The 70774-nt window shown below is 43.0% G+C and overlaps 1 protein-coding gene and 1 pseudogene across 2 annotated transcripts; one reads left to right on the top strand and one right to left on the bottom strand.

Moving 5' to 3' along the window:
- Positions 1-7780: 7780 nt before the first annotated feature.
- On the bottom strand, positions 7781-60706 carry SCARA3 (scavenger receptor class A member 3). Of its 2 annotated transcripts, none has more exons than XM_077489042.1 (6): positions 60228-60706; positions 41190-41246; positions 40927-41046; positions 33360-33458; positions 25182-26225; positions 7781-8520 (listed from the first exon to the last, which is right to left on the bottom strand). In XM_077489042.1, exons 1-6 carry the CDS (start codon positions 60232-60234, stop codon positions 8069-8071), a joined length of 1779 nt encoding a protein of 592 aa, XP_077345168.1. In that variant the 5' UTR covers positions 60235-60706; the 3' UTR covers positions 7781-8068. The 2 variants fall into 2 exon arrangements, with proteins under 2 accessions (XP_077345168.1, XP_077345167.1); XM_077489041.1 differs by having other exon boundaries at positions 41190-41264.
- LOC143989964 (multifunctional methyltransferase subunit TRM112-like protein) lies at positions 16557-17863 on the top strand (annotated as a pseudogene).
- Positions 60707-70774: the final 10068 nt, after the last annotated feature.

Genomic DNA, 70774 nt, shown 5'->3' on the forward strand with positions numbered 1-70774 from the left:
ACCTAAAGTGTTAGTCCACCCAATGAGCGGGGTCAGGCCATCTTATTATACAACCTGGATACTCCAACACTGGGAACTCCTTGCTGTGTTTTCTGACACTGTTGTTATGCTTGTTGGAATTTAGGGTATTCCCACTCACCTTTGTGTTTTCCAGCTCCTCCTGTTCCATTCTCTATGATATAAAATAAATAAAACACCTGGCGGACCGAGTGGGAGTTGGAAACCTAAGAGAACCGCTAAGAGGTAGCAGGAACTTTCAGGTGTCTTAACTTTTCAGTATTAGGGCTGAACTTGGGTTTGGTCCAGACCCATATTCGGCTGAACCTGGATGAAAATTATCAGTGTTAATATTATAGACCTAATATGGTGGTGGTTCTTCCCTATGCAGCATCTACCAAATGCAAAATATCAGTTTTGGGTGGATGGATCCTTTAAAGATACTTCTTTGAATCTCATTTTTATATGGGAGTTTAAGGCATTTGTCATAAATAGAACATAAATGACAGCTGGATGATTTATTTTTACATAATGTTAATACAAGTGTGGTTAATTGCCAGAGCATGAAATTACTAATTGAATTAACAACACTTTAAAATGCCATAACAGCACTAGGTAACCGTTCAACTGAATGCCACAGCAGATGACTGCTAACTTTAATAAAACATTTTTTTTACTTTTTTTCCCTTGACTTCTCATCCTCCATGTTTTCTCGTTGACCCATGATGCCACCCCATCAGTTTGGTGGCCAAAAGGAAGTTGTGTAGAGTGGAAAGACTGGCCCAGGACAGCAAACAGGAACCTGTGAGAGCTACTTGTGTTCCAAGTTTTGGGGGTTCCAGGAATGGGAGCTGTTCTAGGTAAGACCCCCCCCCCCCCCCCCACACACAGACTTCCTTTAAGGATTTTCAATGAACATCTAAAGCTCCATACACACTATCAGTTTTTCTGCTGAGTTTTTCCTTCAGATTTACCAAAACCATATAAAATGAGGTCAAACCTTAGGAGTTTCAATTTGTATGCAATCAGGCAGGCCCTTACATGGTTTTGGTAAAACATGAAGGAAAAACTCAGCAGAAAAACTGATAGTGTGTTTGGGGCTTAACCTGCATCTTATGAATTATTGCATTATTAACAGAGATTTGTAACTACTAGCTGAACATCTCTGTTGTAAGAATTCCACAAATAGACACCATCAGTTATTTTCTTAAATTTTTATTTAGAGCAAATGTACATTTATTTTATGTGAATAATTCTGATATCCCTTACACTTATAAATCAGACTGTACCCTGCAACAATTAGATACGCAATCTTTGTGCAATCCAGTTGCACAATTATTATAAAAATACAAACATGAACAATTGTACTTAAACAGTCAATCCACCCAAACATAATATTTTAGATTTAAAATAAGACTGGTTGAGTGACTATGTAGCTTCTTATATATTGTATGTCTCAGAGACTTTAGTGATCCGAGCTCCCAATTATGGTACTTTGCTCTGATCCATCACATCTTGTAGTTTTCAGTGTTCCAACTGGGAGAATGAGACCCCTGCCTGATGGACTCAGCGCAGAACATACCTGGGATCAGAAATACTGACCAAGATCTCATTTACAGCAATTATCTCATTATAATTTCTGCTCCACCAGGTCAACTGTCTTACCAGTTTGCCACCACCACCACCTTACCCCAGTCAACTGGTTATTCACCTAGAACCAATGACAGTGGGTAAACTGTCCTCCTTCTCTGCTAATAGTTCAGTTCTAGGTATAGGGAGACAGAATTGGTTACTCTAAGTGCAATAACGAAAATGCTCAGACTTTGCAAGGACTGTAGGGGATGATCCTAACAGCCCTGCAACCCTATACTACAGCATATGTTAGCTATTCAGAAATTCACCATGGAACGTGTCAAAATAAATGACCAGATTGTTGAAATGTCCTCAACATGTTTTATGGCAAGGATAAAATTAACGGAAATGCAAAAATACGTAAGAGGAATGAAAGGGAAAGTGCAAATTAAGCTGGGAGGGTAGCTAAACTGTTATGAACCCTGATGGGACCCCATTCCTCACATATCCTTATTATCTATATTAGCTACCATATACACAAACTCACCACACTAAATGACAGTCTCCTCTAACACATCGTAATGCTTCCTCTGGTGCAGCGAATGGGAAATTGGGAAATTTTAATCAGGCTTGATGATCCCCCACCTCAAAGCTATGGACCCAATAGTACTTTCTCAGCTGACCCAACAAATACAGTTCCAGAATGTTCTCTAGGTACTTTCCTTATGAACAGGAGTATATGTAAAGATTACTGAATTAATGCATAGAGTATTGAATAAATCTATCAGTGCAGTAGAAACCTAAGTTGATGGGTTCTGAAAGGGACATGGACATCTCAAGTGTAAGCTTGGTGTAGGATGTATTGATACATCAGTCAGTGATTTCTTTGTTCTCCACATTACTATTTCTTAAAGTAGAACTAGACCTTCCTATCCTTTTCAGCCAAGAAAGCTTAGTCTCTGTTTGACCTGCAACTGCCATAATGCTGCACATGTGATCAGTTATAACACCAGCCATTTGATGGTTTGACAGTTTGGTTGAGAGCACAAACAAATTTGACAGTTAGTATTCCCAGCATGCCAGGAATGTAACCGTTTTTAGAAACCATTGAATTGATGAATTTAGCTCCACTTTGAAGTGTAACTATACAGACTGAGAAATTTACTATTTTTGGGGGACTGTCAAGGCACTTGAATTACAAAAATATATATGAGAAGTGAAATGCATAAAAACAGAATTTATTAGTACATCAACATATAAAAAGAAGAGACATGGCTAACTAGGCTACTATTATACCAACTGTTTAATGTATGAAAATATGATGAATCTTCCTCCAACCGGAGGGTGGTACTGTTTGGCGCCCCCCAAAAGAAAATTAGCACTGGCCGCCACTGCACCTATGCATTTTTAGTGCATTTTCAGTTTTGCAGAAACACGCTACAGTCCATTTAACATGGTTTCCTATGGGTCACATTCACATCTGTTCATTTTATGGAAAGGGCCGGGGACCAGCAGGCTGTGTTTTTGGTTCCATAGACTTCAATGGATCAAAAATGTGCATTGAGAAATGCAAAATGCACCCAGAATATGCATCGACTTCAACCTGCATAGGTGCGAACCGTGCCTTAGTGTATATAAATCTGCTAGTACATCTAAAACTCTCCAGATTAACAATGCTGCTGTCTGCTGTGCCCCCTGTGCTCCTTCATCCAGAACTCTAATACAGTAGGTGTGTTACAGGCCAGATCACCAGGTGAAAACAGAGGGGGGGAAAAGCCTAAAAAAATAATGCAGCTGCCACATCTAATGATTGGGAAGCGGCAATATATAACATTTTTGGTTTTGTGTTTATTACTGCTTTAAAGCAACAAATTCTTCCCAGTTTACTGTTGCTTATCACTAGCTGATAACTGTAAAAAAAAAATCAGCATTTTGAATCAGAAAAAATAAATGCTATCTCTCAATGCTGTCTCTCAATGCTGTCATACTGTATGTCAACCCAATGTATTGTTTAAAGTCAGGCAGTCACCAAACCAAAATTTATCAACCAACCACTCAGGTATAATCACTGAACGTGCAGCTTACCGGTGAATTCTGTTGTGTACAAATCTTGTTATTTATGACACACAGGTGCTTAGAAAACATTCATTTTTTGGAAGTTGATATCTTTTGCCCTCTTTCTGCCTACAACGGTGACCTGTTTGTGTTCACATTTCCCAAACACAGCCGCACTTGCATCACAGAAATGAATAACTGACAGCCGGTGAACAGCTTTGGCCACTGACATCTTACACAAGTTGGTTGCACCCACACTGCCAGCAAGAAAGGAGATCTCTACATGTTTGGTCCTTACATACAGTGCCTTGAAATGTATTCATACGCCTTGAAATTTTCCACATTTTGTCATGTCACAACCAAAAATGTAAATGTATTTTATTGGGATTGTATGTGATAGACCAACACAAAGTGGCACATAATTGTGAAGTGGAAGGAAAATGATAAATGGTTTTCAATTATTTTTTTATAAATAAATAAATATCTGAAAAGTGTGGCGTGCATTTTTATACAACCCACTTTACTCTGATACCCCTAACTAAAATCTAGTGGAACCAGTTGCCTTCAGAAATCACCTAATTATCAAATAGAGTCCACCTGTGTGTAATTTAATCTCAATATAAGTACAGCTGTTTAGTGAAGCCCTCAGAGGTTTATTAGAGAACCTTAGTGATCAAACAGCATGAAGACCAAGGAACACACCAGACAGGTCAGGCATAAAGTTGTGGAGAAGTTTAAAGCAGGGATAGGTTATAAAAAAATATAATCTCAAGCTTTGAACAACACATGAAGCATCATCCAAAAATGGAAAGAGTATGGCACAACTGCAAACCTACCAAGACATGACCGTCCACCTAAACTGACAGGCCGGGCAAGGAGAGCATTAATCAGAGAAGCAGCCAAGAGGCCCATGGTAACTCTGGAAGAGCTGCAGAGATACACAGCTCAGGTGGGAGAATCTGTCCACAGGACAACTATTCCACTAACTCCACAAATCTGGCCTTTAAGGAAGAGTGGCAAGAAGGAATCCATTGTTGAAAAAAAGCCATAAGATGTCCCGTTTGCAGTTTGCAAGAAGCCATGTGGGTGACACAGCAAATATGTGAAAGAAGGTGCTCTGGTCAGATGAGACCAAAACCGACCTTTTTTGGCCTAAAAGCAAAGCACTATGTGTGGCAGAAAGCTTACACTGCACATCACCCTGAGCATACCATCCCCACTGTGAATGGTGGTGGCGGCATCATGTTGTAGGGATGCATTTCATCAGCAGGGACAGGGAAGTTGGTCAGAGTTGATGGGGAGATGGATGGAGCCAAATACAGGGCAATCTTATGCCCCGTACACACGAGAGGGATTAAGTCTGACAGACCTCCAAAGGAGTTCCGCCGGAGTTCCGACGGAGTTCTGGCGGACTTTTCGACCGAACGGACTTGACCACACACCATCACACCAAACTCCGACGGAGTCGAACGTGATGACGTACGACTGGATTCGACGTAGGAAGTTCATAGACAGTAGCCAATAGCTGCCCTAGCGTCGGTTTTAGTCCGTCGGAGTAGCACACACACGAGCGAATTATTCGAAGGGGACCGGGTCCGGCGGAGTTCCGTCGGGAAAATTTGAAGCATGCTTCATTTCTAAAGTCCGTCAGACTTTAGCGAAGCTAAAGTCCGTTGCAGCCCACACACGATCGGATAGTCTGACGGACTCAGTCCGTCGGAGTTTGGATGTCGAAAAATCCGCTCGTGTGTACGGGGCATTAGAAGAAAACACATTAGAGTCTGCAAAAGACTTGAAACTGGGGTGGAGGTTCACCTTCCAGCAGGACAATGACCCTAAACATACCGCCAGAGCTACAATGGAATGATTTAGATCAGAGCATATTCATGTGTTAGAATGGCCCAGTCAAAGTCCAGATCTAAATCCAATTGAGAATCTGTGGCAAGACTTGAAAAATTGCTGTTCACAGACTCTCCTCATCCAATCTGACAGAGCTTGAGCTTTTTTGCAAAGAAGAATGGGCAAAAAATTAACTTTCTAGATGTGCCAAGCTGGTAGAGACATCCCCAAAATACTTTCAGCTGTAATTGCAGCGAAATGTGGTTCTACAAAGTATTGACTCAGGGGGGCTGAATACAAATGCACACCACACTTTTCACATATTTATTTAAAAAAAAAATTGAAAATCATTTATCATTTTCCTACCACTTTACAATTATGGGCCACTTTCAGTTGGTCATTCACATAAAATCCAAATAAAATACATTTACGTTTTTGGTTGTAACATGACAAAATGTGGAACATTTCAAGGGGTATGAATACTTTTTCAAGGCACTATATTACTTAGCTTTTGTGGCCAAAGCAGGGAGAATGTGGAGTGCAGCAAGCTGTAAAGTCAGGACTAACAGTTGCAACAGAATTTATTCAAACCAACTACACTGCATTCAGATCCCTCACTCTCTACATTTGATCAAAACAAAATGTAAAGCCATTGTAAATGGTTACATCTACCCAGTGAAGTGACTGGCCTCATGTGATATACACCGATGAAACAAATCCTCCTTCATAATTTGTACCTGCAGTCTTCTCTTGCAAAGAGCAGCAGGGGCGCACCGGTTCCCCTACTGCGTGCCACTCCGCATAGATTGTGAACCCTGCCTTAGGGAACTCTGGATATGTGAGTATGAAGTGGTCAGGGGTTGCTTTTACAGTCACTTTTAATGAGCACGGTATCAGGTTCTCTTTACATTTTAGCTGTGGTATGTTCTAAATTTTGAGACCAATTGCAGATTTTCTAACTTCATTTGTAACCCACACAGTATCCTGATACTTATTTATTCAGATAAATTCTACCCAAACGTAATACAATTTTTTAAGCATTTATGCTCTGGTGAAGAAAGCAGCTTCTCAAAGAAATGAACATGAAAAAAACAAAACTGTCACGAAAGGAACACCTGATCTTCTTGCTCGTTCCAGATGGTGTGTATTTTTTTCAAGCTGGGGGGCTAGCATGACAAACAGGCATCTGCCATTTTATAAAGAAGGTCATCAGTAGTACTTATAATTTATTTGTATCGTGACAGATTTCCTTTGAATTTGATCTTTCCACCACCTATTTCTGCATGACGTTGGTACATTGCTTTCACCCACAGAGGTCTATCTTCTATGCATAAAAATTGTTTGTCCAAACAATACAAAGCCAAGGATTACTAGTATAAAGATATAAATGATAAGCAATAGGCACAGGCATCTATGAACTGTTACAAAAATACGAGCAGTGTTATTATTTTCTAAGCCCAGGTGCCTTGCCCAATGCTACACTACGAAATCCCTGACACCCAAATACAGGCCGTGAAAATTAATAACTAGAATGGACAATGTCTTTTCAAAACAATGCCTCCAATCTACTAACTCCTTCCAGTAACAAGTATGATCCACTATATTAACAAATTCATTTGGATCTGCCTCCAAATGAGTTGAGGGGATTCCACTGAAAGGTACTGTTAATACTACAGAATACAAGACATTTTTGACAATTGCGCGCTCCCAACTTTGTGGTAACAGTTTGAAAAAGGCACTCTTCTCCTCCTACCTTTGTGTGCAAAACCAGCTCCATAAAGACATGATTTAATGCTTTGGTGTCGTGGAACCCAAGAAGCCTACATAGAGCCCTGACCTCAACCCTAATGAACACCAATGGGACGAATTGGAATGCTGATTGTGAGCCAGATCTTCTTGTCCTGCAACACTACCTGACCTCACAAATACTCTTTAAGCTATTAAGGAACCCATTCCCTATGTAGGAACCTGAGAAGCCTGCATAGAGCCTTGATCTCAACCCTATCTAACACCTTTGGGATAAATTGGAATGCCAATTATGAGCCAGATCTTCTTGTACTACATCAGTGAACCTTACAAATTTCCCCAGACACATTCTAAAATGTTGTGGAAATGTTTCCAAGAAGAGTGGACAGCCGCAGACAGGGGCAACATGGTTTTGGAATTTGATGCCCAACAAGCTCATGTACATTTAATAGGTGTCCACAATTCTTTTTAGTGTATAATACAATCTGGAAAATGCATTTTAATAATCGAAGCAAGTGTACTGAGTAAGCCAAAATAAGTGGGAGTGCAAAAACCACCAATAAGACTCAGATAAAAGAAAATTAAATGTTTATAAATGACTTCTATTGCATTAAAATGTTGACAATATTTTGTTCACTGTATGGAAAAGGTGACTTAATGAAGAACATGATGGTATATGATTTACATAGTTACAGTTTCTTGAAGATCTAAAATTCCGACCAGCGATTTATGTCCATTTGTTACTCAGTACGATTATTTCATTGTTTACAGATGGCCAATGGCCTTAATTTCCAGTCAGCTTGGTTGTACATTAAAAAGCCTTATTTAGCCAATAAGAAATCTGCTTCCAATTTTACATTCAATTTGAGATGACAGATTGTCCTTTTTGTCCTGGAGGTCCTGGCAATCCACGAGGTCCTGGAAGGCCAGCTTCTCCTTTCGATCCCTTTGGTCCTGGAAATCTTATTCCAGTGGGTCCTGGAAGTCCCGGTAGTCCAGGGAGACCTGGAGGTCCTTTGTCACCTGGAAGACCTTCTGGTCCAGGGGACCCAGCATCACCTTTTGTTCCTTTTTGGCCTTTTGGACCTGGTGGGCCCATACTGCCCTTTTCCCCCTTAACACCAGAACTGCCTTTAATTCCAATAGAACCTTTTTCTCCAACAGGTCCAGGGTCGCCAGCTAAACCCCTCGGTCCTTGAGGTCCTGGAACGCCTAGTTCACCTGTGTCACCTTTGTCTCCCTTCAAACCTATAGGCCCTTTGGTACCTACATCACCTTTATATCCTCTTGGACCTGGTGGACCTGGTAAACCTGTTAAAAAGAGGATAAAATGTGTTAGATAAACTTAATTTCTAACATGTGTTATACTTTTATTTTGAGAAAACACCAACTTGTTGCCCCTTCTGACAGCAACATTGGCTTTTACAGACATAATATATGAGCACATATTCCCTTTAAAATTTACTATATGTTTAAAAGGTATAAAAGAGAAGGTAAGGCAGGTTATGGGACTTCAAATATACCCCTAGCATCACTTATGTATGATTAAACAGAACATAAGTTAATAAAAGACACAAAAGTCACTCCACTATTGTATATGTCAAATGTATACTCAATTCCAAACTTACTTTTCTGCTTAATGTATGTGTAAAAGGTGGAAATACAATGGGCTCCTCCACCCTTTCTGATAAATAGCCCAAAATACAAAGTCCATCATCCACTTACTTTTTACCAAAATTGCCCACTGAGCCATGGTTTAGGCAAAGGATCTATGAGAGGTAGAGGCACGGGTTGGCTTCTGAAGCAGAAGCAGCTGAAAGTTTCCTTTATTCAGATTCAGCCCTTAGTCAAAGCTCAGACCTGAAAGTATACTTTAAGCATTCTGTGGTGGAACCCGAAATAAGACCAGTCTTGGTAAAACTTAAGTAGTTGAAGGGCCTTACTTTTATTTTTAACCTACCCAATAGCATGAGGGCATGTGAACTTTAATTATAGTTTTAGGTATTAAACAGTATTCCACCTTTCCGCTTGGTTAAATTGTATTTTATTGTATTGTTATATTAAAACTTAAAGTGTTTCTAAACTCAAAAACAAAAAAAATATATAAATTGCAGCCTAGCAGTCCATAGATATGGTGGCTGAATTCATGTTCTTTTTTTCAGGCTAAATACTTATTCTGCAAGTAATAAAAAATGGCTGTTGACCTGCCAGCTGTTTTGTGTACTTGTAACTTCCTGTGCAATAAACTGTCATTTTAAAGGAGTTGTAAAGACAGAAGGTTTTTTATCTTAATGCATTCTATACATTAAGATAAAAAGCTTTTGCGTGCAACAGCCCCCCGCAGCCCCCCTAATACTTTCCTGAGCCTGATCTTCCTCTAGTGATGTGCACGAGTGCCTCGGCCATCTGGGACTCTCCCTACTGACTGGCTGAGACACAGCAGTGGTGCCATTGGCTTCCGCAGCTGTCATTTGAAAGTCAGTTAGCCAATCAGGACAGAGAGGGGCTATAGCTGAAACATAGCTCTGTGTCTGAATGGACATATGGAGCTGCAGCTCGGCTCTGGTGCCCCCATAGCAAGCTGTGGGGCACTCACAAGAGGGAGGGCCAAGAGAGCTGGCAATGGACCTGAGAAGAGGAGGATCTAGGGTAAGTATAACATGTATGTTATTTTTAAAGAAAAAAAGGGGACTTTACAATCACTTTAAATAATAGTGTCAGCTTTCCTACTGCGGTGCCCTCTTAGGTTGCTGGGCAAATTTAGTTTTTAGCTCCTGCTGTAACTAGAGGAGCAGTAATTGTTTGATCTGGTCTGTTCAGGGTTTCACGGACTGCAAGTTTGAATGCTTCCCCCTGCCTCTAGAAGAAGTTTCTAGACTCTAGAATCTAGAGCTTAGGGAGGGAGAATTCAAATGACCATCCTGAATATTGAGCAGGGCCTAGCCAATCCTTGAGTGTGTCTGCCCATTGGTGGCTTGGATGCTGTTAAATAGTCTGAAGCCCTGAGGAGATTGTCTTTTTCCCTCCTGATGGTATGGATCAGTGAACTGAAATGAGGGGGCTGCATGCCTCTGAAACTGGATGCTGAATTACTTTACTAGAGGCTGAACCTATGCACCCATCTTGTTCCAGGATTCTGTAAGTAGAACCTCCTTCCGAGCTGTACCTGTGCTAAGGCTACTTCATGGTCCCCAGCTGTGAACATATCTAGCTGTACCTGTGCTAAAGCTACTTCATGGTCCCCAGCCGTTAACATATCAAACTGTACCTGTGCTAATGCTACTTTATGGTCCCCAGCCATGAACATATCTACCTGCACCTGTGCTAAAGCTACTTCATGGTACCCAGCCATGAACTTTTATAGCTGTACCTGTGTTAAAGCTAGTTCATGGTCCTCATCCGTGAACCTATGGACTGTCCCAGTCTAGCTATACCTGTTCTGCAAAACCATCTTGTGGTTCCCACCTGTGGGTGAAAGACTATGTTGCTTCTGTTACTGAGAGAGAAGTGTCTCCTGCAGAATCATGCTAAAGGAGTTTTGGAGTATCTCACATCACCCCTAATCCCTTCCCAAGTAGAAAAAGACAAACCCCTAGAATGTTCAATAAGCTGTAGTGAAATTTGTTTTTAGGTTTAGATAAATGTTAAATTCCTGAACTGACACACCTGTTATATTTTTTGGACAGCATTTACTTCAGCTGTATTTGATGCCATCAATTTCCCATAAAAATTCCCTGTAAAGTGTAACTGAATGTGTTTTATCCATCACGTTATCTGCCGCGTGGAAATAATCCTCATTCTCTGCTCTCCGTCAGCCTTTGTGTGATGTCAGACTTGGCTGCAGTTCATCCCACCGGTGGTGGAACAGAATGAAGAGTGACTTATACAACTTGTGAAGTCCATCTCTGAGTCACTCAGAGGGGTTTATTGCTGTGTGGCTCAACTGCTCTGTTTTCTTTAGAAACTTCCCAGCTCCTTGTTATTCACTCTTTTCGATGTACACAGCTAAAGTCTGCTTCCCGCATGTAGTAAAGTGGGAAAGTTTTGCAAAACATCATAAAGATGTCTATTTTTATAAGCCGTTATGTTCAACTCAACAAGATACATAGAAGATAGAAGAAAGAGAAAAAAAAAAAGCCGTGCCGGAAGTCGGAGAAGAAATTGAACATCCAAAAACAAATAATCCAAAAAAAATTATATATATATATATATATATATATATATATATATATATATATATATATATATATATATATATATATGTATATATCAATAAAGATTAAAGCCTGTCTCGTTGGCTTTTATCCAGAGGTGCCTCCAACCCCCACCACCCAACCACTGCTACTGAGAACCTGTGTGTGGGAATTGATTGGGAGACTTCATTACTCCCTATGTGGCTTATACCTTAGTGATTTTTCAAAATAAAATTTGCGTTTATTTAAAGCAAAACTATACTCTATACTATGTGCTATACTATATAGGGCCCTCCTGTACCTTTTTGTATTGTACTGTAATTGTGTTGTCCCCCCTATACATTGTAAAGCGCTGCGTAAACTGTTGGCGCTATATAAATTGTGAATAATAATAATAATAATAATATACTCACCTCCAGTGCTGCAGTGTACTGGAGCTCTCCTACCTCATCATTGGCCGGTCCGAGACAATGTCACTCCCATGCATGCACAGGAGTTCATTCATCTTGGCAAGTGCCAAAATTGTTAATGCGCATTTCTCTTCTGCATTAGGAAACCTGTCTATTAACATTTAACATTAACATCTGTTAATGTTTTTTTTTAATTACAGTTCCACTTTAACCCCTTATAAACTCCTAGTTTACGCTAATTAGCCCTAATTAAGTCCTTCATCCCCTTAACTATTATTATCTTTCTGTTTTTTGTTTATTTCTGTTTTTCTAACTGTTAATATGTACCGTAAACTCACTTTTTTTTTGTTTTCTTCAATTTGTTCATGAATTTACAATGTTATCTTAAAAAAAAACTTTTTTTTTTCCTGCTATTTAATTTGTATATAACAGGGGTATTGAATTAAATTCAAGGAGGTCAGGTTACTACAATTTTCTTCCGGCCGAGGTCCAAATCTCAAGTCTCTACCATGAAAGATTGTACGCGTCTGCTTTCCTTTTTTTAGGCACAAGACACGCTCTTTGGTTCTTTTGTTACTATTTCCTCCGCACACTCTGGTAATACTCTGTAAATGTAAATTGGATGTCCCCCCTTACATCAGGACCCCCTACTAGAGTAATATATTAACATCTGGTGCTCCCATCAAACTAACCACATAAATCAGTTGCCACCGTCAAAGTGCCCCCTTAAGTAATGTGTTCCCATCAGAGTGCCACCTTACATCAGGTATTCCTGTCAGAGAGTCCACTTACATCAGGTTTCTGCAACAGAAGTCCCCCTTACATCTGGTGTCTCCCATCAGTGTGCCCCCTACATCATTTGTCCCCATCAGAGTGCCCAAGTATATAAGGTTCCCCCATCACAGTGCTCCTTTACATGCGGTATCCTCATCAGAGTGCCCTCTTGCATTAGGTATCGCCACCAGAGTGCCTCCTTACATAAGGTGTCCCCATCACACCAGGTGTGCCCATTAGAGTGCCCTTTAGATTAGCTGACCTATCAGAGTGCCCCTTTACCTCAGTTGTCCCCATCAGAGTGCCCCTTTACAATAGGTGTCCCCTTCACAGTGCCCCTTTACATCAGGTGTCCCCATCACAGTGCTCCTTTACATCACATGTCCCCATCGCAATGCCACCTTACATCAGACATTCCCGTCAGAGTGCCCCCTTATATCAGAGTGTCCCTTAACATAAAATATGCCCATCGGCGTGACCCTTAGCATAAAATAAGGAGCATGCTGATGGGCACTTTTTTTGTTAGGGGCACTCTAATGGAAACATTTTATGTTAAGGGGCACTTTGATGGGCACAACAAAATGTGCCCATCAGTGTGTACCTTAACATAAAATGTGCCCATCAGCGTGCCCCTTAACAGAAAGTGTACCCCTGTAAATATCACACCCCACATACCTTGAGGGCAGAAGCTGGCAGAGGTAGCAAGCTTCAGGGGTTGGGAGCTGTGAGATACCATACTCACTCCCTGGCAGGGAGTGAGAGTCGGGACCCAAGAGATAGTGAGCTCCAGGGGACAGGATGCGCATGTGATGCCACACCTTAATTCGCGACCTGGAAGGGGGTGAGAGCTGGGAGGCTCAAGATAGTCAGCAGCAGGGGGGCGGGATGCACACGCAATGTCATTGATTGCTGGGAAGCCCACATTCCCAGCAACCAATGACTGCTGAGTAGCAGAGATGTGGCTCCACACTGGCAGCCTGACGGGCCGGCATGTTCGAAATGCGGGCCGCTATTTATTGACGGCTAGTAAATAACTTTATCAGGCTTTGTAGCAAAATCATAATTTTAGTGTCAACATGTGTATAATACAATCATATTTTAAAAGAAGACAGAGAGAACATCCTCAGAGATTGATTGATCAAGACAGTTGGCCTTGTACCACAAAGGGGGGAGAGACCAGATCTAACACCAAGATGGGAACCAGGCCGGCAGCTCTAAACATACCATATCCTCTCTTGTGGTCCTCCATTCCATCACATGTAAATTCCTCTCTGAGCCTCACATGCTTGATGGCAACATCAAGCATCCAGAACGTGAGCTTCAAATGCCCCGTACACACGAGAGGGATTAAGTCTGACAGACCTCCAAAGGAGTTCCGCCGGAGTTCCGACGGAGTTCTGGCGGACTTTTCGACCGAACGGACTTGACCACACACCATCACACCAAACTCCGACGGAGTCGAACGTGATGACGTACGACTGGATTCGACGTAGGAAGTTCATAGCCAGTAGCCAATAGCTGCCCTAGCGTCGGTTTTAGTCCGTCGGAGTAGCACACACACGAGCGAATTTTTCGAAGGGGACCGGGTCCGGCGGAGTTCCGTCGGGAAAATTTGAAGCATGCTTCATTTCTAAAGTCCGTCAGACTTTAGCAAAGCTAAAGTCCGTTGCAGCCCACACACGATCGGATAGTCTGACGGACTCAGTCCGTCGGAGTTTGGATGTCGAAAAGTCCGCTCGTGTGTACGGGGCAAAAGAGAAATTTTTGTTTGGGGCCGTTCTCTCTTTCTTCTTTTCAAATGTGATACGAGTATTATATATATGTTGATGCTGTACCAGACAAGAGAATAACTTCCTCTTCTTCCTGATGAAGCAGGCACTGTAAAATCCATTGAAAGCAGAAACACCAGTCTCCATCTTTTTGATAACAACCAATTACTGGAACTACACATACATATTATGGGTGATGTTTATGTATTAAGAATGCAAACTGCAACTATACATGTTGATGCTGTTCCAGACAAGGGGATAACTTCCTGTTCCTCCTGACGAAGCAGGCACTGTGAAATGCGTTGTAAGAATGTAAACTGCAACTTCAGCAACATGTGTGATGGTTATCTGTTTTAAAATGGATTCTAATTGTTATAATAAAAGATTAGTAATTTTATATGAAAAAAAATTATTATGCTGACACCATATAGTTTTGATTGTAGGCAGTGGCGTAACTAGAACCTTCAGGGCCCCGATGCAAGAAACCATGAAGGGCCCCCCTGAACCCCAGCCAGGGCCCTTCCCTCCGAGTCCAGCGGTGGAACTCCAGGGCGTGATCACAGGTATGACCTTTGTGAGCCCTGTAGTTCCACCACTGGCATCAGTAGTTTTTCTTTTATTATTTTAATTTTTTTTTTAGGTGCCCCGTTGGGGGACTGTCCCTAGGCAGGATGGGGTCCCCATCCCCAGAAGAGATGAGGTCCTTTCTCCAGGGCAGATGAAGTTACTGCCCCCAGGTGAGAAGGGGTCCCTGTCACCAGAGTAGATGGGGGTCCCTGTCCCCACGTGAGAAGGGGCCCCTGTCCCCAGGGGGAGATGGAGGGGGTATGTAATGGTGTGTGGAGGATGGGGTCCTCTCACTCACCATGACAAAGCTGCAGGCCGCGCACTCATCAATGTTGGCCTGAGCTCCATCCAGTGTGCTGGACGGGTGATCAACATATCTCCCAGAAAGACCTTTCATCATCTGTGTATGACAGGGGAGGAGGGGGGCTTGCAGACAAGCCTGCAGTGTCCTCCGGGGGGCTCTCATAGGGCTGCACTTCATCTGTGTGCTTAAAGTTTGTTTACCCAGGAGAAGTATGCAGTGCAGTGTGGGCTGGACTCGGGGGGGGCGGGACTCTGGCTGGGGAGAACAGACATCGGACTGAGCGGCAATGCATGGAGCAGGAGAGGGGTACTCTGAGGAGCCGGCCGAGGACACAGGTCATGCGGGGAATGCACAACTAAAGAGCAGCCAGCGCGATAGTCGAGCATGGAGCTCTGCTAGTCACCCTCCACCTCCAGCCACCCGTGTGCATGGTGCACTGGTACCCCTAGCTGCCTATGCTGCTGCCGACCATATGTAGAGGGGGCTGCATGGGCCCCCTGCATCACAGAGCCCAGTTGCGGTCGCGACTGCTGCACCCCCTATAGTTACGCCCCTGATTGTAGGGATTCTTATGATGAAGTATAATATTGGAGGATGTGGTGACTGTGAATAGGGCAGATGCTAAAATGGACTACCCCCTTTTTGTACCTTATTGTGATGGCAAATAAACAGACCCATAATAGAAATGTAAAAATGACTGGTTCATAGGCGGTGTACAGGTGTGAAAGACGAACTGGTTAAACTACATAAACATTTCATCCATGATGTTGTAATATATTATGGTGTGCGTGACAAGGGGTCATATGTTCAGGTTGCAGAATGAGATTTTTATGTTCCATGCTGGAGGTTACAGTGTGTGGTATTGCTTTACATCTGTGCTATGTTTGTGGAATTCTTTACAGACTTTCCCAATACATTCTTAAAAGTGGAATAATAAAATACACACTGATAGTTTATATAGCATGCATGTTACATCACCCTTTTTAAAGCGCATATTTGCAATCTGGCCATTAATAGCTAAAATACTCAAAAGGCTAAAGTTCAGCTTAAAGTGAACCCGTCAAGTACTTTGAAAGTCAAAACATTTTTGCTCAGTTGTTGAGTTGGATAGAGTAGGAAATAGTTACATCTCTGCCAAGTCCTTTTTTTTTTTTGCTGTCTGTGTCTCACTGGGGAGATTGTTCTTCACTTCTGTTTCTAGACACAATAGGAACTCCTGAAACAGTCTTAAAGCCCTACTCCACAAATTTACACTGCATGGGGTAATTGATAGTTATGTCCAAGAGGGCCCAAAAGGGAATAAATACTAACCTATTCCTGGGGGCCAGCAATGTCTCCCCACTGCTATAATTGCTCCACCACTGCTCTAGCAGATGAAACCAACTCCGGTCAAAACCAAATCTCAAGGTAACAGCGCATAGAGTCTCAGGATGAAGATATTATGGACTTCAGGTCTGAACTTGCCCAGCCTTGTAAGAACAATAGAAGAAATATTCAAAAGCCACCAGAAAGTGTTATATAATAATGATGATAATAATATTCCCCTGAAAAGTAAAGGGTAGTAACCAATGTATGTTCGCTGGGTTTGCGTGAACACCACCAAAAAATGTTACAGTCACTGGCCTGTGGTATTGTGAATAAGTATATCCAGTTTATTGTAAAGCATCACTAAAGCAATAATGATGTCCTTATGTTAAAAGCTTAAGTGCCAGGCATGTGGGTACGTGGGATGGGAAAATTAAGCTGCTGACACACAATATACTGTGGAGCCACGTTACCGGGGTGACCCGGGGCTTCCCACTCATCATCCCGGCAGAGGAAGTCAAGGTGAATTTTGTGGATTTTAACCGAGAGTTTGTATCACACATGATTCCTAAACTAGAGCAGGAAGCATTGGTGGAAACTGCAGAATGTCTTAGCCCTTGTACACACGATCGGAGATTCAGACGGAATGTGTCCGATCGGACCGTTTTGTCGGATATTCCGACTGTGTGTGGTCTACATCGGACTGTTTCCGTCGGAGTATCCGACGGACCAAGTTGTCCAACTTGTTGGTAAAATTTTCAGACAAAATGCTCCGATCGGACATACTCCGATCATGTGTAGAGAATTCCGATCGGACATAGTGCCACGCATGCTCAGATCAAATTCCTACACCAAAGCTATTGGCTACTAGCATGAACGTAGTCCTGTCATAACGAAATAACGTCATCATGTCGGATTTTCCGACAACTTTGTCCGACCGTGTGTATGCAACAGCTTCGGACAAAATCCGACGGATTTGGTTGTCGGAATCTCCGACAGTGTGTACAAGGGCTTAGACATTGGTCTGACCTACCTCGAGAACTTCTCTCTGGATATGAAAATGATGAGGAGGAGTTCCTGAAAAAGTTTATTATGTTTTACTAGAGGTTGAAATCATTGAAGGTGCACTAAAGAATCTGGAACAGAATTTCCCATCACAAGAGGAAATCCCAACATGCTAATTAATGAAGAGGAATCCTAACAAACTCTTCTATATCCAGCAATGTAAACATTTCTGCCACCATATTTTATTCTCATTAAATGTTCTATTTCCTGTTAAAAAAAAAAAAAAAAAAAAGCATAAGTGCTGCCCTGGTGGCCCCATGGTGTTTGATTGAGCCATAGTGGTATGCAACAGTAATTGTCCCTTGGAGGGTGGCCAATCCTATAAGAGACATTCGCCAGATGTAATCCATGTAAGGGTGGCAGAGGCCAAGTAAAATACCAAGCGTTGATGATGGAGGTGCCGATGCACAAGAGCTAAGCAGGAATCGCATCACCGGAAGCTACGTCACCAGAAGTGACATGCCACCAACACTCTGAATGCTGACCGATATAGGCATTTCAGGTCTCTAAGATGATGTGTTTCGATGCATGGACTTTTTATCAAGTAATCTAGGACTTGATAAACTCAAGAACTTAATAAAGAGGCCATGACTCCAAATGTGTAAAAAGTGTGGATGATTAAATATGAAAAGAAAGCCTTGTTTATCCCTTCTGCATTGTTATTGTTCTATGTATAATAGGCCAATAGCTGACATTTAAACATGGCACTGGAGCCAACTTATTAACCTAAGGTGTATGAAATTTATATTCATTTAGTCCTATAGTTAACTGCTAGGTGGAGCGCATTAGTATTTCTTTATATATTTAATCCCATGACGCCGACCACACACAAATATGTGGCCTCTTGGTGCCTGGTCCTTGGCACCTAGGGGCCACATATTTGTGTGAATTGCTGTCCATACAGCTGTGCCAAGAGTGCTTGCATGGTGCAAACTCCCACAGTTCGGTAACATAGTTACCAGCACTTAACCAAAAGCTCCCAATTGCTGTTTGCGATCGGAAGTTTTTTGGATCACGTGACTACCATGACAACCAATCATGGCGGTTATGTGCTCTTAAGCCCCGCCCCACCTCCCGACATCGCAAACCTTATAAATGGCCAGGAGGTGTCGGCATGAAGAGATTAAAGTGTAAGTTCACCTTCAGGAAGATTTTTACAAAAATCCATCTATGCAATTCTGCATCTAATGAATAGTACACACCAGAGCTACCCCTATTGTAAATGGTAAAGGTCCTCTCGTTACAGATGCAACTGGATGGAGGACTTTCCTTGGTTTGTGGTGTGATGGACAGTACCGCCACCAAACACAACCCATTTAAATGTATTCTTGTACCCGTGGTAAAAAAAACACATACACTGGGCTTTAAAAAAAAGGGGGCATTAAGGAGGTGGAAGTATCGGTCCCTGAATGTCTTTTGAGCTGTAGTACTTTCTGAAACATGATCCTCGGCAGGTTGCTTTTCAGAGAGCAACACAGGCATTAAGTGCCTTGAAAAAAGTATTAATACCCCTTTACATTTTTCACATTTTGGTAAAGGTTTTTTTTGAGGGATTTTATGTGATAGACCAGCACAAAGTGGCACACAATTGTGAAGTGAAAGGAAAATGATAAATGGTTTTCAATTTATTTTACAAATAAATATGTGAAAAGTGTGGCGTGCATTTGTATTCGGCCCCCATTACTCTGATACCCCTAACTAATATCTAGTGGAATCAATTGCCTTCAGAGGTCACCTAATTAATAAATAGAGTCCACCTGTGTGTAATTTAATCTCAGTATAAATACAGCTGTTCTTTGAAGCCCTCAGAAGTTTGTTAGAGAACCTTAGTGATCAAACAGCACGAAGGCCAAGGAACACACCAGACAAGTCAGGCATAAATTTGTGGAGAAGTTTAAAGCAGGGTTAGGATATATATCCCAATCTTTAAACATCTCAAGGAGCACTGTTTAATCCATCATCCGAAAATGGAAAGAGTATGGCACCACTGCAAACCTACCAAGACATGGCCGTCCACCTAAACTGACAGGCCATTCAAGCAGAGCATTAATCAGAGAAGCAGCCAAGAGGCCCATGGTAACTCTGGAGGAGATGCAGAGATCCACAGCTCAGGTGGGAGAATCTGTCCACAGGACAACTATTAGTCATGTACTCCACAAATATGGCCTTTATGGAAAAGTGGTAAGAAGAAAGCCATTGTTGAAAGAAAGACATAAGAAGTCCTGTTTGCAGTTTGTAAGAAGCCATGTGTAAGAAGATGCTTTAGTCCGATGAGACCAAAATCAAATATTTTGACCTAAAAACAAAACGTTATGGTTGGCGGAAAACTAACACTGCACATCACCCTAAACACACCATCCCCACCATTGTAGGGGGAGTATCATGTTATGGGGATGCTTTTCTTCAGCAGGGACAGGGAAGCTGGTCAGAGTTGATGGGAAGATGGATGGAGCCAAATACAGGGCAATCTTAGAAGAAAACCTGTTAGAGTCTGCAAAAGACTTGAGACTGGGGCAGAGGTTCACCTTCCAGCAGGACAATGTCCCTAAACATACAGCCAGAGCTACAATGGAATGGTTTAGATCAAAGCATATCCATGTGTTAGAATGGCCCAGTCAAAGTCCAGACCTAAATCCAATTGAGAATCTGTGGCAAGACTTGAAAATTGCTGTTCACAGATGCTCCCCATCCAATCTGACAGAGCTTGGGCTATTTTGCAAAGAAGAATGGTCATAAATGTCACTCTCTAGATGTGCAAAGCTGGTATAAACATACCCATAAAGACTTGTAGCTGTAATTGCAGTGAAAGGGGGTTCCACAAAGTATTGACTCAGGGGGGCTGAATACAGATACATGCCCAGGGGTCAAGTCCTGTGGAAAAAAGTGTGGGAACTCCCACCCAAGATCCACTCCCCCACCAAAAAAATAAATAATTATACGCTCATATGCACGAATATTTCAAAAGTGGTATTTTTCATCCAATTTTCATATTGTGTGTATGAAGCTTAACTGTTAGTACATAAAAAAATATCCTCAATAAACATAAATACGGTAATTCTCTGAATAATCAGCACTTAGGGAGATAGTGATGCTACCTCTCCAAGTTCCTGCTTAGGAGATATATATATATATATAATGTATAATGTATATTAGCTTGGGGGGCTGCAAACTCTGCAGGGCTCCAACACACACTCGCTGCTATTCCAACCCTTCACATATTTCCACATACACTTCCCTCCTGGCATTAAACTTTGCCAGGTATTGTGCTCAGCTTACCACCCCAAACTGATGTTCCTCCCTCAGCTCACCTCTCTCCCTGCATGTCTCCTCCTCTGGGTTCTCTGATCAAATGGCACTGAAGATAGAGGAGGGGGGGATTCAGCGGGACACACAGAGCAAGTATGCAGGAGACTGGGGGGGCGGGGATGAGGAGACAGAAAATCAGGAGGGGCCAATGGGGAGGAGCGCATCACGAGAGGTCTAACTAAATACAATCTCTTAGCAGCAGGGACCTGATCTACCCATAAGCTAGCTGTGATTAACAGGTATATCGAAGAGGAAGCTGTCATGTGGCCCCCTACTGGCAATGCCTGAATGGTCAGTCCACCCCTGGTGTGCGGCACTTACTATTGCAAGCTGTGTCAGCGGCTGCTGATGTAGAATCTGCCACACAGCTCGCATACTTCAAAGTCTTGCAGGACGTGGCTGCTAACGGGAACTGAGTTCCTGTTGTAGAAAAAGTACAGGAACTCTGTTCCCATGTGTTCCCGCAGGACTTGAGCCCTGTACACGCCACACTTTTCACATATTTATTTGTAAAACATTTTGCAAATCATTTATCATTTTCCTTCTACTTCACAATTATGTGCCACTTTGTGTTGGTCTATCACAGTGATGGCGAACCTTGGCACCCCAGATGTTTTGGAACTACATTTCCCATGATGCTCATGCACTCTGCAGTGTAGTGGAGCATCATGGGAAATGTAGTTCCAAAACATCTGGGGTGCCAAGGTTCGCCATCACTGGTCTATCACATAAAATCCCAACAAAATACATTTATGTTTTTGGTTGCAACATAACAAAATGTGGAAAATTTCAAGGGGTATGAATACTTTTTGCAAGGCACTGTAAGCCCTAAGCTGGCTATAAACTAGTAGCTTTTCAAACAAATGCTTATAAGAATATTCATGCGAAAACTCTTTCCACATCCGATGACTAAACAAATGTCGACTGAAAATGTATTTTGATTTTACCATTTAATTTTGAAATAAATGGACTTTCCTAAATGAAAACCACATACGCTCTTAGTGATTCATTCATTCATTCAACAAAAAAAAACATTTCCATCCTGCTCCTTCTAATTTTTCTTCACTTTGGTTGAAAATTAACATTGATTTGACTACGCTAATGGTTATAAAATCAAACAAATGTTCTTTGTTTAAAAAAAAAAATCAAATGAAACGTTACTAGTATATAGCCAACTTCAGGCTGACAACACTAAACCACTGCCTCTCAATTAGATTGTCAGTCTGCCGCACATGCTTCTCAGTTGGCTTATTTCATAGACTTGATAGGCAGCCTGATGGGTAATAGGAAAAGCAGATGTTGGATTTACATAAAATTTAAACACCACGTATGCTGCCAAAACTGCTAAATTGGCAATAATGCCGCGTACAGACGATCGGAATTATGTTCAGAAAAAGGTCTGATGGTTTTCCCGACGGGACAGAATTCTGCTCAAGCTGTCTTGCATACACATGGTCACTCCAAATTCCGACCGCCAAGAAAGCGGTGATGTACAACATGTAAGATGGGACTACAAAAAGCAAGTTCAATACCTAGTAGCCAATAGCTTCCATCTAGTAGTTGAATCTGAGCATGCGTGAGTTTTTGCGCATCGGAATATCATACACACGATTGGAATTTCCGATAGAATGCTTTTCCATCGGTAAAATTGCGAACATGCTTTGAAATTTTTACTGGCAGGAATTTGGCAAGCTAAAGTCCGATGGAGCATACATAGGGTCACATTTTCCCATGAAAAGCTCTCATCGGTCTTTTGATGGCCGAAATTCCGATCGTGTGTACGCGGCATAAGACTGTAATTCAAATTGCAGCAATTTCATTATATAATATAAAAAATGTCAGATGAATCATACTGGCTTACTAGTATCAGGGCTAGTCATCCAAAAGCTGGCCAGGGCACAGGGAACGATTTTGGGTCATCCACACCTCATAGAGCCAGAAAAGGTGAAGAGAAGATAACTGAACCTATAACAGTAGACATCCTAAATTGGATAGCAAAAAATTGTCATGGTCTTTGGAATTCCTTCTATTAAGGCTGAGATGTTTTATTTGTCTCATAGAACTTCTTCAATATAGGGCACTTACCCCCTTCCTGCCCAGGACAACCTTCAATGCTGTCACACTTTGAATGACAATTGCGATGCCATGCAGCCCTGTACCCCAACTAAATGTTTATCATTTTCTTCCCACAAATAGATTTTTCTTTGGTAGTATTTCATCACCACTGTGGTTTTTTATTTTTTGCTAAACAAACTAAAAAAGACTGAAATTTTTGAAAAAAATACGTTTTTCTACGTTTCTGTTATAAAATTTTGTTTTCTCCTTTACTGACGGGCACTGATGAGGCTGCACTGATGGACACTGATGAGGCGGCACTGATGGGCACTAAAATTGATCCAGCGTTGTGTACGAAAGCCTGGGCTCTTCCAGGTCTCTCCCTCTTCATTGGCTGAGACAGCAGCAGTGGCCATGAGCTCCCACTACTCTCAATCACAGCGAGTAAACCAATGAAGAGAAAGCATGGTCAGGGCCAAGCCTCGCTCTGTGTGTAAATGGACACATGGAGCAGCAGTGGCCCTGTCCCTTTGTGATATCACGGCCAGGAGCAAGCTGGGTCAGTGACTCCACCCCTTAGCCATTTAAGAACTGTCAGGCGGCAGAGCAGGCAGACAGCGGGAGACTTTGATGAGACCAGAGTTTTGTTTTTTTCTTTTTTAAGGCCCGGTGGTGCGGCGAACGCCATGATTGATGATGTAACTACAGCTGGGGAAATTTAAAAAAAAATAAAGGAATTGTCAAAAACCTGTGTTGTGCCTTAACCCTTTTTTGATGAATGAGTAAGGGTACAGTGTACTCTATACTCATTTACATGCAGGGGGGGCTGGGATCTGGGGGTCCCCTTGTTAAAGGGGGCTTCCAGATTCTGATATACCCCCCCGCCCACAGACCTCCACACCCACTGGCCAGAGTTGTGGAGAAGAGGCCCTTGTCCCTATCAATGTGTCTGCCCCAAAGTGCCCCCCATGTTGAGGTCATATGGCCTGGTATGGTTCAGGGGGGCACGCGCTTGTCCCCTCTCTCCTGATCTGCCATGCCGCATCCTTGGATAAGGGTCTGGTATAGATTTTAGGGGGGGGCATGACTTTTTTTTGTTTTAATTTTAGTATGGTGTTCCCCTTAAAATCCATACCAGATCCGAAGGCCCTAGTATGTTTTTTCCCAGAATTTTTTGTTTACATTTAGCTGTCAGCGGAGAACATGCTGAAAGCTAATGAGTCATCCATTGTTAAGGAAGTGATGGCCAGCTTCCTAACAAGATGCTATTGGTGGGGGGGGGGCCACGCTGTATCTGACAAAATACCACATGTGATATCACCAGCGTAACCCTGGTGATAAATATTGCATGGTTTTTTACTTTCTGTTCCATTTGTGAATTGGACTTAAGAGCTTACTGCATAATTTTTTTACAATATTTACCAGCACAATTTTTATTTTTCGTTAAATGCCGCATAATCCTTTTTTTTTTTGTGAATTTTTTTACTGCTTGCAATAATTTATGCAAATGAGTCAGGTGACTGTTTTTGTATGCAGTAATTGACCCCCTTATCTACAAAACAAATCATTTAAATCTATTAATTATTTTCTTTGAAGGCATTCTGATGCTTCATTCTTCTCTCTGGGGAGCCATACAATATACGGGACTGCACAGTATTACAATTTTTCCTGTAAGTTATACTGTATCTCTGAAGATTTTCCTGTATTTTTATTGTATTGTTGATTATAACCTGACATAATAAAGTTTTCTATTGTATGGCAGTTCCCACCATTGGGACGTAAGCAGGGTTAGAATCATGCAAATGGATTGCCTTTACTATTATTTCCAATGGAAAACAACTTTTTTAATTATGTAAATACTTAATTAAATGCTAATTTTCTGGAATGCAACCATGACATAAATTACACAACTCCCATATAATCTTTTTGGTTATGGTAAGGTGAGTCAAAAGGAACCAGAAAGCCCTCAGCTAAAGTACTGTGAAATACAGCATGGCCTTTGTAAAACTGGAATGTTATATCATTAATTCCAGTTCCTAGGAGCCCAGTTATTAGTCAACATTTTGTTTTTTGATAAAGAGATCAATGCATGGAACCGAGAGGATTGGGTAGAACAACGCAGCCCTGGATTTCAGTGTAGTAAAGGCACTGCATTATCAGCTCCAATAGGATGTTAACAGCACAACATATTTTTTTTCACCCTGACATACATTTAAAGTCTTACCTTGGACAGTGGTGACTTTCTGGAGAACTTCCCCATGTCTGATGTCCACCAATTTCATTTCCTCCATGATCATCGACAGATTCTGAACATCAAAATCTAGCCGAACATTCATCAAGCTGAACTTCTCTCTGAGCATATCTGAGGTGTCCTGCACCATACTGACTGACTTATTAAGACTGTATAATTCCTCAGCATGAGAATTAAACCCATGGGTACAAGAAAGTCGCACATCATCAAGATATTTCAACATACTGTGCACGTGGTTATCAGTTGCATTGATATTAGTGAATATGGTGTCAATTTCCGTTTCATGAGACAGCATCCGACCCTCTAGGCTCTCAAAGCGCTCAACTGTCCGATTTTGGGTGTACTTTGAATGGTACTGTAGGTCCGCCATGTTTTCCTCATGATCATCAACAAAAGCTGTAATGTTGTCCAACTGTAGCTGAAGACCCATTACTTGTAGGACTAGATCATGCATGACTTCTGTGTTAAGGGTGATGCGTTGTGCGGTTGCAGAAATACTACTCTGAATGCTCCTCACCAAGTCAATGGTTTTGACCGATGTTGATTTAAAGCCACCAAAAACTTTGCTATAATTTTGCCAGTCAGACACAATTTTTTGCAACGTTAATGTCTCCTCATCAGTTTTCCTCTGGATGACTTGTATCCAATCTGAAGTTTGACCCAAAGTAAAATTGATCTGTTGTATGGCAGCAGTAATGTCATACCGCTCCTGAACCAAGTCCTTCACTGAGGTCTCCAAGTCCGTTGCTGTGGTCTGCCATCCTTTAACCTGGGACAGGAAAACTCCTAAAGTCTGATTGATCCGGCGGAGGGAGAAGTTGCTTCTCTCGATCTGGTTATCTAGCATGTCGTTGGCTGACAGAAGAATCTGATGGCTTTCAGATGATTGGACCAATTTCACCTCCTGGGCCAAAAGCATCTTCTGGATCTCTTCTAGTTCCCCATGAAGCTTCCTGATCTCCTGAACCAAGTAAGTAGAGTCATGGCAATGTGAGCAATTCCCAACAGATTTCATGTCTAATGACCAAGAAAAATTGGTTGTTGAAATGGGATGACATAAATAAAGTAATTAACTTCACATTTCAGTAATGATCTCTAATGGCATAAATACTACCATTCAACATTCCATTCAGCTGAGAATAGGGGAAATTTATCATAAACACTTCCATGATTAATATTAAAGTACGTTTGATTCCATTGGAAAAGTTTCTTTAAAAATTACTTTACATTTAGGGCAGGGCACCCAGGGACAACCGACCTAAAGGCAGAACCAAACCCGCCAATTTAACTCGTTTACCAAAATTAAGCTCAAGTTAAAAATGTTCAATAAAAGTTAGCAAAACCTTAACCAAACCCACCAATGTTTTCTTCCGTGGTGTTTTCATATACATTCTGCCTATAAACACATGTGTACTGTATACTAGATTCAAGACATGCCTCTGGTGAGAACAGTGCTAGTATACTTATACTAGCTCTCAACCGATCTTTCAAGTCATCAAATGGCTGACATCATTGCTGGTCACATGTTCAGCACAATGGACACTACAGATCCAAATAGAGGATAAAATCGTGCTGCCCTTTACAGATAGGAGGATGGAAAAGTTTCACTTTAACCACTTCAGCTCTGGAAGGTTTTATCCCCTTTCTGACCAGGCCATTCTTTGCTATACTGCACTGCGTTGCTTTAACTGACAATTGCGCGGCTGTGCAACACTGTACCCAAATAAAATTCATGTAATTTTTTTCCCCACAAATAGAGCTTTCTACCCCTTCCCTCCCATCTCGCCACCCTTTAACCCAATTCTTGTGAAGACTTTTTTATACTCATCACTATACAGTCCACTATTTGTGTCCCTCATCAGCATTGCTTCCAGGAGTGATGATCGGTGTATCCAGTACTATCCCCTCTGCCTAATGTAATCATTAGTCTTCTGCTGAAGTTTTCTGGATCCTTAAAGAACCCCATCACTGGACAGCCAATAGGAAGTGTCCATGTCACCCAGACACCTGGAAGGACCCTTGGATCGTGCAGTGAAAAAGGTAGAAGACTGGGGACCTGGTGCACAAGGTGACTGAGTATGTTGGACGTTTGAATACTTTTTTTGAAACTCAGAGATGATATGAGGAAAGGGTGGGGAGCCAATGGTGGGGTGGGGAAGAAATGTCTGGAGCTTTGGCCTATTTGCCAGCTTCTGGTGTAATTGCCATTCTGGTTCAGTCACGTGATCTCCCGTTTTAGCCAGAGGCCAGCTACAGTGGAAAGGAGAGAACAATCGTCAACAGCTAGAATACATGAGATATGACATCCCCCATAGGCTTACTATGGACCATCCATTGTCTGTACTCTCCCCTGCTGCCACAGTGGCTGACACAGGGGAGCCGGATCATGTGACTTGAACTGCATACAAATAGATAAGAATAGACATCTTTTTACACAAGGTTAGTAAGCATAGGTGTTAGGAGGGGGGGGGGGGAGTATTTTTAAGATATATGGGGGTTATCTTGAAATTCTACTTTATGATGTTATAGTAGTACAGCCTTACTTCTTGTGGTTGGTGTTTGTGCTGTTATTTTGTCATATTTTGTCCCCTGTCAGTGTAGAACAGTGCAGTTTTGTAAGGCAGTGTTTGGAGGCTGATCTGTCTCCTACTTGAGCTCAAAGCTGATAACTGATACTCTCCATTGCCTTACAAAACTGAACTGGCAGTTCTACTCTGATAGGGGACAGAATAACAGCACAAACACCAACCAAAGTAGAAGTCCAGGCTAGCCCTAACTATTGTTTAAAATGCTCCCTCTCTTAATGCCTACTAACCTTGTATAAAAAAGATGTCTATACTGATCCATTTTTATGTGGTTCAAGTTAAGTCATATGATCCAGCTCCCCTGTGTCAGCCAGTGCAGCTGCAGGGGAAAGGATGTACAATGAATGGGCCATAGAAAGCTTATGGTTGATGTTATCTCCCAGGCATTCTAGCAGTTGTCGATTGCTCTTCTCTCCCTTATAGCTGGCTGACACGGGAGTTGACATGACCAGACTGGAACAGCATGAAAATACAGTATATATATATATATATATATATATATATATATATATATATATATATATATATATATACACACACACACACACATCTTTTTTAAGCAGGTTAGCAAACATAGGTGTTAGGAGGGGGAGGCATGCATTTTTAAGATTAATTAGGGTTATCCTGGAATTCTACTTTAAGAATGGAGATTCAGATGCTTTCCTTAGTGGCTCACTATAAATTATAAGAACTGTGTAGGCTTACTTAGATTTGTACCCTCTTATTTAGCTGTACTTGGCGTGAGGGCGACTCTGGAGATGAGAGTCATGGCTCAGGAGCCCCCAGAGGTCTGCCTCGTCATCTGCCTGACCTCATGCTAAGACAAGCTGTTTTCCAGCTACTGAATGTGCATAACAGTATAATATAACACAGTGGTCGCCAAACTGTGGCCAGATGTGGCCCTCTGCCTGCCTTTCTGTGGCCCATGGGCCACTATTCCTCCTACTGACACCAATGATGGGGCACCATTCCTCCTACTGACACCATCGATGGGATGTTGTTTACGCCCACTGACATTGGAGCATTTTCTACTTTCAGTGGACACAGGCTGGCCCCACTAAAGCCTGAAGACAGTAAACTGGTCCTTTCTTTGGGATGTTTGGAGACCCCGGATATAACAGAACCCCATAATCATACCACCTCCATCAGCTCATTCCCCATAGTTACAACCTTTTGTACCACCTGCCCCACCCTATTAGATTGTAAGCTCTTCTGAACAGGGCCCTCTTAATCCTATTTTATTTTATTGTATTATAACGGTATTGTCTCCCTTTTATATTGTAAAGCGCTGTGTAAACTGTTGGCACTATATAAATCCTGTATAATAATAATAATAATAATAATAATAATAATAATATCCTTTCCTCTTAAAAGGGAGAATCTCTTATTTGATATTGCTGTGCATAACTTTTATTTTCTTGTAATTGTATGATGACAGTAAGCATCCCATAAACATTATATTGTATATTCCCATCAAAGAAAATGTACTTTTTACCCCTAGAAATTTAGAGATTGTCTTTGGACTTCCTTTCAATGTTAGGGTTATACGGCCTCCTCTTTCATTCTCAAACTATTTGTTTAACTGTCCACTTTTAATTACTATGTTTATTGAAACAAACTACATGATAGTGTTACAAAGCACAACACGGGACCCTTTAATTAGCTAATTAACATCATTATTTCCAGCTGAATGTTCCCTGTTTATCCTCAGTTGGACTCTTGTGGTCGTCTTTTGCGCTGTCTGAGTCCATTTATATCTCCCAGATGACGCCATGTACAAACAGGATGTGGGATATTCCTGGTCGGAGAGCCCGGTGCTAACAGAACAACGAGACCTCAGTCTGGACATGTTTGTGTTCCAAGGCCATGTTTAAAGGCGACCTATCACATGTTCATGATTTTATTTTTTACACTGGATCTGTGTATGTGATCACATAAACAGATTCACTGTAAAAAAGAAAATCATTATTTCCAGACCTAAACCTCGTGGATAGCTTCTCTTAGAAGAGTGGAAGCTGAAGCTGTTATAACTGCAAAGGGTGGGCCAACCTAATATTGAACCTTACGGACTAAGACTGGGATGCCATTAAAGTTCATGTGTGTGTAAAGGCAGGTGTCCCAATACTTTCGGTAACATAGCGTAGGTTTCAATGACCACTGGTCATGAAGGGGTTAAAGGTGGGTGAGCGCAGGTCTTCGTTAAGGGTTAAATGCCTTACTTTGTTCTGCAGGGAACGCGTGCAGCTGTGCGCAGAGGAAATCATTTTTTCACAATTATAATTAATGGTCAATATTTGACAGCTATTAGGTCACCCCCTCCTGAGGATTGCACCACAGGGCCAAGCCGAGACTCAACGCAATAAACATGTTTATGATGGGAGGGAGGTGTGATTTTCCAGAGAAGGGAGGAAATTTGCCTGTCATATGGAGCAGATCCCATTCATTGTTAAAGGGAAAGGACAGTTTATACCACCAAGTATTCAGGCCATAACAACCCCAAAGCTACCACCTTATCCAGTACGTTAACCATCTTCTCCCATCTATGTAGACCCTTTATGGATCAGACCAGAGACATTTTTACATTTCTAATATGAGCATTTCTAATGTGTTTATTCAATAATAACTTTGCCATGACTTAAAGCCCAACTCCAGACACTGCAGGGGTTAATTGTTCATGTTGGCTAGGCCTCTAGGGGACTTACTTGATCCTCCGGGCCCCCAGCAGATGGCGCTCCCCCACATTCTGGAGGTGGTCTGTCCCTCTGAGTCAACGCATCCAATGAAGGGCTCTAGACCCTATGGACATAGCATTTTTTCTATATGAAGAGACCCTTATGGGTCTCCCCTATGGGTAATGTATACTTATTATCAATTTATAGTAACAATCAAGTTTTTCTTTTTATTAACACTGATCAAGGTAAGCAAAAGTACCTTTTTTAACTCATGTCTCAGCAGTGTTTATAAACACCCTGCAGAATTAACTAAGCTTAAACTTAAAAAGGGGGGTGGGGTCCCTGAAACGTGTTGTGTTCACCCACAACCTGGTATCAGTAGGAGCATTGAAGTGTCAGAGGGAAGCCGTGAGAGGTGGCCGGTCACATGCTCTCCATCACCCGGCTTGCTGATCTGGCGGTCTGTGTTGCTGTGACTTGGATGATCACCCCCTACCTCGGAGCTGCTCCTCCCCTGTCTACATGTAAGTCTGGATGTCTACTTGTCAATAAATATGATTACAATTTATTAATCAAGAGCCCTTTGTACTATGTTTATATCTGCTGTAGATTTCTATATAGAAAACTGGCACAGATTCCCGACAGCTCAGAGCTGGCATACGGGATGTGAGCTGTCAACAGGCAGCTCACATCCCTGTCTCTGCCAGTGCAGTGATTAAACTATACAACCAGACTATATGCTCACTTCTCCTTTGACCTCAGGAAATAATATGACATCAAACAGCACTTTCCTTGGACTCCATCCCATCGCTCCTCTTATGCCGTGTACACGCGACCGGACCTTTCGACGGACTAGTTCCGACTGTCTTCCCGACGGACTTTCGGCGGAGGTCCGACGGACTTTCTAAACTAACGGACTTGGACACACACGAACGGACTAAGTCTGTTTGGAAGTCCGTTCATTTTGGACGTGATGACGTAAGTCGGGACTAAACAAGGAAGTGCAATAGCCAGTAGACAATAGCTGCCCTTGCGTCATATTTGGTCCATTGGACTAGCACACAGATGAACGGTTTCCTGATTTTTTAGTCCTTCAGACTTGAGTCCGTTGGATAGATTTGAAACATGTTCTATTTCTAGGTCTGTCTGATTTTTTTTATAAAAAATGGCCGGACTAGCCCACACATGATCGGATTGTCCGACGGACTGATCCCATCGGATCTAGTCTGCTGGAAAGTCCAGTTGTGTGTACATGGCATTAGACATCCAGATCAACTCAGGCAGGTTTAAATATACATTTACCAGTCACTTTATTGGGTAAACCTGTTCAATTGCTTGGTAACACAAATTGCTAATCAGCCAATCACATGGCAGCAACTCAATGCAGTTAAGCATTCTAGACGCAGTGAAGACACCTTGCTGAAGTTCAAACCAGTTCAAACCAAGCATCAGAATGGGGAAGAAAGGAGATTTGAGTGGCTTTGAACATGGCATGGTTGTTGCTGCTAGTTGAGCTGGTTTGAGTATTTCAGCTGCTGCTCTACTGGGATTTTCACACACAGCCATCTCTAAGGTTTATAGAGAATGGTCTGAAAAAAGAGAAAATATACAGTGAGCTGAAGTTGTGTGGACAAAAATGCCTTGTTGATGTCTGAGGTCAGAGGAGAATGGGCAGACTGGTTGGAGATGATAGAAAGGCAACAGTAACTCAAATAACCACACATTACAACCAAAGTATGCAGAATACTATCCCTGAATGCATAACACATCAAACCTTGAAGCAGATGGGCTACAGTAGCTGAAGACCACACTGGGTGCCACTCCTGTGAGCTAAGAAAAGAAACTGAGGCTACAATTCGCACAGGATCATCAAAATTGGACAACAGAAGATTGGAAAAGCATTGCCTGGTCTGATGAGTCCCGATTTCAGCTGCAGAATTCAGATGGTAGGGTCAGAATTTGGCATAAAAAGACAACATGAAAGCATGGACCCATCCTGCCTTTTATCAACGGTTCAGGCTGATGGCCGTGTAATAGTGTGAGAGATATATTCTTGGCACACTTTGGGCCCCTTAGTACCAATCGAGCATTGTTTAAATGCCACGACCTACCTGTGTATTGTTGCTGACCATGTCCATCCCTTTATGACTAAAGTGTAGCCATCTTCTGATGGCTCCTTCTACCAGGATAATGCCCCATGTCACAAAGCTCTAATCTCATCTCATCACTGGTTTCTTGAACATGACAATGAGGTCTCTGTACTCCAATTACCTCCATAGTCACCAGATCTCAATGTAATAGTGCACCTTTAAGTTGTGGTGGAATGGGAGATTCGCATCATGGATGTGCAGCTGATAAATCTGCAGCAATTGTGTGATGCTATCGTGTCAATATGGACCAAAATCTCTGAGGAAAGTTTCCAACACATTGTTGAATCTATGCCATGAAGAATGAAGGCAGGTCTAAAGGCAAAAGGGGGGTGTACATAATAAAGTGGCCAGTGATATATATATATATTTTATATATATATATATATATATATATATATATATATATATATATATTTTTTTTTTTTTTTTTATATATATATATATTTTTTTTTTATAATTACTGAGTTGCGCTACCCTTTTTTTTTTTTTATAGATATTTGAAAATGAAAGGAACATGTAAGGAAATACAAAAAGAAATATAGAGACAATAGGCTGCATTTTTACATTTTTTTTATGCAAAGGGTAGAACAAAAGTGATGGATTCAGCCTGTCTAATTGCTCATTCAACAAAAAATGGATGGTGCCCATCTGTCTGACCCAAAGATGCTAATTTGTCACTCAAACTGCCTAAAAGCAAACATCACGTCTGTAGGATTACACAAGTTCTCAGACATTAATATTTACCAAGTTCCTGGAGGTTAACTTGCACCGAAACAATCTTCTTCTCATAACTGGACTTTGCCGAGCTGAAGTCATCGTAGAGGGAATTGACTTTCAGAAAAACTGCAGGGAAATCATAGACATTCCAAAGTCACTTTAAAGGAATTCTATGAAAAAGATGTTCTTATGAGACTTTGTAATTCTTTTCTGCAAAAACATTGACAAAGATGGTACCCTTAGTACCGGTCTTATTTTCAGCAGCCAGATTAAGAGGGCCTGTTTGGATATACAAATTTATTCTCCCATTCCTGGGTTAGGACAGAATAATTACACAGTTTTGAACTGGTAATTTCACACTGCAGTGAGTGTCAAATGAAGGTGGATTAGAAGTATAAAAGAGCCCTGGCAGACATGGAAATTTATGTGAATGGCCTTTTTCTGTGGCATATACTAGAACTATGCTGTAGTGCAGATAAGGGATAAACTCAGAATGAACAGGGTGCTCACTCCCGGGTTACCAACAAATCGTGTTGAAGAATAACAACTTTTCCATAGGATACTTCCCATCCCACTAACCTCCAAATTTTCACCGGTCCATGTTTATGTGAGATTTGCGCTGTGTAGCCCTCAGGGAGACGCACAGCTGCCACTGTAATCTCTCTAGCCAGTCACTTGCTGATTCTTATTTACATGCACCAAAGAATCTAATTTACTGATAGAAAGACACACGTGTGCAGAAGAAGACACACATGTACAGAAGAAGTGAGGACCTGGCCAAAGAGTTTTAAGGCTTCTCATGGGCCCAGCACTGTAGATTCAGCAAATACCTAGACAGGTAATTTTTACAGTATAACAGTATAATTTTTTGTGAGATGCTAGGGAGGGGTGTTGTAAAGCCAAACTCTAAGCATTTTTTTTTTTTTGGTAATGGACTCGCATTAGGTGTTAAAATAAAAAAAGCAGCTCTAGCTACAATATATACCTTCTCTCTAGCACTGTCCCCAGCCATAATTACTTTCCACCACTAGATGTCCTCAGTTTCCTTGGTTGAATGACACCCAACATCTGACTGAGCGCATACTGTGAGTGCAGAGAATCACAGACCCCCCCTCTGAGGAAGTGACACCACTGACACCTTGCACACACAATGATGCAGAGAGCTCTCTGCATTGTAGAGGACTGCCTAGCAGTGCAGAATAGAAGGGGACCCTGCAGGTCACATGGCCAGCCTACAGATATTGGGAAAAAAATAAAACAAGGCATAAAAGACAGCTGGGGGATGAGGGACAACTTGAGTAAAAGATGGGAAGAAAAATAGTTATCCAATAATTACACATATACTATAGGTCCAAACATACTGGGACGCCTGCCTTTACACACACACATGAAATTTAATGGCATCCCAGTCTTATTCCGTAGGGTTCAATATTGAGGTGGCCCACTCTTTGCATCTATAACATCTTCAACTCTTCTGGGAAGGCTGTCCACAAGGTTTAGGAGTGTGTCTATGGGAATGCTTGACCGTTCTTCAAGAAGCGTATATGTGAGGTCAGGCACTGATGTTGACGAGAAGTTCTGGCTCGTAGTCTCCGCTCTAATTCATCCCAAAGGTGTTCTATCAAGTTGAGGTCAGGACAAGTCAAGTTCTTAAACCCCAAACTCACTCATCCATGTCTTTATGGACCTTGCTTTGTGCACTGGTCCAAATCATTTGGTGGAGAGGGGATTATGGGGTGGGGTTGTTTTTCAGGGGTTAGGCTTGGCTCCTTAGTTCCAGTGAAGGGAACTCTTAAAGCGGTTGTAAACCCACTGAATTTTTTTATTTTTTTTTCTCACCTGCAAAGGAAAAGGCATAATGAGCTAGTATGCACCATATACTAGCTCATTATGAAATACTTACCTTAGAACGAGGCCCCGACATTTGGCCCGATCCACGCCAAGGGAGCTGACATGTTCCCTCTGCGTTTCTTCCGGGTATCGCGGCTCCGGCGCTGTAAATGGCCGGAGCTGCGAAATCGTCACTCCCGCGCATGTGCGTGGGAGATTTCTGCCCGGCAGGGTTCAGCGTCTTCCAGGCTTCCAGCCGAGAATCCCTTGTGCGCATGCGCCGCTGCAGTCAGCAGCGCATTGCGAGGGGAATATCTCCTAAACCATACAGGTTTAGGAGATTTTTTTTTACCTACAGTTGAGCCTTATTATAGGCTTTCCTGTAGGTAAAAGTCAAAAAATGACTTTACAACCACTTCAAGGTGTCAGTGGACAATTTCATGCTCCTAACTTTAAGGGAACAGTTTGGAGATGACCCCTTTGTGATGCAACATGATTGCGCACCAGTGCACAAGCAAGGTCCATAAAGACATGGATGAGGGAGTTTGGAATGGAGGAACTTGACTGGCCTGCACAGAGTCCTGACCTCAACCCAATAGAACACCTTTGGGATGAATTAGAGCAGGGACTGCGAGCCAGAGCTAGTCCAACATCAGTGCCTACATTCTTGGAAGAACGGTCAAACATTCCCATAGACACACTCCTAAACCTTGTGGACAGCCTTCCCAGAAGAGTTGAAGCTGTTATAGCTGCAAAGGGTGGCCCAACTCAATATTGAACCCTACGGACTAAGACTGGAATGCCATTAAAGTTCATATGTGTGTGTAACGGCAAGCGTTCCAATACTTTTGGTAATATAGTGTAAATTACTTTGGTAATCCAATCAGAAATAAAGAGAGTAGAATATACTGGCCAAAAAAAAAAAAATTGTAAAACAATTGCTCTTGTTCTCTATACGGAAGCAGTGGTCTCTCTGTAGAGGTCAAACAAGCCCTAGACTGAGTCAGAGCTAGAACTCCCCAATCAACAAAGATCGTGCCTCCATACTTATTGGACAGCTCTAGCACTGGTTCAACAGGGGGTGTTGGGATCTCTGCAGAGAGACCACTGCTTTCACACAGAGAGCAAATGTCCTTCTCTGCAGTATGCTCAGCCTGTGGCTACCTATTAAACCTTTTGTTTTAATGCACTTAGAAATGTATTTAGCTGATTTTATCACATTTTAAGAAATATGCTGGTTATAAAGATGAAAAAAAATATATACATTTAGGAAGACATCCTGTATTGCTCTCCAGAGCACAGTGGATGACCCTTCCTCCCACATTCCTCCAGTAACCGGCACACATGTGACTGTGTCCTAATGGTTTATATAAACGTTCATCGCCAGATCACTTTCATTACATGCGTTGTTTTGAAAAGCTGGGAAGAAAACACGGATTACTTGAGGGTCATATAGTCAGACTGTTTACTTCTCAGATGAAATATTGTGTTTTGCTTCAGTAAATCAGACACAGATGAAGCAACTTCCCCTGAAGTTACTTTTGGTCAAATCCATTTACACGAAAAAAAAAAAGATTTCAACATTTTTAAAGAACACCCCACCTAAAATGGGTTTCTCCCGTTTGTGTGCTCTGGGGCAACTGTGCTGTGTCTTCAATTTGAGTGTGTGACTGTGGTGGGGACATTAGAGTGTAAGCTCCTCTGGTACAGAGACTGATGTGACTCCCTTAGAGTTCTCTTTACAGCACTGCAGAATAGACCAGAGCCACATAAATGTATAATAATAGCGTGTGACTGTGGTGGGACATTAGAGTGTCAGCTCCTCTGATGCAGACTGATGTATATGGTTCAGTGTTCTTTGTACAGCCCCGCTGAATCTGTTGAGGCTACATAAATATATAACATTAATAATAGTGCGAGACTGTGTTGGGGACATTAGAGTGAGAGCTCCTCTCATGTGGAGACTGATGTGAATGCCTCTGTGGTCTTTGTCAGGGCCTTCTTTAATATTGATTGGACCCTGGGAAACCATTTGTTTGCCCCCCCACAGCCCAATTTCGCTCTCCACTTGCTCTGAGACATACAATAAATAGCAGGTAGACTCAAAATCAGTTTACTGTAAAAGATCAGGAAGCAATTGCAATTAGTTGCCAGAGGTTACAGCACACATTAATTCTCACTGATTGGTTGCTAGAAGTTATCGTCAATCCCTAAAGCTCACTGATTGGTTGCTAGAAGTTATCTTCAATCCTTAAAGCTCACTGATTGCTTGCTAGAAGTTTTTGCACAGCCTTACCGCTCACTGATTGGTTGCTAGATGTTTATGCACATCAGTCCCACTCACCTATTAGTTGCTGCTGGGGGGGGGGAATGGGATAAGTGGCAGTACTGGGGGGTTGATTGGACGAGTGGCAGTGCTGGGGGGATGGGATAAGTGGGAGTGCTGGGGGGGGGCGATGGGATCAGTAGCAGTGCTAGGGGTTCAATCAGATGAGTGACAGTGCTGGGGGGATGGATGAGTGGTAGTGCTGGTGGGGGGATAGGATCAGTGGCAGTGGGGGGGGAATGATGGGATCAGTGGTAGTGCTGGGGAGGATGGGATGAATGGCAATGCTGGTGGGGGGATAGGATCAGTTGCAGTGCTGGGGGGGTGATGGGATTAGTGGCAGTGGTGGGGAGGATAGGATGAGTGGCAGTGCGATAAGATCAGTGACAGTGCTTGGGGTGGATCAGTGGTAGTGACACTCGCTTTCTGTCACCTGTCAGTCGGTTTCTATTCAGTTATCCCTGCTTGCTCTCAGCTACCTTCAAGTGTCTCTCTCCCTCTGTGTCCTCCAGCTCTCCTCTGTTAATTGTACAAGGTCAGCTGACTGCCCAGGTCAGCTGACTCCAGTTTCTGCTCCCCCGACAGCATGCCCCATCTGCCTGCAGCTGCAAATTGAATAGGTGGAGAGACTGGGTAGGCGATCCCTTGTGCAGTTATTCTACTGAGTGTGTACTATCTCCTGAGTCCCGCCCCAAGAAAAACGAGTTCCTCTCTTCAATAAGCCCCCCCCACCCCACAGTGGCCAAATGCGACCTTTGCAACCCTGGTAGTTGGTGGCGCACCTAGACATTCTTTCACCCGTGGAAAAGACTCAGTTTAGCTTGGTGAGAAGGAGACAACTGTTGGAGCGATTATTCACAAATGGAAGAAATACAAAATAACCATCAATCGCCCTAGGATCAGAAGCTCCATGCACGATTTTGCCTCATGGGGTAAAGATGATCATGAAAAAAATGAGGGATCAGCCCAGAGCCACACGGGAGGAGCTTGTGAATGATCCCAAGGCAGTTGGGACCACAGTCACCAAATAAACCATTTGGTAAAGAAGGCACATGTACATGCCCATCTGAAGTTTACCGATAAACATCTAAATGATCCAGAGAAGGATTTGGAGAAAGTGCTGTGGCCAGATAAGACCAAAATTGGAGCTCTTTGGAATTAACTTGACTCGCTGTGTTTGGAGGAAGAAAAATGCTGACTATGACCCTAAGAACACCATCCCTACAGTCAAGCATGGAGGTGGATACATTATGCTTTGGGGCTGTTACTCTGCTAAACGTACAGGCCAGCTTTGCCGCATTGAGGGGTCATGTATTGTAAGATCTTGGATGAGAACCTTCTTCCCTCAGCCAGAATACTGAAAATGGGTTGTGGATGGGTCTTCCATTAGGACAATGACCCAAAACATACAGCCAAGGCAACAAAGGAGTGGCTCAAGCAGAAAACACATTAAGGTCATGGAGTGGTCTAGCCAGTCTCCAGACCTTAATCCTATAGAAAATGTATGGAGACAGCTGAAACTTTGCGTTTCCAAGAAACATTAAAGTATAAGTAAAGACAATTTTTTTTTTTTTTTTCGCTTTGGACAAAGTGGAGATGGATTAGAACACCTGTCAGTTTTTATTGCTGTTTGTGCCCCTGTTAGGGAGATTCATCCTCTCTATTTGTCCTGTTTACCATTATCACTGAAATTAAAAGAAAACTCCACATTTTGGGTTGTCCATAGAAAAGTAATAGAGAGGAAATCTTCCAATGGGGACACTAGTTCTGGTGACCTGGGGGTCCCCAGGGATCTCCTCTCACTTCCTGTTTGTCTATGGTATGGGAAGTGAAGGGAAATACCCTTAATGGGACACATATGGCGAAATAAAATCTGACAGGAGTTATAACCCTTCGTTACTCGTTATCCAAAATAGAAATAAAAGTTTTGCCTATAGTTCTACTTTAAGGATTTAGAGAAGGTCTGTAACGAAGAGTGGACCAAAATCCCTCCTGAGATGTGTGCAAACCTGGTCACTAACTACAAGAAAGTCTTACCTCTGTGCTTGCCAACAAGGATTTCTCCACCAAGGACTAAATCATATTTTGCTTGGGTATCAAATACTTATTTTACTCACTGAACTGCAACTCAATTTATTACAAATGTATCATGTGTTATTTTCTTGATTTTTTTGGTGGTTATTCTGTCTCTATCATTTAAGATAAACCTATTGTAAAAAAATGATAGACCCTTAATTTCTTTGTAAGTGGGCAAACTTACAAAATCTGAAGGGGATCAAATAATAATTTTCCACACTGTATAAGCGCTATAACAAATGTATAATTGTGTGCGACTGTAGTGGGAACATTAGGGTGTAAGCTCCTTGGTGCAGAGACTGATGTGTATGGCTCAGTGTACAGCACTGTGGAATGTGTCAGAGTTATTTAAATCTATCATTTTAATAGTCTTGACTGTGTAGGCTCCTCTGGTGAAGAATTAAGTGGGTGTTTTTCTCTACTCTAGCTAACCCTCCAACTTTCGAGCTATATACGTTACATATGAGAAAGGTATACATAGTTAGTCTGGTTGAAAAAAAATACAAAAGTCCATCCAGTTCAACCAATAGAAGAGAAAAAAAATTATACAATCCTATATATACAATTATATACCCACATAGGGTTGCCACCTATCCGGGATTCACCTGGACAGTTCGGGTTTGGAATCATGTGTCCGGGTTTCAAACTGCCTGAAACCCGGACACATTATTCAGAATGGACTATGGCAACTACTGCAGTTGTCTAAACCGAGAGTGTCTGTTACATTCTCTTCCACACTGCCCAAAGCCAGCACTAACAATTGCCCAAGACACACACACACAGACAGGAGAGGCTAGAGGGCTCGTTCTGCTCTTCTCCCTCCCATCCCTACCCCTCTGTGTCTGCCCACACTCTCATCCCCAGGGCTGTGCCTCAGAAAAGGAAAGCGTTCCCCCTTAAATCAGGGTTCCCAGAGCATCTCTTATGTTAGAGTCCCCAGAGTTCTCTCTTAAATCAGAGTCTGCAGAGTCCCCCCTTACAGTGTAAGTGAACTATTCGAATTCACATGTAAAAGGGGAACTCTGCAAATTCAAATGTAAAGGGGAACTCTGTGGATTCAGATGTAAAAGGGGAACTGTGTGGACTCTGATATAAAGGGGGACTCTTGTGATTAACTTCATATGATTAGAAATGTTATTTCATTGCAAAATATATGTATAGTTTATACATTTATACTATTAAAAAAAAAAATTGCTGTGCGCTGCTAAAATCTTCCGGTTTGACTTGAAGAATAAGTGGCAACCCTATACCCACAGGTGATCCAGAGGAAGGCAAACAAACCAAATAAAGCATGATCCGAATACATAAATAGACAGGCACTTCATCTATTGAGTTTCAGGTGGTAACTAGACTTCACCTTACCTAAGGATGCCAGCACAATCACAGCAATTATGAGAATGACCACGAAGCAATAGAGGACCTTCACGGAGATCTGCAGGGACAGGTTCCTCTGACATCTTGCACAGCTGGTCCTGGTCCTGCCTTAGAAGCACAATAATAATCGTTATTGTTCATTCCTGAATAACACGGGTCACAGTAATGCTACTGTTTACCTGTAAAGTTCAGAGAGAACCCCCCGAACACAAAGGACATGAGATTTTGGTCAGGGTGGGGGATATTCTTACCATTTTGCCTGAATGTAGAACTGGTCATGTCGTCGTCGTCTTGTATCAGCTGCTCGTCTGAAAGACAAAATAAGTCTGCTTTGTTTTATAGCATGTACGTGGTTCTGTACAGACCTCTAATATACAATCTAACACCAAGAATCATTTAATGTGGGGTCTGGCTTTGGAATTTAAATATCCATTCAAGGGGTGCCTCTTACCTATAGATAAAGTATTTATTCCATTTTCAGGATTTTAGCTGTTTAGAGTGAGGATCCAGACACCTTGCTGCAGCGTCCAACTATAAAAGGAGAACTTATTTTTTCTCGACAGTGCATATACCACACATCAGAAATCAATATGCATGCTGCTATTGATGACCTCTTTCTGAAAATGTTCATTGCTTGGCTGTTTCTAGTTTTAGTCTCTTGAGTAACAAGGAATGAGCATGCAGCAAGCAAAGTCCACACTATATAAGTCTATATAAGAATACTTACAAAGAAATTAAGGGTCTATAATTTCTATTAGAATAAGGAAAGGGATACTCCGCACCCAGGATGACATCCAAAATAGTACTCCTTTATTAAATACATGTACAGAGCTGTAAAATATCCTACGCATTTCAGACGTTAGTCCTTAGTCATGGCTAAGAACTAACATTCGAAACGTGTAGGCTGTTTTACAGCTCTGTACGTGTATTTAATAAAGGAATACTATTTTGGATGTCATCCTGGGTGCCGACCATCCCTTTCCTTATTTTGGTACGTTGGAGGTGTCAGAAGCCTCAAGGTCTTAGCACCGAGCAGAGCTTTTATGTGGGAAGGTTGCAGCACCTATACACTTGTTTTCCTACTATAATTTTAATTATAGGTGTATTTTAAATGATAGAGACAGAATATCAACCAAAAATCCACAAAAAAACACATGATACAAATATTATAAATTGAGTTGCAGTTCAGTGAGTAAAATAAGTATGTGAATATAGGCGTGACTGCACTAACCACAAGTAAAAGAAGAAAAAGCAGCTACAAAAAATGTGACAAACATAGGGCATAGTGCCCCAGTTGAAGGCCTTTTTGGTTGAAACGCGTTGGGCTAGGCTTATCGCTCCCCACATTGCTCTACATTTTTAACTTGTGATCACAGTTTTTTATTGCTATATGCCGGGTTTTAGAAATAAAAAAAACATACTCTTTTGATATATACTATTGGATTTGGAAGCATTCTCTTTTTTTCATATCATCCGGATGAGAGATTGCCCTGCTGTCCAGTTGAGGTTTTGGGCTCTCAAGACCCAGCCTTTGTATTTTGCTATCAGAGGTTCGTTTGTTGACCATCTATAACATCTGTGGAGGTCCTGGATCCTTTGGAGCTCCGTGTAACCGCCGATTCCGGAACCCTTGCCTATATGACTCTTTGTCGCTGACGCTTGAGTCCATCTGTTCCGGTAAGAGTATACACACCTCTTCCCTTTATTGAAGAAGCACCACCTTGATGTTTTCCTTGCCGGACAGTGTCGGAATAATATAATTCTGCCTTACCGTTTTTTGGTGGATGATTCATAGGCTATCTTCAATAGATTTTTTTTTTTTTATTGGACTTTTTCACATTTATGCTTTTTTCACATGTCACTTTTGTATATTTGACTCTTTGCACGGTTTCATTTGTATATTACTGTGTACATGTATTAGCGCTACAACATTCACCATTTAAGTAAAATAAGTATTTGATTCCCTACCATCCAACATTAATTCTGGCTCCCGCAGACTGGCTACAGTATGTGCTCATGTGGTAAACAGATTAGTCCTCTCAATTTAAGAAGGTGCTCTTAACAAAAACTCATTATGTGTATAAAAGACTGTCTTTCTTCCACAGAATGTCTTTCTTCTATTCAAACCCACCATCATGGACAAGACCAAAAAGCCGTCAAAGGACGTCAGGGACAAGATTATAGACCTGCACAAGGCTGGAATGGGCTACAAAACCATCAGCAGAAAGCTTGGTGAGAAGGGGACAACTGTTGGAGCAATTTTTCGCAAATGGAACAAATATAAAATAACCATCAATCACCCTCGGTCTGGAGCTCAGTGCAATATTTTGCTTCATGGATTAAAGATGATCATGAGAAGAGTGAGGGCTCAGCCCAGAACTACACGGGAGGAGCTTGTAAATGATCTCAAGGCCCTTGGGACCACAGTCACCAAACAAACCATTGGTAAAACAATAAGCCGCCATGGATTGAAATCCTTCAGCGCCCACAAGGTCCCATTCTTAAAGAAGGCACTTGTACAGGCCTGTCTGAAGTTTGTCAATGAACATCTAAATGATTCAGAGAAAGGATTGGGAAAAAGTGATGTGGTCAGAAGAGAGCAAAATTGGAGCTCTTTGGAATTAACTTGATTCGCTGTGTTGAACACCATCCCTACAGTCAAGTATGGAGGTGGAAACATTATGCTGTGGGGCAGTTTCTCCAATGAGCATGCAGCAAGCGAAGTACAAACTATATAAGCCTCTATAAGAATACTTGATCCAGCTCAATTGCTCAATGTTATAAATCATATTGATAAGCATGACAGGCTGAAAAAGAAGAGATAGAGACTGGCAGCCTCTATATAAACCTCAGTATAGGCATTCTTTAAATGGAATGGGGAATGCTTAGAACCTCTGTCACGCATTATTGCGGTCTGTGTGCCCATTTGGGAGAACTTGCCTTTTTTTCCTGTGTAGCAGTACCCCCATAGGTGCTGCTGAAAGATGTGGCCCACCTGTTGTGTTAAAGTGGTACTCCCAGAGAGGTAAGGGTTTACACTGTTGGCCAGGTTTTCCCAGGCTTTTTAATAAATACCGCCCTCTGATGGGGAAAACACATAAAAAGAGAGGGAACCGCCTTCGCTAGTGTGCTTAGGCTCCTATTGATTGAACTAGATGGACTTGTGTCTTTTTTCAACTATGTATGCCCCTCTCAGGGACTCCGCTTTTAGTAAGTCGGATGGAGGTTCAGTTCCAGGGCACTCTGCCCAGGGAACAAGGATGCTGCTAAGAGTGTGATTTTTTACTTGACGCTAAACCCCCCCTTGTGGGAACCCAGTCGGGGTCCCAGAGATATAGGCTTATGCCACTGCCTAATAAACTAATTGACTCAAAAGAACTTTCTCACCTACAGTATTTAAGGTATGACTACCTTATGAAGCAGGGGCATCAGGAAAACATCTAATGGGCACCAAGGGGTACTTAGAAGAACTTGTAGAGGAACTGGTGTTGGAAATATCCAAGTTGAATTGTTCATCTGTATTTCTACTACTTCAGTAAATAACTTATTTGTTGCATAGCTTTGCTTGGTCTGAAATCACTTTAGGACAATCTTAAAGGGGTACATGCATTCTTGGCTTATCACAGAACAGGATTCACATCTGTGGAAAAGACAAGATAGAAAAGAAAAGATGCAGTACACATGTCTAATGTGCAGTGAAGCGGTTCAGAGTAGGCTATATTTTCATTGGAAATGACTACAGTACTAGTATTATGTGCATAAGCAGCCAGTCATTCGGAAAGTGGTGTGGCTTGACAAAGGTGATGGAGGGTCCTGGTAGTGAAGGAGCTTGTATGCGTAGGCTCCTTCCCTAGAAACCGTAGCTCCAACACTGGGTACAACTGACAGCACGGGGCATCCTAAGGACCTAGCCTGAAAGTCACAGAGGATTGAAGAGTGAAGCCTTAAAGAGAATAAGCACAGGTCATGTACAAAATTCAGCTTCCTAAGATTCAAGTGTAACAAATGAATAGATGTCACTGGGATGAGGTGATGAGTAACTGGGCTGGTGGAGCCTGATGCAAACTCCGCAGCACTGCCTCAGAAATGATGCACAACAATAAAGAGATTTATGAAGTATAATGAGGAACTGTTGTCCCTAGTGTAAAATGTATAGAGTTACAGAAGGTGGGCCACATATTACAAAGAGTTAATTATGTCTGTGTGGAGAAATGTCGCTTTTAAGATGGAGTGCTGTCTTAAACGCTATACGTCAAGCTATAGCCTCAGCCAGTCTCTGAAGGCATTAGCGAATACTCTCTCCCCGTCCCCGTATGAGCACGGCTCACAAAGTAGTGATACATGAGTAGTTGCCTCCAATTCTCTTTTCTTAGTAAAGAGGAATTCCAATCATGGTACATTTTTGCATAGTTTCATTTTTCCAGTTTGAACCAATGTAGATATGTATTTACCATACCTGGCCAATCCACCTGGAAGCTGGAAATCCCTGTAGTAGACACCACTACTCTAGTCATCTCCACTAGCTTCCATGTACCGTGTTAAGCAGCCAGTCTGGTGCATTCTGAACACAGGAGGTTGTCCTCTCAGGAACTACCACCATACTATCACCATTTAGAGAATGCTTTGTATTTCCTGAATTAATCCAAAGTGTTTTCTATTTAGACAAGGTGCAGAGTGTGACATCATTACTCTGCGGTGAGTAGAAACTCATCAATGGAAAAAAAAACGTAGTTTACAAACTTTACCTTCCTGAAAAAGTGTGCTGCCATTGCAATCCAGATTCCCAGTGAACAGATTTACCTTCACTTCCCGTGCTATGGACCATACAGGGAGTGAGGAGAAATCTCCGCAACATGGACCCAGAAACCAAAAAAACCCTGAAAGAGCTTCTATCCCTTCCCTGCTAAAGCTCAAAAAAAGCACCTGCTAAAGCCACAAAAAAACTTTAGCGTCATGATGTTTTTCTTTGCAGTTCCAAGTCTTTTGCAGACTAAAGTCTTATGAAGAAGTTCTGTTTGTGAGAATTGAAGGCCCATATCCAAGTCAATATTATTTTTCACTTGTCGACATCATTTCACTGGCATAAGGCTTAAAGCATAAATTTAGACTTTCCGCCAGGAAAAACAATATGACATCATTGGAGCGCTGCGTATTTTCCAAATGTAACACTGGGGAAAGTATAACTCCGACAATGATTCGATAATCCAATGGTTTTATTCTATATGAGAAGAGTAGATACTGACTACAGTGGGTGGTAAAGAAATCTGTAAATCCATAGGAATCTTTTGGCAAGTGTTATAAGTATAGTATGGTGGTTTTGTACTTATTCTTTCCATTTATTATACTTAGGGCTACTAATACATATTCATGTAATTATGAAATATTACATTTTATTATCCAGCCAGCAATTCGAAATTTAGGCTTCTTTTGGGCCTGTGTCGACGACATACAAATCAATGCAAAAGCTGCTTGAAACAACTTATAAGAAAGATAAAATGCAGGTCAGATGGAGGTCAACTACAGATCAAATGCTCGGGTCAATAAACTCAGCAGGATCAGTGAATCATCTTAAAAGCAGAACTACACTACATATGAGCACCACAAATCAAAAACACTAATTTGTTTATAATATTCAAATCAAGTCACCCATCCATCCATGTCTCCATGCTTTATTTTTCTGAGAAATCCCTTTGCAAAACACGCTCCTAGCATTTCTGGCTGCGGCCAACTTGAGTAAGGGCAGATCATTCATGCAGCATTTACTTCTTGAAATCTATCTGCCCTTAGCTCAGGCAAGCAGGCAGGAAGGTGTGCTTAGCTGAAAAAACTCCTCCTCTCATCCTGACGATTCCTGGGGTGTATGACATTATTTGCCTAGGCAAAGAAAAAATTAATAAAAAAAAGTAAATATGATATACTTTCCTATCTATTTACTAATGCTTGCAGAATATGGATTAAAAATAGTCAATGTTAATTGAGAAAGTTAAGTTCTGCTTTAAATGCAGATTGAGTGTGCCTAAAAACGAACTGCATTTGCCAACTGACACAATATTAGAGCCCAGCAACACATACATTTTCACAGGTGTTATTGTTTCTCCTTACTACCTGTTGTAAAAACTGGTTGTTTGTAGAGCCCAATAGAGCAAGCTGAATATTACAAGCACAACTGTGTGCCTTTTATTTAAAGAGAAAGCGTCCGAAAGGAGAGAAATTCTACTGTGCTGTCTGTTTAGCTCCTTTGCCCTGACAGTACGCAAATATATGACCTCTTGGCAGGTGGGCCTTGATGCAGAACGACCACATATTTGCGTACCAGAATGTAAACACAGCTGTGCCGTGAATGCACTCCTGGCACAGTTACCAGCGAATAACAGAAAGCTTTCCGATCATGTGACCGCTGTGACAGCCAATCACATGATAAAAACTGCCATCTGAAACTCCTTAAAGGGTGCTAAGGGGTTAAATAAACCCTACTGCTCTGGGAATCCTTTATCATAATTCAAATGCCTATGCGACACAAATAGATGGAAAAAAAAAAATATTTTGCATAATAAAATAAAACCCCAAACAGTTAGTTTACCTTTCTTCCTCCCTAACACCCCTCTGATCTTCCCTTTACACCTACTGTATCCTAATATTCTCTATTTCCTGCACTCAGGCTGACATTACCCTTTCTACTCTGTTCCCTCACCAAATCTGCCAAAATACCACTAAAACCCCTGCCCTAGGCAGCTACACCTAAGGATCACCATCTGCACACTTTTGCACGCTCCCTGCACACATTTTGGTCTATAGATACATCCCCTTTGCTGCCACTCAACCCATGAATAACCATATTCTTGGGTTTGTCCTGCCGGGATTAACCTTTAACATGTCTTGTTGACTACATGTATATGCTTCTCCTATCTTCTCACTTCTGCTTGGCACACATGATACCTTAAATATTGAACAGTGTACAATTTTGTGTGCTCTACTGTCATTAAAATAAACTTTTAATAAACCAGTAAAATATATGTGCCAATTAATTTCCAAATTCCCATAGACTGGGGGTCAGCAACCTGTAGATCACGATCTACCAGTGGATCGCATACTGGTGACTGGTAGATCACAGTCTAGGCTTGCTGACCCTCCATTCTAGAGCATTATACAGAGTGCAATGCAGAGGGACTACATGTAAAGTTGAAGCTGTAGTAGGGAGCAAGAGCCACATAAGCCAATGCCGTCTCTGAGCGATACCAACTGCCCTCCACCTCTTATCTCGGCTAGTGGTCTCCAGAGTGGTGCCAGCAGCAGAAAAGAACAGTGAAAAGGGATCTGAGTGTGTTTGACAAGTTATTATGTTGCCTCCTCACCACCTGATTTAAACCCATGATTTCCGTGCAATGCACATGATTGCAACATGATAGTACAGCAATTAGAGGTTTAAATAAGGTGTAAGGAGGCAAAACTGGACGACACTGTGCCCGGTGATCTTTGACTTCTCCCATGTTGTTCATGTAGATCTCCATCTCTTTAATGTTTCCTACCCATGCCATAGACTTTTTGCCCTGCATTTAACAAAATTACTGTAAGATATGATGGTCCCAGAATGCCTTGCCACAGTAAAGTTGACCAAAGGAGAGTAGATGACTCTTTGTGAATAGTGGACTGTAAGCCATCTGCCTGTTTTCAGACCATTGCCAGACACAAAAAATTTCTCTCCCAATCGGGGCAATTGATGGAGTTGATGTCTGTTTGCTAAGGGGTTGGTTCCAATTTCTCCACATAAAAGACCATAACTAACTAACCAAACTGTTTGGAATGAGCAGTGCACGTTAGTTGTGGTCATGTACACTGCTCTATGCACACTACAGATTCCAAAGCCTATAGTCCAATTCGGGAGCGAGGGAGAGAGCGTGGCTAAGTTCCTACATGCAGAGAGGCCATGGAGAACCAATGTATCCACCTTCTAAGCCCCTGTACACATGGTCGGACATTCTGCCAACCAAATCCGTTGGATTTTGTCCGTCGAATTTTGCCTGTCGGATCTTGTCCGAAACTGTTGCATACACACGGTCGGACTAAGTTGTCGAAAAATCCGATCATTCAGAACGTGATGACGTAATTTCGTTACGATGGGACTAGTAGCCAATAGTTTTGATGTAGGAATTTGATCTGAGCATGCGTGGCACTTGGTCCGATCAAAATTCTCTACACATGATCGGAGTATGTCCGATCAAACCAGTTGGAAAATTGAGTCCGACGGATATTCCGACGGAATCAGTCCGATGCATACCACACACAGTCAGATTATCCGACAACACGGTCCTATAGGACACATTCCGACGGATTCTCCGACCGTGTGTACAAGGGCTAACAAGAAGTCAGATCGTAGCAGTAAAAAAAAAAAGGAATTAGGAGATTTGGAGGGGGCTGAGAGCAATAGAAGGGACTTCTTTCAAATAAGAATATACACTTGAATATATCTTTTTTTAAATCAGATTTTAGGGTTGCTTTAACGGCCTTGCATTGCACACAATGACGCCAAGGCCCTGCCCACAGACAAAAGCTTTAGGCAGAGGAGGAAAGCACCGGAGTCAGTCGGAGCAAGGAGTCAGGTGAGTAATAATGCCTGTTCAAAACCTCCTAGACCTAGACCAACTAAAAACAAGAGGTTTTTTCCACAATAAAAAGTGGTATAAAGGATTCGAAACTGAACAATCAGGAAACAATAAGGAGATTTGTAAAGCCCAACTCCAGAAAATCTGAAATTTTCTCTTTGAGGTGGGGCTAAAAGCACTTTTACTTACCCAATCCTCTGCTCCCCTGGCAGATGGCGGTCCTCCATGCTTTTGCGGTGGACTGTCCCTCAGCATCATCACATCCAATGCAGGGCTATAAATCCTAAATTGGTCTTGATGATGTCAGAACCTTAGACCGCTGGAGACCTTAGGCGAGGAGCTGAGGATTGGGTAAGTAAATCTTCTTGTTTTCACAGAGTTGGGCTTTAATATTACACACTTCACTTTCTCAGATACTGATGTCACTATTTCATGCTGTGTAGACCCAGCCTATCCATAAATAGTCTCCTAATTTCTGTTTTTATTACATAATTCGGGGATATTTGCCAGTAATATCACAAAGCCCCATGCTACTCTCCCCAGACTTGCCAATAAGAACTTCCAGGTGTTTGGTAATGTCAGGCTAATACTGGTTCCAGCTCCTGTCACTGCGGCTTCCAGATAACAGCTCTGAGGGAATTCTGTTTTGTGTCTCCTTTCATGTTTAGTATTAAGTGCTTCTTCATGAGTCTTTGCAAACAACACCATGTCAGAGCAGCTTGTGGAAAAGATTATTTCTTTGGATGCCTTTCTTGGTTAATAGGAAGATTTAAAGTGATTGTAAAGGTTTGGCTTTTTTAAAATAACAAACATGTCATACTTACCTCCACTGTGCAGCTCGTTTTGCACAGAGTGGCCCCGAGCCTCTTCTTCTGGGGTCCCCGGCGGCTCTTGCGGCTCCTCCATACATCAGATAACTCCCTAGGATAAGCGCTCCCCCGAGGGGGTTACCTTTGCGGGTGCGCTCTCGAGTCCAGCATTTGCATCCACAGACACAATGCCAGACTCGTACCCGTCCCTCTGGTCATTGGATTTGATTGACAGCAGCGAGAGCCAATGGCTGAGCTGCTATCAATCTATCCATTCAAGAGCCGGGACCCCGTGGAGAGAGGGACAGTGCGCCCCCACCGAAGAGATGGGACTGGGGGGCCGGTGACTTCCAGGTGTTTTTTCACCTTAATGCATAGGATACATTAAGGTGAAAAAACACGAGGGTTTACAACCCCTTTACAAGCTTAAAGTGGTTCTAAAGCCTAAACATCTTCTACCCTACTGCATTCCTTGCATTAAGGTAAAGGATGTTTAGGCACCAGCATACCCCCTCACCTCCCCTCTTTCGATCCAGCGATGTGCACGTCAGCAGTTCTTCTCTTCCCTCACTGCCGGGTCTCCCTGGCTTTGCTGGAGCATCGGGAGCCATTGACCAGTGCTGTCAATCAAAGCCAGTGATTCACTGACACCAATGTTGGGGGTTATTGGGGATTATTATTTTGTTCACTGACACCAATCTTGGAGTTATTATTGCATCCACTGGCAGCAGTGTTGGGTGTTATTATTGAATCCACTGACACCAATGCTGGGGGTTATTATTGATTCCACTGACACCATTACTGGAGGTTATTACAGGCATTCCTTCACTTTTAAGTACACAATGGGGTTTATTTACTAAAGCTGGAAAGTGCAAAATCAGGCTCACTTCTGCATAGAAACCAATGAGCTTCAAGGTTTTATTAACAAAGCTTAATTGAACAAGCTGTGGTTAGAAGCTCATTGGTTTCTATGCAGAAGTGAGCCTGATTTTTCACTTTCCAGCTTTAGTAAATAAACCCCATTGTGTACTTAAAAGTGGGGTATGCCTGTATTGCATCAACTGACTCCAATACTCAAAGTTATTATTGCGTCCACTGACACCAATTCTGGAGGTCATTATTTCCATTGACTAAAATTCTGGAATTTATTATTGCGTCCACTGAAACCAATTCTGGAGGTTATTATTGCGTCCACTGACACCAATTCTGGAAGTTATTATTGCATCCACTGAAACCGGTTCTGGGGGTTATTATTGCGTCCACTGACACCAATTCTCGAGGTTAATTTTTGCGTCCACTGACATAAATGTTGGAGGTTTTTGTACTCCAACAACCTCAGTGTGCTTTGTGATACACTGCAAAAAATGCAACAGGACCAAAATTGTTGGGTGTTGAGGTGTGGAAATGCACTGCTATTGTTCAGTCTGTAGATGTTGGGGCCCACACTGGTGGCCAGATAAGCCAGTGCAACTGGCCCTGTTGTACCAGGCTTAGCGTTATCAGTTCAGCAGGGGGGGCCGGGGCAGCTTCACAGACAGTTCAGTGCAGAAAAAAGGGTCTTTCTAAATTACACCCCCGCTCAGCCACTCTTACTAGCTTAGGGGGGGTTTATTACTACTATTTCCTGGGCCCCTCTCTGATGATGTGATGGTGGAGCAGTTGAGGGACTTTTTTTTCAATTTTAGGCACATGTGCATTCTGTGCCTGCTCCTCATGTTGATGGCTGCTCTGCTCAAGTCCCGGCTGCCTGCTGCTGCAGTTGCCCATTGCCTTTGCTGGCGGGGTGAGCTTGCTCTGCTCAGTAGCCGAGATCGAGAGGCTTATGTGAGGCGGGGTGTGGCGGCAGGCAGCTGACAGGGAGCAGAAGGAGCCAAAATAACATTATGGTAGTAAAAAACAGACTTTAAAGCGGTGTCCCAGCTGCAATTTTTTTTTTTAAAAGTCAGCAGCTACAAACACTGTAGCTGCTGACTTTTAATAAGGACACTTACCTGTTCAGGGAGCCCACGATGTCGGCCCACCAAGGCCGATCCATCCATCGGATCGGGTGCCGGCGCTGCCACCTTAGCGAAGGAAAACAGGCAGTGGAGTCTTGTGGCTTAACTGCCAGTTTCCTACTGCGCATGAGCGAGTCACGAAGAGCTTTGTGAATGGCCCTGTTTATTTCTGGGACACGCACATGTCCCAGAAGACAACGGGGCAGCTCTCCAAAGAGGAGGAAGTGAAGGAACAGCGTCGCCGAATAGGAAGAGGCAGATTAGGAAGACTGCCTAGCATCAGGGGTTTCTGGTAAGTAAAAAAAAAAAAAAAAAATGTTATATATTTTTGGGAGAATATTAATGCAATTTTTAAATTTAGAGTGGACCTATGCTTTAAGTTAGTCACAAAGAAATGTAAGTGCAATTTCATCTAACTGTTCAAAAAACAGACCCTCGATCCCAAAAGGGAATATTTCTCCCTACAGCCCCCATACTCTGCAATAATAAATAGATTTTTGTTTGCCTGTTTATATTTTTAAAATTATTTTTAACTGGCCCTGCCCCATCGTCATTCTTGCCTAAGTGAGAATGACTTATACCTGCTCCTGCTGCCTCTTTGATTATGCACGTCACATATATAGGGAGCTTAAAGGGAAACATGGTGGCACAGGGTTGCAACACCTGAACAGTAGATTGCAGCAGGACAATGCTGTATCTTTTGGGCAGGTGAGTATTGAGGACAATGTTGTATCTTTTGGGCAGGTGAGTATTGAGGACAATGCTGTATCTTCTGGGCAGGTGAGTATTGAGGACAATGCTGTATCTTCTGGGCAGGTGAGTATTGAGGACAATGCTGTATCTTCTGGGCAGGTGAGTATTGAGGACAATGCTGTATCTTTTGGGCAGGTGAGTATTGAGGACAATGCTGTATCTTCTGGGCAGGTGAGTATTGAGGACAATGCTGTATCTTTTGGGCAGGTGAGTATTGAGGACAATGCTGTATCTTCTGGGCAGGTTAGTATTGAGGACAATGCTGTATCTTCTGGGCAGGTGAGTATTGAGGACAATGCTGTATCTTCTGGGCAGGTGAGTATTGAGGACAATGCTGTATCTTCTGGGCAGGTGAGTATTGAGGACAATGCTGTATCTTTTGGGCAGGTGAGTATTGAGGACAATGCTGTATCTTTTGGGCAGGTGAGTATTGAGGACAATGCTGTATCTTCTGGGCAGGTGAGTATTGAGGACAATGCTGTATCTTTTGGGCAGGTGAGTATTGAGGACAATGCTGTATCTTTTGGGCAGGTGAGTATTGAGGACAATGCTGCACACTTATGAAGGGAGAAAAAAAAGTACTCAGCTAATCACCAATGCGAAAAAGGGGGGGGGGGTTATGAGGGGGTATAGAGGAAAGCGGGGGAAGAGTACACTAATTTTTACATTGGGGGCCATATTTGAATAACAGGAGTTTAAGAAGAAAAGTCCAGTGCAAAGGCCAAGCTCCTTGTGACCAATATGAATAGAGCTCCAGCCACTTTGTGCAAACTGGCAGGATCAACAAAAATGCTAATAAAGGACCATCAGCAATGACCTCTATTCCTGATGACATAGCTTCACTTCACTTTACTCAGGATAATAGGGCTATCCTAACTATGTACTTGGCAAGTGTTGTGTACCATTAGTATGGTTCATTAAGTGGCAATTATGATGAATGATCACTGTAATTAAAGTGCATTTATAGCCCAGTTACCGTTAGCCTGTTTCTGATTCTTCATTTGTGATTGCACCCTAAAGGTTCATTCATACCGTTGGGTAAGATGGAAGAAGCAGGTGTAGAACTCCCCAAATATACCATAGGTATCAGCGCCCTCCTGTGCTCACTGCCTGATACCCCACGGTCTTGAGGTGCCACCGAGAAGGTGACCATCCAGAAGCTGGCAACCACGCACATCGCTGATTACCCCAGCAGGAACATAAGGTCTGGACATCCCAGGGCCTGATACAACAAGGAGGAGGACAGTTCCAGATATAACCCCTCTTTATGCGATCTACCCCAGAGGCGGCTCTAGGCTTAGTGAGGCCTTAGGAAAAACTTAGACATGAAGCCCTCCCATGCCCATAATGGGAAGAATAATTAAAGCGATAAAAATAAATACTACATTGCAATGTACAGTGGACAATAAACTGATGGCAATCCACCTATGGCCAGTCCTCAAGGATTCCAGCATGTTATTGGATCATATCACACTTCATTATTCCTGCCATTGACACCAACAATGGGCAGTATTCCTTCCACTGACATCAACGATTGGGCATCATTTCTTCTAACGACAACAAACATTGAGCAAATTTCCTTCCATTGACACCAACTATTTCTCCCCCTAATACCAAAGACCGGGCATTGTTTACTCCCAGTGGGCACAGTCCAGCCCCCCTAAAGTCTGAATGACAGTAAACTGACCCTTTCTTTAGAATGTTTGGAGACCCCTGATCTATAGGATTGTACCAGGCCTGGGGCACATTTGGGCACTCCAAAGAGAATAGTAATGTAGCATGCATAGTGCCCCCCTCACCTTCCTACGGGGCCCTGTTCTAAGCCTCATTCCTGTCTGAATATTGTGTCTCAGGTGGATTGAAACCCGAACACATGATTCAAAACCTGAACTGTCCGGGTGAATCCTGAACAGATGGCAACCCTAACCTCTGCCTGCAGGGGTATGAGGATCGGTGAGTGGGGAATTGAAGGGGAGCACGAACGTCACCTCATGCTGTCTGCACAGGATTTGACCTATGAATGATTTATGCGCAAGTCACTTTGGATTGTTTCACTTACAATTAGCACTACAAATTGGATTTATATACCAGTATTTGTGACTCACATGATATTTTCATTTATTTATACATTTACATTTTAATAATTCCTCATGCACTTTTTAATCTGTTCTATTTGTACTATATGTACTTTTTTTGAATACACATTTGGAGATTCAGGCTATCCTACATATAAGAACACCCCAATATGTGTTTTTTGGCTTGATAAAATTGACTTTGGCTTGTCTAAATTTGACTTCTGTGTTAGTCTGACTGGACTGTGAGATGTTCAGCCTGGCCACGGGCCAGCTATAGGTGTGAGCAGGTGGCGTCTTTTTGCTTCACTGTCGTGTTTTTTGGTCAGGCACCTCATTGACACCTGTGTTGCCACTGTGCTGGGTGTTCAGTGTGCTCCTGTACCTTTAAGAAGGGGTGGCTCCCCTTCAGTCCACCTGCTCTCACCTATCCATCAGAATGCATGTGCCTCCACTGTGGCGACACTTATAAGTTAGTGTTAGGTACCACAGATATTGGGGTGCCTTGACGGGGCTCTGTGGCTTACACATGCATTTGCAAATGTGTGCAGACTAAACCCCTGTTTTTAACGCATACTGTTAGACAGGTTACTTGGTTGTCTGTGGGCTGGCGGTAAGTAAAGCTTGGTTTTTTCCTCGGTTTATCCTTGGGTTTGTTTGTGTGTGTGTGTGTGTATATATATATATATATATATATATATATATATATATATATATATATATATATATATATATATATATATATATATATACCTTTTCTAAGATGGGAGATACAGTAAAACCTTGGTTTGAGAGTAACTTGGTTTGAGAGCATTTTGCAAGACAAGCAAAAATTTTAAATACAAATTGACTTGATATACATTCGATGTCTTGATACATAAGTAGCATCATGTCACAACAGACACAATTTATAGTGCCGTTGAACGCGTTGTATGTCGTGGTGTTATTGACCGTCGGAATTTGGTGTGACCGTGTGTAGGCAAGACAGTTTGAGCGAAATTCCGTCAGAATTCCAGTGGGGAAACCATCAGAGCTTTTTCCGACGGGAATTCCGATCGTGTGTATGCGGCATTAGAGGCGCCACTCTTCTCTTTAATACTCTGGAGCTCTTGCTGGATTTTGCTTCTAATCCCCTTGTGGAGGCTTCTATTTGTGGATGGACATTTTATGGTTACACAACCTGGTCACATTGCTAAAATCTTTTTATATGGACTATAAACTGAAGGACCTATGAATAAATGGTTGTGAAACGAATCATTTGAATTTCCATTATTTCTTATGGGGAAATGTGCTTTGATATAGAAGGTGCTTTGGATTACAAGCATGTTTCTGGAATGAATTATGCTCACAATCCAATGTTTTACTGTAGTTTGTGACTCCCTAAACAGTTTTGGGCAATGATATTATGATAAATCGATAAAGTTGGCTAATTTGCCTATGCAAAGTTTGACTTGAAATCTATTGTAGGGATATCTGAGGCAGAGGTACAGATTTTAGGCAAGACACATTAGACCAAATGTTTTTTAAACACTTGCCAACCGTGCCAATTCTGACACTTCTCTCATATATATGTAAAAATCTGTGTTTTTTTGCTAGAAAATCACTTTTTTGTTTATTAAAAAATACACTTTAACGAGTTAAAAAAACCAAAACATAATATATGACCCAATTTTTTTGCTAAATATGAAAGATGATGTTAAGCCGAGTAAATAGATACCCAACATCCCATGCTTTAAAATTGTGCATACTTGTGTAATAGCGCCAAACTATGGTACTTAAAAATGTCTACAAGTTACCAGTTTAGAGTTACAGAGGAGGTCTAGTGCTAGAATTATTGCTCTCACTCTGAATTTGCAGCTTGGACCACTTTTATCTTGTACATAATCGCCGGCTGAAAAAAAAACAATGTGCCAGTGTTATGGCATATTGCTGCAGCTATAACCCCGGTATTCCACTTGCCGACCAGGACGTCATTTGTCTAAGGCCTGGATGGCAAGTGGTTAAAGTTTATGTAAATCCTAAAAATTAACTTCTCTTATTTGCTTCTTTTCGATATGGTAAATTTATAATTTAAAGTATTTTTTATATCTGTTTGATAAGTGCATAGTGCATACAAAGGGTCGCTGGTTCGAATCCCAAACACGACACTAACTGCCTGGCATTTGTATATTCTCCCTGTGCCTGTGTGGATTTCCTCTGGGTACTCTGGTTTCCTCCCACACTCCAAAGAAATGCAGGTAGGTTAATTGGCTCTAGTTTATGAATGAGGACCTTGGATTGTGGGCTCGTTGAGGGTAGGGCCCAATGTGAGTGTGCAATGTACAGGTATAGGGAAAATTGTAGACACTCACTCAGGATGGACTGGTGCCTTTATTCAACATTACTATGTATCTGATGATTCTTCCAGAAATCCAGTGCTGTCTTGAGCACTCTGCAGTCTCATTAGCCCAGCCCAGTTTTCCTCTGTTGAAATGCAGAATAACCCCCATTTAATGGAAAAGAGGGGGAGGTGCTCTGTAGTCCTGTCTTAGGGTAATGGTGTGTCTCCACAGATAGAGTATACTGACTGAGCGTTTTCACCTTTAGACTAGGACGCTTATTACTGACAGGATCACCAGGTGAAAATAAAGGGAAATTAGTCTGAAAAAATCAAATGCCGCCACAATAAGGATAGGTCATCTGCAATATATCACATTTTTGTTTTTTGGCCCAAATCCACTTTCCAACATTTTTTTTAAAAAAATCAGCGCATTACCACTTCCTGTGATCACAGTCTATCACGGGCATCACGCCGACCTGGGCTCATAGTATTCCTGGACAGCGAGAGGCTTGCCTATAGTTATATAGGAGCCTGATATAGCCAGGAGTAAGAATTATTCACTGCCATCACAGAAAGAACAGAGGGGCCTATAACATTTATGGGCTGTCCAGAAGACGGCAATATTCAAGGGAACCTCTGGCCAGTCTATGCACTCTAAAGTATCTACAACTTGTACATATAGTATGCAGTAACACTCTTTAAAACAAGCCTAATTTACCTCTGTTGGTATAGGCATGGTGGAGAAATAAGTTGTCAAAGTCCCAAATTAGGCACTGAAAGCTCAGCTTTTCCTATGAGAGTAGATGCCCCCCCAGGCATATCATACATATGAGATATATAATCTGACTGTTTTCACTCATAGAAGACCATAGTTTCATGTCTATGGCCACTTATACCTGGATTCATATTGTAATTTACAGGATGCTTGTACCCAAAACTGATATTTTAGTGTTTGGTAGATGCTGGAGAGTTAAATCACCTGCATATCTACTAACTTTGTGCAAAGAGAAAAAATGACATATTTTAACACAAACTATTTACACAAAGCATGCCCCTATCAGTTTCCTCAGATACACAGACCAAGAATTAAAATGCCAAAATTGATTGGTTAAACCCACAAGTACTTTTTTTCACCAAATATTTTTCCTTTATATTGGATAATAAAAACAGGGTGAATAATATAGAGGTTGGATGAAAGGTTTAGTGTTGTATAGCACTTTTGCTATTTAAATATTTCATTTTATTGGAGGTCTATACAGCAGCAGGGACAACTGAGGATGAGACAGAGACAAAGGGATTTGGCTCTAAAAGAGGGACAGTTAGGACATGTGCATTTGACAGTTCCTTCTATCTCTTCAAGACTCTATTGGTGAGATTTCTGCATGGAGTTCCTGGGTCTATACCATTATGAGGGTCTCCCACTATCCCTATGCTGAGTTTCTGGCTCTACATACACATTGTTCCCATTTTGAATGACTACCACCATCCCTACGCTGAGCTCCCAGGTCAACACATGTGCTTTGCAAATTATGTAGGGCTCCCCATCTCTAAGCTGAGTTCAAAGGTCTACATACTTAATTTTTCTCCTATGTAGGGCTCCCCATCCCTTTGCTAGTTATTTGGTCTACACATGTTCTTTGCCCATTATTAAGGGATCCCATTCCCTATAGTGAGTTCAGGGTCCTAGACACTGTTTTGTCCTTTATAATTGGCTCCCACTATCCCTATGCTGAGTTCCCAGGTCCACACATATGTTTTGCCCATTATTAGGGGTTCCCACCATCCTTTGGTTGAGTTCCCGGGTATGCACATGGGCTTTGCCCATTATGATGGTCTCCCACCATCCCTCTGTTGAGTTCCTGGGTCTACACACATGCTTCGCCCATTATGAAGGACTCCTACCATTCATAAGCTGAGTTCCTGGGTCTACACATATGCTTTGCCAATTATGAAGGGATCTCAATTCCTATGCTAAGTTCATGGTTCTCTGCACATGTTTTACCCATTATAAAGGGCCCCCACCATTCCTATGCTGAGTTCCCAGCCCCACAAAGATGCTTTGCCCATTATGAGGGACTCTCATCATCCCTATGTTTAGTTCCCGGGTCTACACACATGCTTTTCCCATTATGAGGGGTTCCCACCATCCCTACGCTGATCTCCCTGGTCCACACACGTGTCTTGCCCATTATGAAGGACTCCCACTATCCTTACATTGAGTTCCCCCGGGTCTGCACACATGCTTTGCCCATTATGAACGAATCCCACCATCCCTATGCTGAGTTCCTAGTGCCACACAGATGCTTTGCCCATTATGAGGGACTCCCACTATCTGTGCTGACATTATTAATTTTTTACTATGGAGAAAGCATAAATGGTGGAACATGGAAAGGTGTTTGGAAACACCCAAACCTCTCAGATGAAGTCTGGAACAATGGCAGAGAGAACTCACTTTTGGAGCATCCAAGACATGCAATAAGACAGGGACTGGTTAAGTCTACCAGGCATTGGCTCTGACTAAAATATAACTTTTGGGAGGAGTGATCCTTTAAACTACAACCGGTTTTTCAGTCATCATTGAGATGCTCTATACAGAAGTTATCTGAGGTCTTGTGGCACTCCTAGCATACAGAATGCACTTAATAAAATGTATTGGTTTTCTTTTTGGCATAGCTTGACCTCAGTTTCTCCGGTCCAGTAACAGCTATGGAATTCCAAGCAAGATGCCAGTGTCTTACCTTTCATTGTTCTCTTGTGGCTGAAAACAGTGGAAACCAATGGCTATTCCTCTCTTCTGAACTCTCTTCCAGTGCAACTGGACACTTTAGTCTCCGTCAAGAAGGGAAATCGCTAATGGGATTAAAGCAGGTGACTTCTTCTTAATGTTTTGGGTTCATTCTGAACTTCAGAGTTGCAGAAACCTTCCAGTTGTCACAGATGTCATGCATGCCTTCAAAATTATTTGCGATGGCGCTTAAGGCGATTCTTCCCCAACCAGATAACATCCTCTCCAGCGAAGCCTCTATTGAGATACTGCTTATTACAGCAGCTCGGAGGGATGCAAGCTCATCCCAAAAGACGCTCTCCTTTGGTCTGCCGCCCAGACAAACTTCCTTTAAGGACACAAACGCGGAGTGTTTGAAAGCTTCTAAGTGCGAAGACTGACTGCTTCAGGCTCAGCTCAGATTTGGACTTTTTCCACTACAGGCAAGCAGAAATATGACACAGTTAAGTGTACGCTGTACAGAGGGATCCTAGCCCCCACCCATTCCATAAAAAAAATAATGTCAAACAAATGTGGAGCCAAGAGGCGGCTGAAAATTTGATTATAGAGGCTAGGCAAGTTTAACTAGCGAAATTCTATCAGTTCAGGAGGCAGTGGAAAGGGCAGCTATGCTGGGCAAACATCAGCAACCGATCAGATGACGATCGGTGGAAGGAAGAGCGATGAAAGGTTATTTTTTTATCCTTTCTAACCTTCTTGCACTGGCATGTGGCTCTTTCTAGGACTGACCAATCTTTGTTCCTAAATGTATTACTATTTATAAATGATTTTGGAATGTAGGACGTTAAACAATCACTTTTTAACTTGGTAATTTGAAAGGTCCATGACACAAAATATTGAAGCCCCAGAACTGGCATGACAGCCAGGCAACACACAATTGCAGAATGAGAAGTCAGCAATGGAAGCTTCCGCCAAGAAAGGTTCCTTCCCTTAAAGACTCAATTACATAAGATGTGCAGTAGAAAGCGGTACATTCATATGCAAGAAAAGCGTATATGAATGAGCCTAGTTTACTACTGCGATGCGTTTAAAAAAAGAACAACATGCTGCTTTTTTTTTTTTGAATGTACATGTACAAGAATGTACAAGAACATGTAAACGCACAAGAATGTACAAGAACATGTAAACGCACAAGAATGCACCGCAAATGCAACTTGGTGATAAAGAGATTATAAATAATGGCAAGAGCTAGTAGCAAAAGATAGTGCTGATCCTGAAAAAAACAGCACTGCCTGGGCTTGTTGGTGAACATATAGTGATTCTTCTTCTTTTCAAGCTCTCCCCACTGAATTTCCAACCTTTGGGAGAGGAATAGAGAAGAGGGAAGGGGGGGGGGGGGGGTTATAATTTATTTGGTTTCCTCTTTTTTTTTGGGGGGGGGGGGGGTTGTTTAATGCCTGACAAATATAATTCTACGCCCAAGTCGGGGGCATCGTACCATTTGTATAATCTGTACTTGTATTTGTATATGTTATTTAAAATGGAAAAATAAAGAATAGATAAAATAAAAAAATGAATTTCCAACCTTTATTTTCTTGTACATACACTATATTGTCAAAAGTATTGGAACACACCTGCCTTTACACACACATGAACTTTAATGGCATCCCAGTCTTACTCCGTAGGGTTCAATATTGAGTTGGCCCACCCTTTGCAGCTAGAACGGCTTCAACTCTTCTGGGAAGGCCGTCCACAAGGCTTAGGAGTGTCTATGGGAATGTTTGACCATTCTTCCAGAATTGCATTTGGGAGGTCAGGCACTGATGTTGGACAAGAAGGCCCGGCTCGTCTTATACTCTATAATCTTGAGGTTAGGACTCTGTGCAGGTCAGTCAAGTTCCTCCACCTCCAAACTCGCTCATCCATGTCTTTATGGACCTTGCTTTGTGCACTGGTTCAAATCATTTGGTGGAGGGGAGATTATGGTGTGGGGTTGTTTTTCAGGGGTTGGGCTTGGCCCTTTAGTTCCAGTGAAGGTAACACTTAAGGCGTCAGCATACCAATACATTTTGGACAATTTCATGCTCCCAACTTTGTGGGAACAGTTTGGAGATGGCCCCTTCCTGTTCCAACATGGCTATGGACCTTGCTTTGTGCACAAAGACATGGATGAGTGAGTTTGGGATGGAGGAACTTGACTGGGCTGCACAGAGTCCTAACCTCAATCCAATAGAACACCTTTGAAATGAATTAGAGACGTGACTGCAAGCCAGGCCTTCTCATCCAACATCAGAGCCTGACCTCACAAATGCGCTTCTGGAAGAATGGTAAAACATTCCCATAGACACACTCCTAAACCTTGTGGACAGCCCAGAAAAGTTGAAGCTGTTATAGCTGCAAAGGTGGGCCAACTCAATATTGAACCCTATGGACTAAGACTGGGATGCTATTAAAGGTCAAGTGCGTGTAAAGGCAGGCGTCCCAATACTTTTGGTTTATATAGTATATGTCTTTGGGCACTTCTCTAATCCTTTACTTCTCTAATTCCCTACATCTCGTTTGTGGAGCAATCCTTAGAACTCTTTCAGTCTGGCCTAAACCATGTCTGGGGTCCCCTGGGCTATATAGGAGATATCCCCATGGCCCCCTTTTCTCTTCTTTTTTTTTTCTTGGCTATTATAGCTGTTAAGTTGATATTTCATTTTCCAAGACCTCTTTGCAAGTCCTAGAAACTTACTATTAACCAGTTTAATCACTTAGTTACCACCCGCCCACAATGTACCCGTACTTCGCTGCCTACTTCCAGGTTTTCATATGCCCTCCCGGCCGTCAACCACTGTGATTGTACACAGCGGGAGGTTGTTAGCAAGTCCCGGCCAATGATTCACGGCCCAGGACCTGCTGATCGGCTGTGTGCAATTACAGCTCAGAGCTCTGTGTTGGTAAACATTTGGTGACATTTTTGCCCAAGTTCTGTCCGATTGGATGGAGAGCATCTGTGAACAGCAATTTTCAAGTCTTGCCACAGATTCTCTGTGCCATGGTTAGGGATGAGCCAAAAACCCCCCCGGTTCGGTTCGCACCAGAACTTGCGAACGACCCCCGCGTTCAGTACGAACGTTAGAACCCCATTGAAGTCTATGGGACTCGAACGTTTGAATTGGAAAGTGCTAATTTTAACGGCTAATATGCAAGATAGTGTCCTAAAAAGGGTTTGGGGACCTGACTCCTGCCTCAGGGGACATGGGTCAATGCAAAAAAAAGTTTTAAAAACTACCGTTTTGGCGGGAACACTGATTTTAATGACGATTAAAGTGAAAAAAAAAAAAGTGAAATATTCCTTTAAATATGGTGCCTGGGGGGTGTCTGTAGTATGCCTGTGAAGTGCCATGTGTTTCCCGTGTTTAGAACAGTCCCTGCACAAAATGACATTAAACGGAAATAACACCATTTAAAACTGCTTGCGGTTTTAATGTTATATCTGGTTCCTGCAATATGGTTGAAAATCATTGAGAAACATGGCATGGGTAGCCCTCCCTGCCCATTACCAGCCTATTTGGGTCTTGTACGCATATTAAGGGGAACCCCGTACCCATATTAAAAAAAGGAAATGCGTGTGGCCCCCAGGCCCTATATACTCAGAACAGCAGTATACAGGCGGTGCAAACAAGAGAGGGACTGTGTAGGTTTGTTGTGTTAAGTTGAATCTGTTTGTCATTTTCAACCGGTACATTTTTAAAGTGTAGCTCCAGTCAAAAAAACTATCTTTAAGCTTTTTGGAAAACATAGGGAAGGGTTATCACCCCTGTATAATTTGTTTTGTCATCCATCTTTTTTCATCTCACTTGCTGCTGTCTCCTTGCGTTTGCAAGTAGGAGATGTTTGTAAGTTGGATGTTTGAAAGTAGGGGCCTGCCCTATATTATAGCGGTATGTACTGGGTACAGAGCACGCAGACAGCACGCACTATCTCCTAACACTACTGACTGCAAGCTCTATTATTAACCACTTGTTAGCCCAATGTTTGCATAAAGTGAAAGATGAAGTTATGCTGAGTAAATAGATATCAAACATGTCACTCTTCAAAATTGCACATGCCCGTGGAATGGCGCCAAACGTCGCTACTTAAAAAATCCCCATAGGCTACGCTTTAATTTTTTTTTTACTGGTTACACGTTTTGAGTTGCAGAGGAGGTCTAGGACTAGAATTATTGCTCTCGCTCTAACATTCTCGGCGATACCTCACATGTGTGGCACATGCGAGCACATGGGGACATGGGCGCTTTAATTTTAATTTTATTTTTTTATTGTTCATTTTACTTTATTTATTTTAGTTTGACATTTTTTTCCCTAAAAATATATTTTTGATCACTTTTATTCCTATTACAAGGAATGTAAACATCCTTTGTAATAGGAATATGGGGTGACAGGTCCTCTTTACAGTGAAATCTGGGGGGTCAATATGACCCCACATCTCACCTCTAGGCTGGGAAGCCTGAAATAAAAAATAAAAAAAAGATTCTGGCTTTGATCGTACTGGCGAGTTGGTAGAAGCACCGGAGGGCGGTGAGGGGTGGGGGGCGTCTATGGCTGGGTATTTCAGGGTATCACCGAGTATGGCTGGGTATCTCTGAGTATGGCTGGGTATGGCAATTTATGGCAGGGTATTACAGAGTATTGGCGGGGTATTGGCGGGGTACTACAGAGTAATAGCAGGGTACTGCAGAGTATTGGGGGGTACTACAGAGTAATGGCAGGGTACTGCAGAGTATTGGGGGTACTGCAGAGTATTGGGGGGTACTGCAGAGTAATGGGGGTTACTGCAGAGTAATGGGGGGTACTGCAGAGTAATGGGGGGTACTACAGTGTAATAGCAGGGTACTGCAGAGTATTGGGGGGTACTACAGAGTAATGGCAGGGTACTGCAGAGTATTGGGGGTACTGCAGAGTATTGGGGGGTACTGCAGAGTAATGGGGGTTACTGCAGAGTAATGGGGGTTACTTCAGAGTAATGGGCGGTACTGCAGAGTAATGGCAGGGTACTGCAGAGTATTGGGGGTACTGCAGAGTAATGGGGGTTACTGCAGAGTAATGGGGGTTACTGCAGAGTAATGGGGGGTACTGCAGAGTAATGGCAGGGTACTGCAGAGTAATGGCAGGGTACTGCACTGCAGAGTAATGGCGGGTACTGCAGAGTAATGGCGGGTACTGCAGAGTATTGGGGGGTACTGCAGAGTAATGGGGGGTACTGCAGAGTAATGGCAGGGTACTGCAGAGTAATGGCAGGGTACTGCACTGCAGAGTAATGGCGGGGTACTGCAGAGTAATGGCGGGGTACTGCAGAGTAATGGCAGGGTACTGCAGAGTATGCACTGGTATTGCAGAGTATTGGCAGGGAATTGAGGGGTTAAATTCGGTGAGCAGCGATGTGGGCACTGCAGATGCAGCCCACATCGCTGCTGACACCGATCTCTTTCCCCTCCGCTGTACCGATCGGTACAGAGAGGGGAGGGAGGAACCGGCGTCATAACATGACGCCGGTTTGTTTCCAAGTGATCACTCCGTCATTTGACGGAGCAATCACGTGGTAAACGGCCGCTATGAGCGGCCGTTTACCGTGATCCGTGATGCGACCCGGCGGTCACGGATGCTCTTGAGTGCGCACACCTCGGGGCACGCGAGAGCAGAATTCTGGGAGGCCGTTAATTAACGGCCTCTCAGAGTTAAACAACCGCCCTGAAGCCGTTAATCGGCAATGGGCAGTTGTTAAGTGGTTAAAGCTAGATCACTAGCTATATAGGTGAGGTGAATATAGTGGTGTATACTGCAGTCAGGGCACAGACAACAACCACTACACAGCAGCAAGATAGGAAATCAGCCAAAAACGATTGGTGTGTACTGTGTTGAAGGTACACAGAACACCCACTGCTTCAGATGCTAAGTAACACACTACACGAAGCCGCCTCAAAGGCGGCCTTATATAGTGTGGGGCGTGCACTACACAGCCTGAGCTATGATTGGCCACAGGCAGGATGCCTGTGGCCAATCATGGCTCTCCTCGCTGCCGGCGCTGCGATTGGCCAAGCATGCGGGGTCACAGTGCATGCTTGGCCAATCATCGGGCAGCAATGCACTGCGCCAACGCAGTGCATTATGGTCCGCGCGCGCGTCACTCGAATTTTGACGCGAACGGCCAAAACGTTTCGGAATTCGCCGAACGCACGAACAGCCAATGTGCGTTCGACTCGAACACGAAGCTCATCCCTAGCCATGGTCATGTGAATGTCAAACATTAAGGCAGTCCCGCAAATCAGAGATGAGCCTCTTGTGTGTAGAGTTGTATGCTGAGTACTTCTCCTACATACTTAAATAGGAGGGACACACAGGGCCTATGCCCACTCCACCAGTCTGCGTACCTGGGTGTTTGCAAAAGAGCTGGTACTGGATCGTCAAAGATAGGCGAGGCAGTGCTGTCCGTGGTCAACCACATTGGACAGATCCAGGAGCGGGAGTGACGAATCCTTGTCAGGTGTGGTCTCCAGAGGAAGAACCGTTGGAGACCCAGTCTTGGGTGCAGAGCGTGGCAGCTTAACCCCGGCTCCAGTGGAGTTGACCATCCCAGGACAGCCCTTCCGAGTTTGGGGAAGGTTCTTTGCCAGAGGTTCCAGAAAGGTGCTGACTTCGCTGTCTAAAGAAATAACAGACAATCCAGCTGCATTGAGGTCTACTTGGGACTCAACCTCACATAGTGGCTGGAAGAGGAGCACCTCGCACTGAGAATAGTGATTCTGTGGGTAGATGAGGGACAGATGACCTGAAACTTCATTCAGGTGCCCATACGGCATTGGGCAAATCTGACTGTAGGCACATACCAAACCCTAGTATCTTGGCAGCAGCTGTTTGAATTCTTCCATAGCAGCTGCTGCCAAGCGCAACACAAACGTGAAGGTCCCCAGTGTAATTCCAAGTTCCATTGTAATATACTCCCCTTAACTTCTCCACCAATCCGGTGATGGTGCCTTGTACAAAAGCCAATCAGAAAGTTGACATATGCTGTTCACGTGCCATATCACAGGTCTGGGAAAGTTCTAAACTAACTACAGCCTGGGTCTCTTTTGGCGTGGTGTTCACCTACATGTAGTAGGCGTATCTCCACGTTGGGTACCAAGTGTAAGGGTAGGGTACGTGCTGCAGTAGACAGATGACACCTCCTCCGTACATTTCCTATTAACTCATTGAGCCCCAAGCATGGGACACCTAGGAGACCTACCACAGGGTGGGTTCTTCTGGGCTACTCCAGGCGATAACCAGGGTCACTCATTCTAGCACTGGGTTACAACTTCCCCAAAGGTGTGCTCACCAATGCCCGGGACCAGGCGAGGGGCACGGTCATGTGAAAGTAAAACATTAAGGCAATCTCACAACTCAGAGATGAGTCAGTTGTGTGTGTTGTATGCAGAGTTCTTCTAACGATACTGTCCCTTGTCCTAAACACTTGAACAGGTGAATGTGTTGCACTGGGCGGGATACACAGAGCCTATGTCCACTCCATCAGTCAGCTTAACTCTGTTACATCCCTCCCAGTAACAGAATGGGGTCTGATGAGCACATATCGCGGACCTCATACGTTCTCAACTTGACTCTTGCCTCTGTGTACCTAGTGATCAGGCCATAGATCTCCATAATGCTAATCTGCTTCTGCTGGCCAATGGAGATAGACCACTAGGGAGGGAGCCGAGCCTCTTTTCTACCAGAGGACCTGTCACCTAACCAGGTACCACTCCGAGTGGTTGCAGTTTAACCTTTTGTTGTTGTAATGTTATAACAACCCCTAGTGTGCTTTTGTAGACTTGTAGTGCAAGGATGGACCCCCTTTGTCTACTTTTCTCTCCAGTTGGAAGGAGCCATCTTTGTTCAGTCATCATCCAGGGTCATCTACTTCCGGGTCTGGAATGCCAGCTCAAAGAGGACATTGTCATGCAAATATTGGTGCCTGTGCAGTTCTCTGCTGTGCTCACAAATGTCTGACATGGATAAGCCCATTTATTTACTCACTGAACACTCACCACATTTTCCTTTAAAGTAAGTGTAAAGGGATGTAAAGCATATGGAGCAGGAGTGCCCAGCCTGTTGTCTCTGTACAGCACAGAGGCAAAGAACAATCTTCGATATCTGGTGACAAATAGGCATTCATCGTTTGCTCTTCAAACAGCATCCTGAGCTGTAATTATACTCAGGCATAGATTTATACTTCCTGCCTCTCCAAGCCAAATGTCCTGAGTTGGATCTCAAAGCAGAGAGTCTTACAATGGAAGCTACATGTTTTTAGCCTCCGTTAACACTTGAAAGTGAGTGTTCCCAAGTGACTGAATCTTTTTTTTTTTTTGCTCTTTTTTTTCACGTATGAACAAGCATTTTTTTAAAAAATGCTTTCACGTGTTTTAGTTATTAATAATTTTTATTGTTTTAGCAGTAAATGTTGCAAACATATGTTGAAAACAGAGGTAATGCATCACCAACAGCCAAATGTGAACAAATGTAGGGTTACCCCTGCAGGAGCCACAGGCTATTTGGGCCTATTTCCCTCATTCACAGCATGCATTGCCAGGAACATGGCATTTTCAAAATTCTTCCTTTTGCTCAAGAATCAGTCTAGGGTTTTTTTGTGCTTTTATTGACGAACAATGAACTTGGGATACCCCAGAACTGTAAAACTTGGACAATTAGAGGACTGCTTCTTTTCTGGCTATCTGCACAACTCTTGAAAACCTTGCACTTAGGCCGCGTACACACGGGCGGACTGTTTGCCCAACTTTGTTCGTCAAACAGTTTCGGCAAACAGTCCGCTCAAAATTAGCATGGACGGACATGGCCACACACGGCACTTTTTGAGCGGACTGTTTCAGCGAACTGTTTGCCAAACAGTTCGCTCAACTTTTGAAATGAACGGACTCGCCCACGTGAGGCGGAGGCAAATCCGCCCATTTCGAGCGCGTGTACAGGTAGGCGGGGCCCGCGAAGGAGACGTCGCGGGCTCCGCCGCCTGGAATGGACTTAAAGGGGACCCCCAACGCCGAAAAAAATCGGCGTGGGGTCCCCCCAAAGTCCACAACAGACCCTTGTCCGAGCACGCTACCCGGCCGGCCAGGAAAGGGGGGCGAGCGAGCGCGCCCCCCCTCCTGAGCCGTAACAGGCCGCGTGCCCTCAACATGGGGGGGGGTGCCTTGGGGAAGGGGGGGCCGCGCGGCCCCCCCACCCCAAAGCACCTTGTCCCCATGTTGATGAGGACAAGGGCCTCTTCCCGACAACCCTGGCCGTTGGTTGTCGGGGTCTGCGGGCGGGGGGCTTATCGTAACCCGGGAGCCCCCTTTAAGAAGGGGCCCCCGGATACCGGCCCCCCACCCTATGTGAATGAGTATGGGGTACAATGTACCCCTACCCATTCACCTGTGAAATAAAGTACAAAAAAAAACACAACACAGGGAAAAAATATTTTATTGCACAGCTCCGGGGGTCTTCCGTCTTCGGGGGTCTTCTCGCCGGACTCCTCCGCTATCTTCGTGTAGCTCTTTTGCTAGCGGAGGAGTCCGGCTTTCTTCCTCCCCGCCGCCGGCCTCTTCTCCCGACTTCGGGGGTCTTGTCCCCCTCTTCGGTTCTTCTGCCGGGCCACCGCGCCTTCTTGTAGCTCTTTTGCAGGCGGTGGCCCGGTCTTCTGTCGCCGCTGCCTTCCGTTCTTCTGTCGCCGCCTTCGGTTCTTCTGCCGGGCCACCGCGCCTTCTTGTAGCTCTTTTACAGGCGGTGGCCCGGTCTTCTGTCGCCGCTGTCGCCGTCGCCGCCTTCCGTTCTTCTTCTTCTTCTTGTTCTTCTTCTTCTCCAGGAGATGTTGACACGTCGCTCTCTCCGGCCGGAATGCCAGAGCCGCGCTGTGCGGTCACTTATATAGTGACAATGGGGCGGGGTCACATGGTATATGTCACATGGGTTGGTCACATGGTGACCCCGCCCCCTTACGATGTCATAGTCCCCATGTGACATCAACCCATGTGACCGGCGGAGCCCGCGACGTCTCCGTCGCGGGCCCCGCCTACCTTCACACGCACTCGAAATGAGCAGACTTTCCTCCGAGCGGGAACAGTTTGCTCATTTCGAAAGTAGCCTACACACGGGCGGACTGTTCGCTCAAACACAGTTTCAGCGGACAGTTTTTCGGAATTTCCGAAAGACTTTGTCCGTCAAACTGTCCGCTGAAACTGTCCGCTGAAAGCCCACACACGAGCGGACTGTCCGCCCAAACACTGTTCAGCGGACAAGGTTGGGCGAACAGTCCGCCCGTGTGTACGCGGCCTCAGTCTGCACTCTCCCAACAAAGTCCCATAAAATTTCCAACTGCCTGTGACCTGTACTTCATTCACATTCCCAAGTACCTTACTGTCACCCTTGGGGTCTTATACTCACTCAGCCACCCGGATCAGAGCCTGCCTCCTGTCGATATCCCTTCAGGCTCTTCCTAGTGATAGAGATGTAGACTCTGCCTTTTGGACAACTTGGGCTCTCTCCCCAG

The sequence above is a fragment of the Lithobates pipiens genome, unplaced genomic scaffold (assembly GCF_037356315.1).
Source record: "Lithobates pipiens isolate NorthernLeopardFrog02 unplaced genomic scaffold, aLitPip1_a1.2 Scaffold_18, whole genome shotgun sequence".
NCBI classification, from domain to species: domain Eukaryota; kingdom Metazoa; phylum Chordata; class Amphibia; order Anura; family Ranidae; genus Lithobates; species Lithobates pipiens.

Excerpts from the sequence above, each read along its gene's own strand:
- SCARA3 (XM_077489041.1), bottom strand. Across the intron at positions 33,459-40,926 it reads GATTGTGCTGGCATCCTTAG|TTTTTCTGAAAGTCAATTCC; the intron begins GTAAGGTGAAGT and ends ATTTCCCTGCAG. Across the intron at positions 26,226-33,359 it reads AGTTAACCTCCAGGAACTTG|ACATGAAATCTGTTGGGAAT; the intron begins GTAAATATTAAT and ends CTTGGTCATTAG.